We start from the raw sequence: 59,780 nt of genomic DNA, 5'->3' as shown, positions 1-59,780 counted from the left end.
AGGTGTAGTCCTGCCGCTCCGCCCCGCTCGGCTCGGGGGGGCGGGCACCGGCAGCACCGCTGTGTCCTTGCGGCCCCTGGCCCTGCCCGCCAGCCCTGGCCACACGGGTGCCTCGCCCCGCCGGTGCTGCAGCCGCCGCTGCCCGAAGCTGCGGGGGGCGCGACGCCGGTGCCGCGTCCCGGTGGAGTTTGGGGCGGGCGGCAGCCGGAACGAGGGGGCCTTGCGGTCACCGGGCGGGGGGAGCCGGGAGAGCGCTCGACGGGGGAGGTGGGTGGCACCGGGCATGCCGGGAAATGGAGTCCTGGGCTCGGCGGGGGGCACAGGAACAGAATGCCAAGCAGAATCGCAACCCTGGTCTTGAGTAGGGCCAACTTTGGCCTTTTCAAGCAATTGCTCGGGGAAATCCCATGGGACAGGGTACTTGAAGTTCAAGGGACCCAAGATAGTTGGTTAGCATTCTAGGGCTGCTTCTTCCAAGCTTGAGATCAGGGCATCCCAACAGGTAGGAAGTGAAGGAAGGGAGCCAGGAGACCTGCTTGGTTAAACAGGGAGCTGCTGGGCAAACTCGAGTGGAAGAGGAGAGTCTACAGATCATGGAAGGAGGGGCTGGTCACTTGGGAATGTGAGAAGTGCAGTTGTGATTCGTGCTAAGATGTTTAATGTTTACAGATATAACCAAATGAGGCATGGGCTCTCAACCTGGAAAAAGGAAAAGGTGGTTAAGTTATATGTAAAAAGTTATGAAACTTGTTTATGAAGTTATATTGATAGAGGGAACTAACATTTTAAGGGTTAACCAACCACATAATGAGTGCCTACTAACGAACTAACACTTTAAGCGACATGATGAATGCCTTCTTTAGAGCCCTGTGTAACCAATTGTGTTAAGAAAAAACCAGAACCTCATTGAATGCCAAGATCAGAAGTTTTACAGCACCAGCTGTAACCTTGAGGAGACAAGATAACCAAGATTTACAGCAAAAGGGGGCGCCAGTTTGATTTCGGTCGACTTGGCAGCTTGGGTTCCAGCCAGCTCATCATAATGAGCCAAAAAGGTACAAAGTTCACTGTGATGAAGGTGAAGGAGCCTTCATCCAAAGACCCCTCCTCAAAACCACCAAGTGACACCGAGCAGGCGCAACAGGGAGGGTCAAGGAGGAGAAGATGGAAATGGTTATCTGAGACTCATTTTAATACGAAGCAGGGAAAGGTTATGAATATGTATAGGCATTCCTGGGGTCATTATAATATGTAACACCTTACTGTATTTAAGCACACTTCTTATGGTTAAAAGGTGTGCGTGTTGGGCGGAGCAAATCCCCCACGCACCCAGCACTGTTTTGCTTATGCTCTAATGAACACTTGTTTAGGGAATACAATTAAGGGATTGGATTAAACGTTGTTTATCCATAGAAATGGCATAAGTTATTTATTTCAGGAAGAATATAAGGCTGTTGTCAGATGATGTAGGGAGGCAACTAGGAAAGCCAAGGCCTCGTTATAATTAAACCTTGTGAGAGGGGTCAAGGACAACAGAGAGAGCTTCTCCAAATACATGGCAGATGAAACTAACACTGGGCAGAGGCGAGACAACACTGGATGTACTGCCCCTCTATGGTGCTTGTGGTATTGTGTATCACCATACAACATTCTCCCTCCGTAAGATTTAACATTCCACATACACCATGTTCTTTTAACGGAAACGTATTTAAGGCTAAACGGTTTTGTAAAGTCGTTTTGGATGTTTGTTGTAGTTGGAAATTTAATTCTCTAAAAGCAGTTCTCTACCAGTTGTTAAGAACATGCGAATGCCATGTCAAATTTTCTAAAATGAATTGATGCCTTCTGAGTGTAGCATATGGGACAAAGCAATATTCAAGAAACAGGGACATTTTCATGCTAAAGGTATCGCGGTCAGGTGTTTTGACCCCACATACTGCCCAATCAGGTCATACCTGGGGTTTTGGCTTTGACAGCATTTCCTACCATGGTGCAGTGCCAACAAGTGGAAATGGACACATGGTAGGAAGACCAAGAGAACATCATAGTCCTACCATTTAGGATATTGAGAGGTCAACAGGTGGTTCCTCCACCATTTGCCCAGTATCTCCAAAATGACTTTGCCTTACTGTATTTACCTCTTTGTATCCTAAAGGTGAGCAAAGTCTTGCGTTATTGCTCACTCTAGGTTTTGATTAGCTCTATTTCTAGGGGTTTGCTCAGCAATACACCCATACAATACATATCCATTACACAAAATCCAAAAGTTCCTCTAGGCCATTCCCCCCCCTTTCCTTTCCTTTCCTTTCCTTTCCTTTCCTTTCCTTTCCTTTCCTTTCCTTTCCTTTCCTTTCCTTTCCTTTCCTTTCCTTTCCTTTCCTTTCCTTTCCTTTCCTCTCCTTTCCTCTCCTTTCCCTTCCTTTCCCTTCCTTTCCCTTCCTTTCCCTTCCTTTCCCTTCCTTTCCTTTCCTTTCCTTTCCTTTCCTTTCCTTTCCTTTCCTTTCCTTTCCTTTCCTTTCCTTTCCTTTCCTTTCCTTTCCTTTCCTTTCCTTTCCTTTCCTTCCCTTTCCCTTTCCCCTTTCCCCTTTCCCTTTCCCCTTTCCCTTTCCCCTTTCCCTTTCCCCTTTCCCTTTCCCCTTTCCCTTTTCCCTTTCTCTATAACATGCATTTCTTGTCTAATCCTGTGAAGAACTGGTTCCCGAGAACGATACTTCCAATAAAACCAAACAAATCTCCTCCCCATTTTGCTGCTTTAGCAGCGCACGGTCAGTTATTTCCTTCTCGCTGTAGTTTAGATACAGGCAAGGCCATGCAGGTGGTGTGATGGCTCCTACCAAATTGGGGGGAGCTGTTGACACTCTCAAGGGCAGAGAAGCCCTGCAGATGGATCTGGACAAATCGGAGAACTGGGTGATCACCAACCACATGAAGTTCAACAAGAGCAAGTGCCGGATTTTGCAGCTGGGACATGGCAACCCTGGACGTACATTCAGAATGGGGGACAAGATGCTGGAAAGCTGCTCTGCAGAGAGGGATCTGGGGGTTCTGGTCGACAGTAAGTTGAACATGAGCCAACAGTGTCCCTGGCAGCCAAGAGGGACCCGTGTCCTGGTGCATCCAGCACAGCGTGGCCAGCTGCTCAGAGGAGGTGATTGCCCCGCTCCGCTCAGCACTGGTGTGGCCTCACCTGGAGCATTCACGGTGTGCAGGTCTGGGGACATGCGATAAAAAAGATATTAAGCTGCTAAAGAGTGTCCAGAAGAGGCTACAAAGTTGATGAAGGGTTTGGAGGGGAAACAGTATGAGGACTGGCTAAAGTCGCTTGGTTTGTTCAGCTTGGAGAAGAGGAGACTGAGAGGAGATTTTATCGAGGTCTGTATTTTCCTCGCAAGAGGAGGAGGAAGGGCAGCTGCCAAGCTCTCCTCTTTCGTGAGCGATGACAGAACCCAAGGGCCGAGCGGGGCGGAGCGGCAGGACTACACCTCCCGTGCTGCACCGGCGGCGGGCGGCCCTCCCGGGCTGACGCTGCCGGCGGCTCCCGGCGCCGCCTTTGTCCGTGCCGGGCTGGCGGCGCGGCCCCGGCGCAGGTAGGGGCGGCGGGCGGCCCCGGGAGGGGACCCCGGCCCCGACGGCCTCTCCCGTGCTCTCCCCTCCGCCGGCCGCCCCCCAGCCCTGCCGGACCCCCCCGGACTCCCCTTAGGGCCCGGCTCCCCCCGGCGCTCCGGCCTTTCCCCGGCTCGCCCCGTGGCCCCCGTGCAACGCGGACACGCTGCTCCGTGTCCCAGCCGCCCGGGCCCCCTGGATCCGGCCCTGGCGGCCCCGGCGCTGGGAAGGGCTGGGCTGGGGCCGGGCCGGGTGCTCAGACCCCCGGGACACCCCTGCGCATCTTCCTGCTGCCCTTGTGGGGCACCGGAGGAAGATTTGGGTACTCGGGAGCTTCCAAAACTCTTCGTGGCTCTTTCTCAGCTTTTCTGGATGGGTTGTTTGATGACACTCTTTGGGTCGGTCCTTTTTCCAGTAGCTGTGAAGGCTCGGGGTGCAGGGAAGGCAGCTGTGGGCAGGTGAGTGAACTTGTGCCCCTGATTTCTTACTGAAATTGTTGTGCTTGCAGGGACCATCTGCCCTGGTTGTGCTGGTGTGGCTGGTGACGGGACAGGCACCTCGTGTGGAATCCGAAGCATCCCGCCTCCCTCTTCCCGGATCAAAACCTGCACGGGCCTCCATCTCCCCGCCGAGAGCAGCGACGCGCCGGGCTCCAGGCTGCTGCGGCAAGGTGGGGGTCAGGCACGGCCCCGGCTCTGGGGACACCATGGACTGGGATTGCCGTGGTTGGTGCCGTGGTGTAGCAGCAGCAAAACACCCGCGGGACCAGCCAGGCTGACAGTCCGGTTGGTGTGGAGCGGTGTGGGAGAGCCGTGCTTTGACACCCGGTGCAGTACAGGGTGTTTCCCATTCCTGCCAGCTGAGCCGCACCACAAGCAGGGACAGGCCTTGTGTCACGGTGCTGTGCCCAACCCCAGAGAGTGATGTGGCTTGTGGTGTGATGGGGAGACAGGGCACAGTCCCGACTGCTCTGGCATCGGTCCCTCATCTAACACGAGCAGAGAAAACCTGCCTCTAATCTTTGCCCCTCTCCCAGCACAGCTGAGAGTGGGGTCTCCCACCATAGAGGGTGGCAAGGATGACTTGTAGCAAATCTGAGCAAGTCCAAGTGCTGTGGTGACCCTGCTGTGCTACCGCCTCCCCTCTGCCCTCACCCATCCCATGCATGGGATGCTCTGAGATCTCCCGGCGCTGCCAGAACCCCTGATACCAGTGGCAGGCTTTGGCAGAGGTGTTTAGCAACCATGTGGTACAATGTGCTGAGCCGGGTGTGCTTCTTGCTGCAGATGTCGGTGGCGTTTGAGGACGTGGCGCTCTACTTCTCCCCCGAGGAGTGGGCAAAGCTGTCGGGCTGTCAGCGGCAGCTCTACCGGGAGGTGATGCTGGAGAACTACGAGATGGTCGCCTCGCTGGGTGAGGACTCTCTCTGGTGATGTTGGGCTGGGGTGGAGCCGGAATTCACCTCTTTAGCTGAGCTGGAGCCCCTAAACAGGAAAATCCAGCTCTCTCCATTGCTGCCTGAGCGGTTGTGATTGCAGGTTTGAACCTGCCAGGCAGCCTCCTGTGGAGAGCAGTCCTGGGAAAGAGAATGGGATGGGTTAGGATGGGATAAGATGGGATGAAGCCTCTTCCAGGGTTTGACCCACCTCTTGGTACAGAAATGCTTCCTCACATCCAGTCTAAACCTCCATGGGGCAGCTCTGAGCTGTTCCCAGGTGTCCTGTCTGCAGCAGAGTGGCCGAGGTGACGGGGGCGAGGCGAGAGGAGGCTGTAGGGGCAGGGATGTGGGGGCTGAAGCCGCAGCCTGGCAGGGGCAGGAGAGAGGAGCGGGGTGGGGGGGATGCTGGGGCTGTGGGTGCGGGGGCCGGTGCTGCTGTCCCGGCAGTGCGGGAGAGGGGGCTTCTCTCTGTGCCCCGGACAGGCTGGGCCAGCGTTAAGCCAGAGATCATCTGCAAGATGGAGCGAGAAGAGACACCGTGTGTGCCAGATGCCCACGGGGAGCAGCAGAGTAACGAGGCCCATGTGTCAGGTGGGCATGGGGAGTCTGGTGGGGGGTCAGGGAGCTCATCGAGCACCATCCCCTTAGTCCAGGTGATCTATGTGCTTGAAAGGGTGTGAGGTTGGCAGGGTGCCCATGACACTCCCCATGGGGAGGGATCCCACCTGCCCATCCTGTCCCTGGTGGTGACCCTGATTTCTTCTCCCCAGCAGCCGTCAGCCCCAGGACCCAGAGGAAGACTGAGGGAGTCCCAGAGATGCTGCCAGTAGGGTTCTGGAGACCTGGTGTGTTTTTAGGCGGCAGACTGAATGGTGAGTAGTTGTCTGGGACCATATTTTAAGATAAAAGTCTCAATGTCTGTTTGCTCCTGTCTCTGAACAGTGACGTCACTCTTGGAAGACCTGCCCTTCTACAGTCCCCTAGGCAATAGGGGACTTGCCTGGCTACAAGCGATCACCTTCACCTGCCGGGGCACACACAGTACTACCCAGGACCAGTGTGCCGGGACTGAGAACGCCCTGCTCCCAAGGATGCCAAACTCAGGCGGGATGCATCAGGGGGGCTCAACCTGCAGCCAGCCGGGCGGGAGCCAGGGGACCTGGCTGGGGAACCTCTACTTTCCCCCACTCCGAATACGCCAGCCATTAGAGAGGAGCCCTCCCAGGTGGCCTGAGTGTGACAATAGCTTCGAGAACCAGACAGCGCTGGATGTCCATGTGTGGAGCCACATGCGTGAGCGTCCCTTCCACTGCACTGACTGCGGCAAGAGCTTTGTCTACAAGCAGAAACTACTGAGTCATCGGTGCACCCACAACGGGGAGAAGCCCTTCACCTGCAGCGACTGTGGCAAGAGCTTTGTCCGGAGGCAGCACCTGATGAGGCACCAGCGCATCCACACTGGGGAGAAGCCCTTTGCCTGCAATGACTGTGGCAAGAGCTTTGCAGACAAGTTGACCCTCATCCTCCACCAGCGCATCCACACCGGAGAGAAGCCCTTTGCCTGCACCGACTGTGGCCAGAGCTTCAGGGAGAAGAAGAGCCTCGTCATCCACCAGCGCATCCACACCGGGGAGAAGCCCTTCACCTGCACTGAGTGCGGCAAGAGCTTCAGGGAGAAGAAGGCCCTCATCATCCACCAACGCATCCACACTGGGGAGAAGCCCTTTGCCTGCACTGACTGTGGCAAGAGCTTTTCCCAGAGGTCGAGCCTCCTGACGCACCAGCGCATCCACACCGGGGAGAAGCCCTTCGCCTGCACCGAGTGTGGCAAGAGCTTCAGAAACAAGTTGACCCTCGTCATCCACCAGCGCATCCACACCGGGGAGAAGCCCTTCACCTGCACCGAGTGTGGCCAGAGCTTTGTCCAGAGGCAGCACCTGATGAGTCACCAGCGCATCCACACTGGGGAGAAGCCCTTCACCTGCATCGAGTGTGGCAAGAGCTTTGTCCGGAGGCAGCACCTGCTGAGGCACCAACAAATCCACACCGGGGTGAAACCCTTCACCTGTACTGGATGTGGCAAGAGCTTCGGGGATAAGAAAGACCTGAAGAGACACCAGCAGGTGTACCAGGGCCCTGAGATTGTGGTGGTGGATGTCAAGCAAGAAGATGAGGTCTTGATGTGTTAGCAGAACAAGCCATGCAGATGCGATCAGAGATTTTCTAACATGGCATGATACTCGTTTACCTGTTAGCGCAATACGGGTGGTCTGTGGTAAATTAAATTATTCTAGTTCTTGCTTAAAAATTGATGACAATAGTCAAGTTGTTAAGCAAATCACCATGGGAATACAAAAGCTAGCCCATGTTCCTGTCCAACCCTGGAAGAGTTGAGAAGTCGATCCCGTCTCTCAGTCTCCAGGTGCTCCATGGGTTAAACACAATCTTATTTATCTTTTATGTGGTATTGTATTGTTACTCCTTGCCTATTTAATCCATTGTTTGAAATATGCAATTTATAGGCCCTTTGCTGCATGGAGATGTTATACGAGGCTAAGCTTGAATCCACAGTTATACAAACTGTATGAAATTATGCTCTTTCCCATACTTAGCTATTTTTGCTACTTCCCTGCCACCGTGGACAAAGAAGCAACAAGCTTTGAGCTGTGGGCTGGTGAGACATGTGGTGCTGTCAGGGACCATATTTTAATTTAAATGTCTCAACGTGTGTTTGCTTGACTGTCTCTGCCCTGAACAGCCACATCATTTTCTGGAGACCTGCCTGGCCACAAGCCATAGGAAACCTGCCCAGCTCCAGGCAATAGGGGACTTGCCTGGCTACAAGCGATCACCTTCCCCTGCCGAGGCACACGCAGTACTACATAGGACCGACGTTCTGGGACTGAGAACACGTGCAGAAATGCAGACCGGGCAGTACATGCCATTGCCTGGGAAACAATGTCCCAAATGTCCTGGTTTTGTTAAAAACAAGACCTGTTTCAGTGAATTTTCTTCTCAGTTAAGTGCCTTCTAAGTGCCTGCGTATTTTTCTCAGACGCTGTACTTGGTGCTGATAAGAGGATCTATGGAATGCTGAAGAAGCTCATATTTAGATTTATTACTATGATAACCAAGGTTAACTGATAACGGGACATATTTGGAAGGAGGGGCGGACGGAACAGGTGACTAAAAATGACCAGCTGAGCATTCTATCCCATAATCGTCATACTCCCTATATAAGATGGGATCATGAGGGTCTCACCTCTCTTCAACCATGGCCGGCATATGAAGAGGACCGTGTCTGCGTGCCCGCGATCTGTACGCCTCAGGCCCTGCATCCCTGAAATCCAGTTTTTGGTTTGCTGTGAAATCCTGCCCGTGACTCCTGGGTGCCAGCCCTGCAGCTGCTGGAGCCACGCCAGCTCCTAGCTCCGCCGCCGCTGGACTGATGCCGACTGCATATCGGACATTCAAGATTGGTTTTGTGTATTTTGCATATATATTCTCTATTTATTAGTAGTATTAGTAAAGCCTTTAAAACCCTTCCAACTTGAAGTCTAAGTGTCTCTTTCTTCTTATCTTCCTTATCATCTTTCCAATCTAAGGAAAGGGGGGGAGCGTAAGGGGGTAACGGAGCATCTGCCACGGTTTATTTTTAAACCTTGACAACAAAATATCACCAAAATGCCTTATAAAAGACTGTATGACCATGCAGTAACAAGTGTGTGCGATCTGGAGACCCCCACCACTGGCAGGTGTTACGTGTGTACCCCTCAGGGATGTAAGGGGTGGTCATTTGTGAGTGAGGGACGAGCTGCGTTCCTGAGATGCACCACCCCGCCTACTAGAGGGAAAATGCCATTGGATTGATCCATGATGGTAAGTATCTCTTGCAAATCTATCCCCACTGCTCCATAGGTTTCCTCCTTTCCCATCTCCTCCCTGTCCTATCGCTCTTTTCATACCATAACATATGGACCTCCATTTACTGAAGTGTTTAATAAAGTTCCTTAATTAAGTGGCATTTGACCTCATTTGTGTCTTAACCTCACTCTGGGTATAATTAATGAATTTCCCCAGCTCAGGACTTCCCCGACCGGACCGTAACAGGATTACATGAGTTTATGGCCAAAGATAATATCTGCACACCAATTTCTTAACATCGCTTGATGTGCTGGCTTGATTTGAAGTGAGTTAATTTTCTTCGTGCAGTTAGAAACCTTTTTTTTTCGTAGCTAGCATGGTCATTATTTGCATTAAGTTTCAGAATGAGAAGATAACACCTCAGGACGGAGTTAATGTTCTTAATTGCTGTTGTCTGAGAGCCAAGGTCTCTGAGCTCTGTGCCCACAGGTGTGAGGCAGCTGGGAAGGGGGGTACAGATGAGGCAGACCGTGATTGACATCCAGACTGACCAATAAGAATATTCCATGCCATTAGCATCATGCTTCATATTAAAGGAGACTCACGATCTGACGGCTGGCGACAGAGTCAGGATGGAGTTGGGGCAGAGTCGGAACTGACAGGGACGGAGACCCATTCTGGCTCTGCTCCATTTCGGGGAGTGGTGTTTGGGAGTGTCATCAGTTCCGCCTTTTGCCATCCTGCCGTGTTGCAGCGGCCTCTGAGCCTTTCAGCCTTTTGTGCATGTTGATGATTTGTAGCTGCTTTGTTTTGCTCCAGTAGACACAAGTCCAGTGAATACGAACAGAACTTTACAAGACATAGTTCAAGATTTCAGCAAATTTAGCTACTAAGTAATCCAAAGTGGACAGTATACTAAAAATCACAAAATCTTATAGTTCTAAGTGACTCATTCTATTTAAAATGTATTTATTTAAGCTAAATGACTGATACAAATCTTACATTGGGCTGATCCAGTGATCTGTGTAAAACTCATGGGTTGAGATGACGACAGTTTAATAGGATAGAAGAGCAAAGGAATAATGACAATTATTATGATGATGTAAGAATATACAAAACAAATGATGTACAACACAATCACTCACCACCCGCTGACTGATGCTCAGCCCGTCCCTGAGCCATGGTCCCCCCAGATCTCTCCCTCCTGTTTCTATATTGATCATGATTTCATATGGTAAGGAACAGCCCTTTGGCCACTTTGTTTCAGCTGTCCCGGCTGTGCCCCCTCCCAGCTGGCAGGGCACCAGAACCTGAAAAATCCTTGACTGCTCAGCAACAACTAAAACATCCATGCTGGTGAGCCAGCATGAGCCTCTCCTTCCAAAACCGCTTCTCGCAGACACTGCACTGGAAGGGCTTGGCCTCTGCCTGCCCCCCTGCTGGGGACGGAACCCCAGTCTCCTGCTGGACAGACACCCTCCAGCACACACTCCAGGATCTGGTGCACCTGCTGGTGTGTCTTCAGGTCCTCTTCTCCCTGAAGCTCTTGTCACAGTCTATGCAGGCAATGGGCTTCTCCCTGGTTTGGATGCGCTGGTGGTTGATGGAAGTCAACTTCTCCTTGAAGCTCTTGCCACAGTCACCACAGGCAAAGGGCTTCTCACCGCTGTGCACACGCTGGTGCTTCAGCAGGTTCTGCTTGTAGACGAAGCTCTTGTCACAGTCAGTGCAGTGGAAGGGACGCTCACGCATGTGGCTCCACACATGGACATTCAGCGACAACTGGTTTTTGAAGCTCTTGTCGCCTCTTCATGTTGACTCTCAAGATGTTATTTGGCTCAAGTGGATTCTGTTTTGCTCTGTAAGGTACCATCGCAGTTTAACCCGAGCTATCCAAACACATCAGTTACCCATATCTGCTTTTTCTCGGGGGGACAACCCCACTCTGCTCTGTGGTGTTACAATTTATAGAAGATATTCAGGCTCCTGTGTCTACCAGGAAAGCAACTGCGGTTTTGAAAGGGTCAAGAGGAAAAGTTACCAGCAGATCCCCCTGCTAGTTTTCAATGAGCCATCTAAGATATACCCACCAGCTGTTCCACAGCTCAATTACTGGGGACGGCGTAAGAAGTGTCCCAGCTTCGGAGGGCTGGTAAATTCCTCTCTAGAGTCTGTGGGAACAGCCGATCTCCGAGGTACAGGGGCCATAGGGGTGTTTCCCTTTCCTGGCTGACTTTATCTGTTGGTTACCAAATCTTCACAAGGAGCTGTCAATTGAGAAGGGCTTGGCGACCATTAATTCCTGGGGACCATCTTTATCCAGACCTCCCTTCCACAATCCATTTCTCAATGCTCTGTCTTGGGGGTAAGGAATTTTCTCCTGCGTCTCTGCTCTGCGGACCACTGCTTGAGCCTTCACCCCCTTCCCAACAAACCCCATGTACCAGCTGTAATTATAAAGCTCTTGTGCAGTCTCTCCCCAAGCAAGACCTGGTCTGCCTGCCGCCCCCGCTGCAGGGGCTCTCAGTCCGCCTTGGATCTGTACAGCACAGGTTTTTAATGAGTCGGGTAATCCTCTAATGAAGGGGATCACGTGTAGACACTCATTCCAGATTTCTTGTTGCTCCTGCACACACTGGTTAAGGAGCACATGACGTCTGTAAACACTGGTTAACATGTTTTGCTGTTTTAGGAGTTCCACGATGTATACAAAGAGATAATGGTCCAGCCTATTACTCCAGCCAAGATTGCTCCTTTTTAAATGAATGAGGCATTTCCCACATTATGGGAATACCTCACTCGCCCACAGAACAAGCTGTAGTAGAATGAGCTCACAGAGACGTTAAAACTATGTTAAGTAAACAACAGAGGGGGCAGTCTGGCCTCTCACCCCAGGAGCGTCTATGGAAAGCTTTTTATGTTGTGAATTTTTTGAACTGTAATGATATTGGGCGAAGTAGGTACGAGGAACAACACGCTGCCAATACAGCAGAACAGCAGCGGCCTCTAGTGATGGTAAAAGATCCTCGGTAAGGTGGACTGGGAACTGGCTGAAGGGAAGAACCAGAGAGTCGTGGGCAATGGGGCAGAGTCCAGTTGAGGCCTGGATCCAGTGCAGAGCCTCAGGGGGCAGTGCTGGGGCCGGGATTATTTGATATATTCATCAATGATTTGGATGAGGGAACAGAGTGACTGTCAGCAAGTTTGCTGGGGACACCAAGCTGGGAGCAGTGGTGACACTGGAAGCTGTGCTGCCATCAGAGACCTGGACAGGCTGGAGAGTTGGGCGGGGAGAAATGGAATGAACTAGAACAAGGGCAAGTGTAGAGTCTTGGATCTGGGCAGGAACAACCCCAGGTTCCAGTGTAAGTTGGGGAAGGAGCTGTTGGAGAGCAGTGTAGGGGAAAGGGAGCTGGGGGTCCTGAGGACAGCAGGGTGAGCATGAGCCAGCACTGGGCCCTTGTGGCCAGGAAGGCCAATGGTACCTGGGGTGGGTTAGAAGGGGGTGGTCAGTAGGTCAGAGAGGTTCTCCTGCCCCTCTGCTCTGCCCTGGGGAGACCACCCCTGGAATATTGTGTCCAGTTGTGGCCCCTCAGTTCCAGAAGGACAGGGAACTGCTGGAGAGAGTCCAGCGCAGCCACCAAGATGCTGAAGGGAGTGGAGCATCTGCCGTGTGAGGAAAGGCTGAGGGAGCTGGGGCTCTGGAGCTGGAGAAGAGGACACTGAGGGGGGACTCATTCCTGGGGATCAATATGGAAAGGGGCAGTGTCAGGAGGATGGAGCCAGGCTGTTCTCGGTGACAAACAATGATAGGACAAGGGGTAATGTGTTCAAACTGGAACACAGGAGGTTCCGCTTAAATATGAGAAGAAACTTGTTCATGGTGAGGGTGGCAGAGCCTGGCCCAGGCTGCCCAGGGGGATTGTGGAGTCTCCTGCACAGGAAACATTCAAAACCAGCCTGGTCACATTCCTGTGTAGCCTCACCTGGGTGTTCCCGCTCCAGCAGAGGGATTGGACTGGGTGATGTTTTGATGTTCTCCTCCTATAACCCAGAATCTCACATTCAAGCCACAACTGAATACAATATTGCTTCAAATTTTCTTTTATCAGAGGACTCGCCCACAAAGTTACTCTGACGTGTAAGGATGCATCCTAAGGGAGAACAAGGTGGTACTTCAGTAGTAGAACCAGTTCCCATTTTATAATTCTGTCCCCAAACAAAATCATTTTGGTACCAGATATAAATACGCAAACTAAAATACTGAGCTCAGATATGAAAACCAAAGACCAAGTTCAAATATGCAGATGGATCACAGTTACACTAATTCAAGACAATATGTCGATTTTAGCACTGCACCTTTGGGCCGCTCACTGCTCAGCTGGGTAGAGTCACCGCTGGGTCCCCTGACAAAACAGGGCAGTGCGGCTGGAGCCCCATCGGCACCCACCCCCCCACCTTTCTTTAGTAAGCTGGACTGGGCAAGGTTTCTATTAGTGTCTCATCTAGGGTGCTAGAACTGATATCCCAAAACAGGATTCTCTACCCGGTGTGCATACAAAAGAGCCCAATTTAGTACACCGAGATGAGACGCAGCCTAGCACAGAGTTGCACCAGTCTGGATGCCAGAATAAATCTAGCATGATAGAAAGAAAAGTAACAGCTATCACACACAAAATCTTATCACCACATTCATGCAGTGAAGAAATAAATTACTCATGGTCTTCTGTATCATCACAAAATGTACATTTTGGGCCCATGGATTCTTGTGATTTAGCGGTCTGTGAACTTACTGTACCATATAACGGGCAAAGACTTAATGAAACTGTAATATGTTTAAACAGATACCTACAAAGAAAATATGTTAATAATGAAAAGCATCTCGCAGACTGTTCTGAAAGTTTTCTGTGACCTGTGTGTTATCAGTTAATTCTCTCTCAGCTTGTTGAAGTTCAATCCATTCCACCTGTGAAGCTGTCTGCAATGATTTCATGATATCTTGCAGAGATTTATTTTTGTCCTGCTCTTCTCACCTCAATGGAGGTGTTTGCTTTAGCCGATGAGGACTGGGTTAGGGAGCAACTAAATAGCCTGGACATCCATAAATCCATGGGTCCAGATGGGATGCACCCACGGGTGCTGAGGGAGCTGGCTGAGGTCATTGCTGGACCGCTCTCCATCATCTTTGCCAAGTCTTGGGAAACAGGAGAGGTGCCCAAAGACTGGAGGAAAGCAAATGTCACTCCAGTCTTCAAAAAGGGCAAGAAGGAGGACCCGGGTAATTATAGACCGGTCAGCCTCACCTCCATCCCTGGGAAAGTAATGGAACAGCTTATCCTTGGTGCCATCTCAAGGCACATCAGGGATAAGAGGGTCATTAGGGGCAGTCAGCATGGCTTTACCAAGGGTAAGTCATGCTTGACCAACCTCATAGCCTCTTATGAGAATGTAACAAGGTAGATGGATGATGGCAGAGCGGTGGATGTGGTCTACCTTGACTTCAGTAAAGCCTTTGACACAGTCCCTCACAGCATCCTCACAGCTAAGTTGAGGAGGTGTGGTCTGGACAATAGAGTAGTGAGGTGGGTTGCAAACTGGCTTAAAGAGAGAAGCCAGAGAGTGGTGGTCAATGGTGCGGAGTCCAGTTGGAGGCCTGGATCTAGTGCAGTGCCTCAGGGGTCAGTACTGGGGCCAATATTATTCAATATATTCATTAACGATCTAGATGAGCGAATTGAGTGTACTATCAGCAAGTTTGCTGATGACACCAAGCTGGGAGGAGTGGCTGACACTGGAATCTGTGCTGCCATCAGAGACCTGGACAGGCTGGAGAGTTGGATGGGGAATAACCTGATGAAATTTAACAAGGGAAAGTGTGGAGTCCTGCATCTGGGCAGGAACAACCCCAGGTTCCAGTATAGGTTGGGAAATTACATATTAGAGAGCAGTGTAGGAAAAAGGGACCTGGGGGTCCTGGTGGACAACAGGATGACCATGAGCCAGCACTGGGAGCTTGTGGCCAGGAAGGCCAATGGCATCCTTGGGTGTATTACAAGGAGGGGGTGGTCAGTAGATCGAGAGAGGTCCTCCTTCCCCTCTATTCCACCCTGATGAGATCCCATCTGGAATATTGTGTCCAGTTCTGGGCCCCTCAGTTCAAGAAGGACAAGGAACTGCTGGAGAGGGTCCAGCATAGAGCAACAAAGATGATTAAGGGAGTGGAGCATCTCCCTTATGAAGAAAGGCTGAGGGAGCTGGGTCTCTTTAGTTTGGAGGAGACTGAGGGGTGACCTCATTAATGTTTATAAATATATAAAGGCTGAGTGTCATGAGGATGGAGCCAGGCTCTTCTCAGTGGCAAACAATGATAGGACAAGGGGTGATGGGATCAAGCGGGAACACAAGAGGTTCCACTTAAATTTGAGAAGAAACTTCTTCATGGTGAGGGTGTCAGAGCCTGGCCCAGGCTGCCCAGGGAGGTTGTGGAGTCTCCTTCTCTGCAGACATTCAAACCCGCCTGGACCCCTTCCTGTGGAACCTCAGCTGGGTGTTCCTGCTCCATGGGGGGATTGCACTGGATGAGCTTTCCAGGGCCCTTCCAATCCCAAACATACTGTGATACTGTGTGAAAGGTTTATTTTCCTCTACCAATTTAACTTCATAAACAAGTTTCACAACTTTTTACATAGAACTTAACCACCTTTTCCTTGTTCAGGTCCAGAGCCCGTACGTCATTTGGTTATCTCTGTAAACATTAAGCATCTCCTCAGCACGAATCACAACTGCGCTTCTCGCAGTAACAACAACCGATAAAACAATTAACTCTCATTCCTGAGAAGCTGCTGGATTTGCATAACAGCAACACTCGGAAGCACGTAACGTGCTGTAAAACTCGCAGAGAGAGCTTATGTACAGAGGAAGCAGCTTGTCCCATTACTAACACAATCCTGCAACTCACCCGTTCAACGCGGGCTGTTGTCCCTGTTACGCCCAGGGATTGTGTGGCCACACAGATTTACTCACTGGTCGGATTGCACGGATGCCGCCACACACACTGCTCGATGAGGAGCCTCACAGGGATCAGACATTCACACGGGGCACCGTCTGCGGCGATGAGAACGATTCGCACAGACAGAAACACAGGTGCACAGACACAGAGTTCTTGTTTGCAGCGAGAGCAGAGCTGAGCCAGGCTGAACTCAGTTTTATCAACAGTTCTCTATTTATAGGTTTACAGATGCGGGGCTGGAACAAGAGGTTAGACAGGATGTGGGGTTTTTTTCCAAAAATGTATTCCACAGGCCCAGGCCCAACACTCACACATCATATACACAGGGGCAGTGTTCCAACCTGGGATATCATTCTCACTGGCCTGGGTTATTACCCCTTGTGCTCATAAAAAGCACACTTCCGTATAACCTGCATTAAACCGTGACAACTTCACAAGGCACAGTTTAAAGTTCCAGCAAATTTTGCTACTAAGAAATGCAAAGCAGACAGTACACTAAAGATCACAAAATCTTATTATTCTAAGTGACACATTCTTTTTAAAAGGTATTTCTTTAAGCTAAATGACTGATGCAAAACTTATATTGGGCTGATCCAGTGATGTGTGTAAAACTCTGCGTTGAGATGAAGACAGTTTCATAGGATAGAAGAGGAAAGGAATAATGACAATGATGATGTGAAAATACACAAAACAAGTGATGCACAATACAGTTGCTCACCACCCGCTGACCGACATCCAGCCCATCCATGAGCTGTGATCTCCCCACTTCCATCTCCCCTGCTTCTATACTGAGCGTGAGGTCAGAGGGTAAGGAACAGCCCTTTGGCCACTTTGTTTCAGCTGTCCCGGCTGTGCCCCCTCCCAGCTGGCAGGGCACCAGAACCTGAAAAATCCTTGACTGCTCAGCAACAACTCAAAACATCCATGTATTTGCAACATTCTTCTCATTCTCAATGCAAAACACAGCACTATATCAGCTACTTGGAAAAAAATTAACACTATCCCCCAAAAAAACAGGACATGCCCCCACAGCCACTCACACAGCAGCCCCCATCGCCCCACGGGCCCCTCAGCAGCAGATTCAGGGGGTGCCGGGCTGCGGAGGCAGCTGCAGGCTGGGGGTGCCGTGGGTGCGCTGGTGAGCCAGCATGAGCCTCTCCTTCCAAAACCGCTTCTCGCAGACACCGCACTGGAAGGGCTTGGCCTCTGCCGGCCCCCCTGCTGGGGAAGGACCCTCCCTCTTCTGCTGGACACCCTCCAGCACAACCCCCAGGCCCTTGGGCACACACTGGTGTCTCGACAGGTGCTGCTTCTGCCTGAAGCTCTTGCCACAGCCAGTGCAGGTGAAGGGCTTCTCCCCAGTGTGGATGCGCTGGTGCCCAAGCAGGCTTCTCTTCTGGCTGAAGCTCTTACAGCACTCGGTGCAGGTGAAGGGCTTCTCCCCGGTGTGAGTGCGCTGGTGGATGATGAGGGTCTTCTTCTCCCTGAAGCTCCTGCCACAGTCGGTGCAGCTGAAGGGCTTCTCCCCAGTGTGGATGCACTCATGGATTCTGAGGGTCGCCTTCTCCCTGAAGCTCTTGCCGCAGTCCATGCAGGCAAAGGGCTTCTCCCCAGTGTGGATGCGCTGGTGAGACCGCAGGTTTACCCTTTGGATAAATCTCTTGCCACAGTCAGTGCAAGCAAAGGGCTTCTCCCCAGTGTGGATGCGCTGGTGGATGACGAGGCTCTTCTTCTCCCTGAAACTCCTGCCACACTCAGTGCAAGTGAAGGGCTTCTCCCCTGTGTGGATACACTCATGGATTCTGAGGGTCGTCTTCACCCTGAAGCTCTTGCCGCATTCCATGCAGGTAAAGGGCTTCTCCCCAGTGTGGATGCGCTGGTGGACGATGAGGTTCTTCTTCTCCCCGAAGCTCTTGCCACAGTCAGTGCAGGCAAAGGGCTTCTCCCCAGTGTGAGTGCGCTGGTGGATGATGAGGTTCTTCTTCTCCCTGAAGCTCTTGCCACAGTCATTGCAGGTGAAGGGCTTCTCCCCAGTGTGGATGAGCTGGTGGGTGATGAGGGTCTCCTTTGCCCTGAAGTTCTTGCCACAATAGGTGCAGGTGAAGGGCTTCTCCCCAGTGTGGATGCGCTGGTGAATGATGAGGTTCTTCTTCTCCCTGAAGCTCTTGCCACAGCCAGTGCAGGTGAAGGGCTTCTCCCCAGTGTGGATGCGCTGGTGCCCAAGCAGGCTTCTCTTCTGGCTGAAGCTCTTACAGCACTCGGTGCAGGTGAAGGGCTTCTCCCCGGTGTGAGTGCGCTGGTGGATGATGAGGGTCTTCTTCTCCCTGAAGCTCCTGCCACAGTCGGTGCAGCTGAAGGGCTTCTCCCCAGTGTGGATGCACTCATGGATTCTGAGGGTCGCCTTCTCCCTGAAGCTCTTGCCGCAGTCCATGCAGGCAAAGGGCTTCTCCCCAGTGTGGATGCGCTGGTGAGACCGCAGGTTTACCCTTTGGATAAATCTCTTGCCACAGTCAGTGCAAGCAAAGGGCTTCTCCCCAGTGTGGATGCGCTGGTGGATGACGAGGCTCTTCTTCTCCCTGAAACTCCTGCCACACTCAGTGCAAGTGAAGGGCTTCTCCCCTGTGTGGATACACTCATGGATTCTGAGGGTCGTCTTCACCCTGAAGCTCTTGCCGCATTCCATGCAGGTGAAGGGCTTCTCCCCAGTGTGGATGCGCTGGTGGACGATGAGGTTCTTCTTCTCCCCAAAGCTCTTGCCACAGTCAGTGCAGGCAAAGGGCTTCTCCCCAGTGTGAGTGCGCTGGTGGATGATGAGGCTCTTCTTCTCCCTGAAGCTCTTGCCACAGTCAGTGCAGGTGAAGGGCTTCTCCCCAGTGTGGATGAGCTGGTGGGTGATGAGGGTCTCCTTTGCCCTGAAGTTCTTGCCACAATAGGTGCAGGTGAAGGGCTTCTCCCCAGTGTGGATGCGCTGGTGGATGACGAGGCTCTTCTTCTCCCTGAAACTCCTGCCACACTCAGTGCAAGTGAAGGGCTTCTCCCCTGTGTGGATACACTCATGGATTCTGAGGGTCGTCTTCACCCTGAAGCTCTTGCCGCATTCCATGCAGGTAAAGGGCTTCTCCCCAGTGTGGATGCGCTGGTGGACGATGAGGTTCTTCTTCTCCCCGAAGCTCTTGCCACAGTCAGTGCAGGCAAAGGGCTTCTCCCCAGTGTGAGTGCGCTGGTGGATGATGAGGTTCTTCTTCTCCCTGAAGCTCTTGCCACAGTCATTGCAGGTGAAGGGCTTCTCCCCAGTGTGGATGAGCTGGTGGGTGATGAGGGTCTCCTTTGCCCTGAAGTTCTTGCCACAATAGGTGCAGGTGAAGGGCTTCTCCCCTGTGTGGATGCGCTGGTGCATGATGAGGCTCTTCGTCCCCCTGAAGTTCTTGCCACAGTTTATGCAGCTGAAGGGCTTCTCCTCAGTGTGGCTGAGCTGGTGATTCAATAGGTGGTGCCTCTGGACAAACCGCTTGCCACAGTTGGTGCATGCAAAGGGCTTCTCTCCATTGTGGATGTGGTGGTGGGTGATGAGGGTCTCCTTTGCTCTGAAGCTCTTGCCACACTCAGTGCAGGTGAAGGGCGTCTCCCCAGTATGGATGTGCTGGTGGACAATGAGATTCGACTTCGCCTCGAAGCTCTTCCTGCACTCGGTGCAGGTGAAGGGCTTCTCCCCAGTGTGGATGCACTGGTGACGCAGCAGGTGGTGCCTCCGGACGAACCTCTTGCCACAGCTGGTGCAGGCAAAGGGCCTCTCCCCTGTGTGGATACGCTGGTGGACCCTGAGGTTCGCATTATCCCTGAAGCTGATGCCACAGTCAGTGCAGGTGAAGGGCTTCTCCCTGGTGTGTGTGCGCTGGTGGGTGATGAGGGTCGACTTCTCTTTGAAGCTCTTGCCGCAGTCACCACAGGCAAAGGGCTTCTCACCCTTGTGCACACGCTGGTGATTCAGCAGGTGCTGTTTGTAGATGTAGCTCTTGTCACAGTCAGTGCAGTGGAAGGGACGCTCACGCATGTGGCTCTGCACGTGGGCATCCAGCGACATCTGGTTTTTGAAGCTCTTGTTGCACTCTGGGCTGCGCTGGCTCTTCCTGAATGGCTGGGGTTCTGGGAGGGAGGAGGGATGGGGGAGCCCTACCCAGACCATCTGGCTCCCGCCTGGCTGTCCACAGGCTGAGCCCTCCTGACACCTCACGTCAGGGTTTGGCATCCCCGGGAGCAGGGCGGTGGGTTCTGGCAGCCCCTCAGGAACCCGCTCGGTCTCCCTCTGCATCCCAGGGCTGACGGCTGCTGGGGAGGAGAGACCACGGTCAATGACAGGATGGTCAGGTGGGACCCCTCCCCATGGGGACCAGCACGGGCACCTGGCCAGCCTTGCACCTTCTCAGGCACATGGATCACCTGGGGCAAGGGGACAGTGCACCCTGAATGCCCCAGCTTCCCCACGAAAACCCTGGTACCCACCTGCCACAGGGCTCTGGTGCCTCTGCCAGTCCCGAGGGGGCTCTGGCACACACGGTGTCTCTTCTCGCTCCATCTTGCAGATGATCTCTGGTTTGTCGCTGGCCCAGCCTGTCCGGGGCACAGAGAGAAGCCCCCTCTCCCGCACTGCCGGGACAGCAGCACCGGCCCCGCACCCACAGCCCCAGCATCCCCCCCACCCCGCTCCTCTCTCCTGCTCCTGTCAGGCTGCTGCTTTGTCCTGACTGTCCCTGCACCTACAGTCTCATCTTGCCCTTGTCACCTCAGCCACTCTCCTGTAAACAGGATGCCTGGGAACGGCTCAAAGCTACCCCAGGGAGGTTTAAACTGGAAATGAGGAAGAATATGTGTACAAAGAGGTGGGTCAAACCCCAGAACAGGCTTCATCCCATCTTATCCCATCGCATCTGAACCCATCCCATTCTCTTCTCCATAACTGCTCTCCACAGGAGGCTGCCTGGCAGGGTCAAACATGCAATCACAACCACTCGGGCAGCAATGGTGAGAGCTGGATTTTCCTGTTCAAGGGTTCCAGCTCAGTTAAAGAGGTGAATTCCAGCTCGACCCCAGCCCAACATCACGAGAGAGTCCTCACCCAGCGAGGCGACCATCTCGTAGTTCTCCAGCATCACCTCCCGGTAGAGCTGCCGCTGACAGCCCGACAGCTTTGCCCACTCCTCGGGGGAGAAGTAGAGCGCCACGTCCTCAAACGTCACCGACATCTGCAGCAAGAAGCAACACTCACCTCAGCACATTGAACCACACATTTGCTAAGCCACTTCTGCCAAAATCCTGCCACTGGCACCGGGGCCCTGGCAGTGCCAGGGAGATCTTGGAGCATCCCATGAACAGGAAGGGTGAGGGCAAAGGGGAGGCGGTGGCACAGCTGGATGGCACAGCAAGGTCACCACAGCACTTGTGACTCGCTCAGACTTGCTGCAAGTGGCCCTCCCCCACCCTGTATGGAGGGCCACCCCACCAGCTGTGCTGGGTGAGGGACAAAGCTTAGAGGCCCCCAGGCAGGTTTCCTCTGCCTATGCCAGATTAGGGACCTATGCCAGCGCAGCTAAGACTGTGCCCTGTCTCCCCATCGCACCACAAGCCACATCACTCTCTGGGCCTGGGCACAGCACCGTGACACATGGCCTGGCCCTGTTTGTGGTGCGGCTCAGCAGGCAGGAATGGGAGCACCCTGCACCGCACCGGGTCTCAAAGCACGGCTCTCCCACACCGCCTCACACCAACTGGACTGTCACCCTGGCTGGTTCCGCGGGTGTTTTGCAGCTGCTGCACCATGGAACCAAGCACGGCAATCCCAGCCCATGGTGTCCCCAGAGCCGGGGCCGTGCCTGACCCCCACCTTGCCGCAGCAGCCTGGAGCCCGGCGCGTCGCTGCTCTCGGCGGGGAGATGGAGGCCCCTGCAGGTATTGATCCGGGAAGAGGGAGGCGGGATGCTCTGGATTCCACACGAGGTGCCTGTCCCGTCACCAGCCGCACAGGAGCAGCGAGGACAGATGGTCCCTGCAAGCACAACATTTTCATGAAAAATCAGGGGCACAAGTTCTCTCACCTGCCCACAGCTGCCTTCCCTGCACCCTGAGCCTTCACAGCTACGGGAAAAGGATCGACCCAAATAGCATCGTGCAAGCTCGAGGCAAAGCTGAGAAAGAGCCACGAAGAGTTTTGGAAGCTCCCGAGTACCCAAATCTTGCTCCCCTACTGTCACCGTTTAAGGCAAGGTGGCAAAAAACCTTGGCAGACGCTACCTGTTACCTCCCTACCTCCCATCACCCCTCTCCTCTAGATCAGAAAGATGATAGGGAAGACAACAGGGAAGGAAAAGAGACTTAAGACTTCAAGTTGGAAAGTTTTAAAGGGTTTGACTGATGCTACTAATAAATAGAAAATATATATACAAAATATACAAAATCAATCTTGAATGCTCAATGTGGAGGTGGCGTCACTCCAGCAGTGGCAGAGCTGGGCGTGTGGAGCTGGCGGCTCCAGCAGCTGCAGCTCCAGCCCCCAGATGTCTCGGGCAAACCAGAAAGTGGCTGCAGGGATGCAGGGCCTGAGTCCTGTAGAATCTCAGACAGACAGACAAGGTCCTCTCTAGATGCCGACCATGATCAAAGAGCCAAAAGAGCCTCGTCATCACGCTCTTATATAGGGGGTATGACGATCATGGGATGGAATAGTCAATTGGACAATTTAAGTCACGTGTTCCGTCCACCCCTCTCTGAACCCGCCCCTCTCACAGCAAAACGTGGGAAAACTTATCAGTCTTTCTTGGCTATCATAGTAATAAATGCAAACATGAGCTTCCTCAGCGCTCCGTTGGTCTCTTACCGCACCGAGTGCAGCATCCGAGGAAAAACATGCGGGCAAAAATCCAGAGAAGTAGAGCCACCTAGAGGAATGTAGCTAAAAAGGAAAAAATCACTAAAAGAGAACTGGTCTTGTTTTTAACAAAACCAGGACGCCTACACCACAAGAGGGGCAGCCGGAGCCGCCAGGGCCGGATCCAGGGGGCCCGGGCGGCTGGGACACGGAGCAGCGTGTCCGCGTTGCACGGGGGCCACGCGGCGAGCCGGGGAAAGGCCGGAGCGCCGGGGGGAGCCGGGCCCTAAGGGGAGTCCGGGGGGGTCCGGCAGGGCTGGGGGGCGGCCGGCGGAGGGGAGAGCACGGGAGAGGCCGTCGGGGCCGGGGTCCCCTCCCGGGGCCGCCCGCCGCCCCTACCTGCGCCGGGGCCGCGCCGCCAGCCCGGCACGGACAAAGGCGGCGCCGGGAGCCGCCGGCAGCGTCAGCCCGGGAGGGCCGCCCGCCGCCGGTGCAGCACGGGAGGTGTAGTCCTGCCGCTCCGCCCCGCTCGGCTCGGGGGGGCGGGCACCGGCAGCACCGCTGTGTCCTTGCGGCCCCTGGCCCTGCCCGCCAGCCCTGGCCTCACGGGTGCCTCACCCCGCCGGTGCTGCAGCCGCCGCTGCCCGAAGCTGCGGGGGGCGCGACGCTGGTGCCGGGTCCCACCAGGCCGGGGGTGGCTCGGGGGCGGGCGGCAGCCGGAACGAGGGGGCCGTGCGGTCACCGGGCGGGTGACCGGGAGAGCGCCCGGCGGGGGAGCTGGGTGGCGCAAGGCATGCCGGGAAATGGAGTCCTGGGAGCGGGGGGCACCGAGACACGGCGGGACATACCGGGGGGATCAGGCAGGGTGGCTGTTGGCAAACATTCCTTTGCCTTTTCTACTCGGACGGGTCCCGTCTCCCCCTCGCAGGTCAGAGTCATCACTGTGCGTCCCATCATCGTGAAAGCCACAACCCCGGTGGCAGCGCCAGCCAAGTAGCCAAGTGTTGACTCACCTAATGTGTCTGCTCCTGCCTGCACCCTTTCCTCTGACTGGGGAAAACAGAAACGATAACTTGAGCACTCATCCCTTTGAACTGCACCCCTAATGTTTTGCAGCCTTGCTTGGTTCTGCCCAGGTTCCACATTGCCCTGACACTTTAGCCCACGTGAAACAGCAATAATGGATAATGGCCCAAGTTCCTAACAAGTTGTAGCATCCCAGACCTCAGCACCTGGAAGGCAGCAAATGTCACACAATTCCCTGCTGGGCTGACAAACAGGTGCCTTGGTGGCCCTCAGCAGAGAGTTCTCTATGACGAGCCATCATCATTTCCTTTGGTGATTTCTAGCGTGTGCTGCTGCTGCAGTTCCTCCCTGCAGAGCTCACTCAGAGGTGCCTTTGGCTGTTAAGTCATCATATCTGTTCCTGTTTGTTCTGCAGGAGGGTGGAGAACAAGGCAGAGTTCTGCTCGTGTGTGTCCAGGATGAGCACCCACTGCTATCTCAAGATGGCCCCGACCAGCCGGGGCCATTGTGGGGCTGCTAGCCTGTTGGAACGATAAAGGACTCAGCACTCCGATTCAATGTGAATCACGCCAAAGCCATTTATTACAGAAGCATGTCTCCTTATATATGCAACTATTCTCTAATCACGAATCCACGCTCCAAGGATGGATTCGCTAAAGGAGTATCATGGGCAGTCCACACGCTGGAGCCCCACCGATGATAGGTCCGTCGACTCACGCCATGCTGAGGCCCTGTTAATGAAGAAACGCCCCTCTTTCTCACAGCAGATTCTGTTCTCAGCTTCTTGAAGTGGCCTTGAGATTCCTTTGGGCCTGACTAATTCAACAACATATCTCCTTCTAACGAAACCCCTTCACAATTCCCCCTTTTTGTTCTTGAACTAGTCAGGCCCCTTAAACAGCATGCTGAATCGTCTTTGAAATACACTGCAACATAGGACACGTGATTAACAACATAATTACAATTACATATAATGTAGCTAAACCTTACTTAATAAGATTAAACAACTATCTGCTTATACTCAAACCTTCATATCATATATAAAGCCTTAATTCTACTTATGACAACCTTACCAATGCACTATTTTAGAATAGTCAGACAACTTAATACAACATATTCTCTTAAATTCCTAAAAGATCTATAACTGCGCAGTTTATAGAGTAACGTACTTAATACCATCAGCATATGCTAATTATTGACTTAATATCTTAAAACTTATATTAACCTATTCATATGCTAATTATTGAATTAATATCTTAAAACTTATATTAACCTATTTAAAAGATCTATAGCTTAATCTTAATATCTCTTTTAAAACCTTACCAGTTGCTAAATTAGGTTACCATGGTAGAAATAACTTATACTTTTACCTTATCTATGCATAGATTATCTAATTGTAATATCACCCTTTTGGAACTCTTACTATCTGTTCAAATTAGCATTCTCTATGGAAGGTACCTTATCTGTTTACTAATAAGCTTTTAGACCACTGAGTCTAAGAGCATCTATAACACTGAATAAGAATTCATGGTTTACATTTGAGACAATTCTCACAACTTATCTCCCTCCTGTCCTTCTGCATCTGTCGAATCTTTGTTGTCTTTATTCAGCCATGGCTTGATCCATTTCGCAGGAATCCATTTTGATCCTTGGTCTGTAATGACACAAGCATAACCCTTTCCCCAAGTTATTAATTGGAAAGGACCCTCCCATTCACCAGTAACTCCATTGCGTATTTTGACCTGACACTGATTTTCTCTAAGGTCTGTCAAGTGTCCTTTTAAGCTTGTTCCATGACAAATCATAGGTGGAATGTTGAACCCTTGCGGAAGGCGTAAAAAGTTCAAGACATATAATGCTTTGCTTAGTCTGTCATGTGGAGTAGTACAGTCAGTTCCCCCTTTTTGTTTGTCAAGCTGATGCTTGAGAGTTCGATTCATCCTTTCTACCAAGGCCTGACCAGTAGGAGAATTTGGTATCCCTGTAATGTGCTTAACACCCCACAATTGAAAAAAGGTGGCAGTAGCTTTGGCGATATAACCAGGTGCATTGTCTGTCTTGACCTGTGCAGGAACTCCCAAAGCTGCAAAAGCAGAACGTAAATGTCGTTGCACATGTGAACTAGTTTCACCAGTCTGAGCAGTGGCCCATATGGCGAAAGAATATGTATCAATAGACATATGCACATACTTCAGCCTGCCAAATTCAGGGATATGTGTAACGTCCATTTGCCACAATTCCAAGGCTCCTAATCCTCTTGGATTGACTCCTGCACCCAGCCCTACTGAGATGCGCTGACAATCTGCACAGCTTTTAACAGTACCTCGGGCTTCACTTTCGGACAATGAAAATTGCCGCTGTAAGACCTGAGCAGACTGATGGAGGAAACTATGAGAGTGTAGTGCTTGCCCAAACCTATCTATTGGAGGTGGAACCAAGGCAGGAGATACAAGAAAATCAGCTCGGCTGTTTCCTTCAGCTAAATCGCCTTGAATTGTCAGATGACTACGGATATGTGTTATGAAGTATCGGTGTTGCCTCTCTTCGATCAACAACCATAGTTGCTTGAACAAAGACATCAGTTGTGCATCCTGAACCTCTTTGAGCAATGATCTTTCAATGCGAGCTACCACACCTACCACATACAAAGAATCACAAACAATATTCACTGGGCTATGAGCAAATCTGATAAACACTTCTATTACAGCCCTGAGTTCCAAATGCTGAGTCGATCCTTTCAGGTCAGTTAGTATCACATCGTGCCATTTTCCATCTGTTTTCCATGTAATTGCTGCTTTCTGCATTTTACCCCCTGCGTCAGTGAACACTGTGGGTCCTTTAACAGGAAATTCTGAGAGAAGAGGGGGACCCTCCTCCATTGATCCCATATTCAAAACTGACATTAACTTGTGTGGAGGGGAAAATGTCTTAATTAAAACTTGAGAATTTAATAACGCAATCTGAAAAGGTAAGGAGTTCTGCAAAGCCCACTGTAAATATTCTGAAACGAGGGGAACAATGATATATGCAGGCTCAGCCCCTGAAATTTCGACTATTCTCCGCCTACCTTTCATTATAAGCTGAGCAAAGACCTCAACCCTGGTTGTAATGGTTCGTTTGAGTCGAAAATGCAAAAACACCCACTCTAAGATCTTTAACGGCTCCTTACCAGTTGTCCATTGCATTATGAGAGCAAAAGGATGGTTAGTATTGTTTACAATTAGTAGTCCGATTACATAATCTGGGTTCCACCTATGGCTGAAAGCTTTTACAAGTTTGGACATAACCTTTTCCAGAGCAGCATCCGCCTCAGCAGTAAGCGTTCTAGGAGAGCTAATGTCACTATCCCCTTTTAGCAGTTTTACAATTGGAGCTAAATCCTCATTAGTGATCCCACAAATGCTCCGGACCCAATTCAGATCACCCACTAGTTTCTGCACATCATTTAAGGATTGAATGACAGGCCGACATACTATTTTCTGAGGTTTCACTGTGGACTGAGAAATTTCCCAACCAAGATATTTCCACGCTGGTTGAATTTGTACCTTTTCTGGAGCAATTAGCAATCCTCTATGCTGCAATGTATCAGATACTTCATTTATCAACAAATCAGTCGAAACAGTTTCCCCAGCTATTAATATGTCATCCATGTAGTGGTAAATCACTAACTCAGGATGAGATTTTCTGACTGATTGCAAGGCCCAAGCTACATAAATTTGACACATAGTTGGGGAATTTTTCATTCTCTGTGGCAAAACTACCCATGGGTACCTTTTCACAGGTTCAGCCTTATTTACAGAATTTATGGAAAATGCAAAACGTTTACAGTTATCAGGATGCAAAGCAATGGTGAAAAAACAATCTTTCAAGTCAATTATTAAGATCTGCCAGTTTTCTGGAATCATGACAGGGGATGGTAATCCCGGCTGTAATGCTCCCATGTCTTCCATGGTATCATTAATTTTTCGAAGATCATGTAACAACCTCCATTTCTTTGATTTTTTCTGAATAGTAAACACAGGAGTATTCCAGGGACTTGTAGACGGCTCTAAATGCCCTTTTTCAAGCTGTTCCTGTACTAGCTCTTCGACATGGGCGAGTTTTTCTTTACTGAGCGGCCATTGATTTACCCATACTGGATCATCATTTTTCCACTGTAATTTCAGTACTGGTCGCCCATCATCAATGGCCGCTTCTAGAAACGCTGTTGTTTTGTCACCAGAGTTGCTCCTAGTTGTCCTAACACATCCCGTCCTAATAGAGAAACAGGGATAGACATCACATTCATGCAGTAAAGAACGAAATTACTCATGTTCTTCTGTATTATCACAAAATGCACATTTTGAGTCAACGGAATCTCATGATTTAACAGACTGTGAACTTATCGTACCATGTAACAAAGACCTATCAAAATTGCAACATGCTTAAACAGATACCCACAAAGGAAACAGGTTAATAAGGAAAGCATCTTGCAGACTTTAACAAGTTTTCTGACCTGTGTGTTATCAGTTAAGTCTCTCTCAGGTTGTTGAAGTTCAAATCGCCCCGCCTGTAAAAAAAACTGTCTGAAATGATCTAATGATTTCTTGTCCGAGTGCTTTCCTATGTTTTAAAACACCTCCCAATACCGATTTTTTAGGAACACAACTGAAAACAGTCATTCGTGACCCCATCTTGCAAGTAAAAACCTTGGGGGGCGGGGGGGAGGCGGGGGGGAAGCACAGGGCTGCTTGCAGCCTGAGTGGGAAGAGTGGGCAGAAGGTTTTATGGCGCACTTAAAAACAACCAGTGAAACAATGAACTCACATTCCTGACAAGCTGCTTGATTTTCAGAGAGACGGTACACAGGAACACATAATATGTACTGTAAAACTCGCAAATAACATGCTGATAGCAAACATTAGCATTTTCTACTGCTAATTTCAACACCAGTGCTTCCTTAACTTCTAAGTTTTCAATCTGCTTATTGATGGTCTCTTGAAGGTGGTCAATAAATTGCACGTAATTCTCATTGGGACCCTGATTAACAGTTGCAAATGATTTGGCTGCTTTGTTGGTTTCAGGCACCTCTCTCATAGCTTGATATTGCTGACTGTTGGATTCACTCGCTAATAGCTGATCTGATCTTTCACACAGCTCTTTTGCCCAGTTCTTATCCGGCGGCTCCTTCTGTTCTCTTGTAGGAGTTAGAAGGATAGAAAGCGGTGAAGGCGGACACAAATCAGTAAAAGAATTGATATTGCACTTATCTACGACTTTAGCATTCTCAACTTTCACCAGTCCTTTTGACAAATTATCTGACTCCAGTTCTTTGGACTTCTTGGTCTCTCCAGGGTCGTGTGATGGTACAGGAGGCCATCCACTCGGTAATTTTCCTCCCTCCGCCCCAGATTGTTGTATCACTGGGGGTGCCGAAGGCACAACAGGGGATGGAGTAAGGAGGGTATTGAAAACACGAACTGGGTAAGCTTCACAGTTACTTTTAGAGTTCTTATCAGGCTGTAACACTGCAAAAATTCCAGTAACTGCAGCCCGCTCAGCCTTAAATTCTTTTAAGGTGGAAATTATAAGCTTCCATGCAGTCGCTAATGATTTAGCTTCTTTATCTCCGTCGCTAACCTTATCCCATAATTTCTGCCCTATATCGTCCCAAAGTTCAATTTTAAAAGCTTTCTCAGCTTCTGTCGGGTAGCCGTTAGTTCTACAACAAACCAACAGTCTACGTATGTTACTTTCTTCATATTTAAGTCCTCTCATAGAGAGAATATGCAGGAGGATTTTAACTATAGCTTCTTCCTCAGAGGATATATTCTGCCCCATAACTTCACTCTTCCCTCCTCCTGCTCCCAGCCGCTCACCTTTCCCGGGGCCTTCTTCAACACAATTTATCCGCGGAACGTCCGTACGTCTCCGCCTGGCTCTCAGTCCAGCTGAGCCGCCTCCGGCTGGGCCGCTCCAGGCTTTTCCCCGACCTTAGTGAGACGCCGTTCGGAGTATCACGTCGGGGTCACCATTTGTTGGAACGATAAAGGACTCAGCACTCCGATTCAATGTGAATCACACCAAAGCCATTTATTACAGAAGCATGTCTCCTTATATATGCAACTATTCTCTAATCACGAATCCACGCTCCAAGCATGGATTCGCTAAAGGAGTATCATGGGCAGTCCACACGCTGGAGCCCCACTGATGATAGGTCCGACGACTCACGCCATGCTGAGGCCCTGTTAATGAAGAAACGCCCCTCTTTCTCACAGCAGATTCTGTTCTCAGCTTCTTGAAGTGGCCTTGAGATTCCTTTGGGCCTGACTGATTCAACAACATATCTCCTTCTAACGAAACCCCTTCACACTGGCCCTCACCCCATCTGCTCCCTCGGTAGCTTCCCCAGGCAGCAGGAGGAGTGGGGAAACCCACTTTGGCCCTGGAGACGTGGTGAGTGCTGGGAGAGACCCCCAGGGCCTGCCGCAGCCCCTCAGCCCCTGCCCTGCCCCTGTCCGCGCTGGGCAGCCCTGCCCGCCGGCCGAGCAGGGGGTGCTGCCTGTGGGTCCCGCCGGAGGGGCCGGGGTGCAGCGGGGTCTCTTCCTTCTCCTCCTGCACAGGGTGAGAGTGGAGGTGTCGTGCATGGGTGCCCTGTCCCCGTGGCCCCACTGGCTTCCATGGGCTCCCTGGGCAGATCGTCTTTCCTGGGCCCTCTCTGCTCCTTCCCCAAGCCTCTGTGAGACGGCACAGCTGGTGGCACTCAGACAGCTGGGGCCTCCCTGGTTTCCCAAAGCTGTTGGGCAGCCAGCTGGGCAGTGAGGACGTGCCCATGGGCAGGACCCCCGCTGGAGCTGCTGGCAGGGACAGAGCAAGAGCAAGTCACCCGGAATGGAGGGGACATGACACAGAGCCCCACGGATGTGGAGCTGCCCTCCCGTCATGGCCACAGCCACAGGGCAGCTCATCCTGGAGGTTGTCCTCGTTCTCCAGGCAACCCAGGGCTTCTTTTATTTTCTTATTGGTCTCTCTCTGTCCTCCGTGCAGCTTTTTTACTGTTCTTATCTAGATGGTTTGCAGGCTCTGCTGACAGTGCTTCCTCTTTATCTCTGGTACTGGTCTTAAAGGCCCCCCATCACCAAGCAACCAGGTCAAGATAAGCCCACAGTATGTGGCCTGGAATTCCAGCGAGCCTGGCTGCTCATGCTAAGTTTGGCTACTCGTGCTAAAATAGGTTATTAAAACAAAAGAATATCATTAAAATAATATAATACCATTAAAATGTTGAGTTTGATTAAAGTTATTCTGCAACAGTGGGCTGGAGAAGTGGGCTGAGAGGAACCTCATGAAGTCCAACAAGTGCAGAGGAACCAGCCCAGGCACCAGCACAGACCAGGGCCACCCGGTTGGAAGGCAGCTCGGCAGAGAAGGTCCATGAGCACGTTGGCCATGAGCAGAGGTGTCCTGGGCTGCATCAGGAGGAGCGTGGCCAGCAGGCCGAGGGAGGGGATCCTCAGCTGGGAGAGCTGGGGTGTTCACCTGGAGAAGAGCTGGCTCAGGGGGATCAGCCACGTCCAGCAGTAGCGGCAGGGAGGGTGCCGGCAGGATGGGCTCGGAGGTGATCGGCACCGCCGTGATCAGTGGCAGAAGTTTGTGTTGCTGCTGGGGTTCACGGGAGTTTTTGGGATAGTGCAAGACCCCTGAAGGGGAAGTTCTAATTCTAACTGCTCAGCAGCAGTGATGTGAGACTGGGGAATGACCTGGCATGGAGGACAAGGAAGCCCAATTGCAAGAAGTAGGTAAACTGGCTGGAAGAGCAACCCATCTAAGGAGACTTCCCAGGCCTGAGAGCCCACCCCTTCCCCTTGGTGAGTGATTATTCCTCCTGGATAGGGACACAGAAGGACACCAAGCAGGTCCCAGAGGTGTTGTCAGAACCCACCGCCCTGCTCCCGGGGATGCCAAACGCGGGCACGAGGTGTCAGGGGGGCTCAGCCTGCAGTCAACCAGGTGGGAGCCAGGGGGTCTGTTTGGGGCTTTACCGTCTCTCCTCCCTCCCAGAGCCCCAGCCATTAGAGAAGAGCCACCCCAGATGCCCCAAGTGCAACAAGAGCTTCAAAACCTATTCGGCTCTGGATGTCCATATGCGGAGCCACATGTGTGAGCGTCCCTTCCACTGCTCTGACTGTGGCAAGGACTTCATCTACAAGCAGAGACTGCTGAATCACCAGCATGTGCACCATGGTGAGAAGCCCTTTGCCTGTGGTGACTATAGCAAGAACTTCAAAGAGAAGTCAGCCCTCATCATTCACCAGCACATCCACCAGGGACAAGTCTTTCACCTGCACCAACTGTGGAAAGAGCTACAAGGGGAAGCAGAGCCTCATCATCCACCAGCGCATCCACACTGGGGAGAAGCCCTTCACCTGCAATGACTGTGGCAACAACCTCAGGTATAAAAACAGCTTCATCACCCACCAGCGTATCAACACAGGGGAGAAGCCCTTTGCTTGCATGAACTGCAACAAGACCTTCAGGGATAAGAAGAAACTCATTATTCACCAGAGAGAAGCCTTTGACCTGCTCTGACTGTGGCAAGAGCTTCAGGTATGACCAGAGCCTCATCATCCACCAGCAAATCCACACTGGGGAGAAGCTCTTCACCTGTACCAACTGTGGCAAGAGCTTCAGGGAGAAGAATAAACTCATCATCCACCAGCGCATCCACACTGGGGAGAAGCCCTTCACCTGCACTGACTGCGGCAAGAGCTTCAGGTATAGGAAGCACCTGAAGAGACACCAGTGTGTTCACCAGGGCCCAGGGCTTGTGCTGAATGGTGTCTGGTGGGAGAGGGCAGGTCCGTCCCCAGCAGGGGGGCAGGCAGAGGCCAAGCCCTTCCAGTGCGGTGTCTGCGAGAAGCGGTTTTGGAAGGAGAGGCTCATGCTGGCTCACCAGCGCACCCACGGCACCCCCAGCCTGCAGCCGCCTCCGCAGCCCGGCACCCCCTGAATCTGCTGCTGAGGGGCCCGTGGGGCGCTGGGGGCTGCTGTGGGGTGGCTGTAGGGTTGTTTCCTGTTTTTTGTGGGGATAGAGTAAATTATCTTCCTAGCAGCTGTGCTAATTTAGTGCTGTGTTTTGGATTGAGGATGAGAAGAATGTTGCAAATACATGGATGTTTTAGTGGTTGCTGAGCAGTCAAGGACTTTTCAGGTTCTGGTGCCCTGCCAGCTGGGAGGGGGCACAGCCGGGACAGCTGAAACAAAGTGGCCAAAGGGCTGTTCCTTACCATCTGATGTCACGGTCAGTACAGAAACTGGGAGGAGGGAACTGGGGGGACTGCGGCTCAAGGGTGGGCTGGACATTGGTCTGTAAGAGTAGGTCCGAAGAACAGTTTTGCTTCAACATCACCATTAGGGACTTGGAGAATGCCCTGAGAGAAAGAACTGTACAGGGACTTGGAGAGATAAACAAATGCCCTGAGAGAAAGAACTGCATTGTACAGGGACTCTCCAACCTTGGACTACAGGTAACAATAGCTGCTGTCCAGAAGATGGATTTCACCTGCTGCCTCAGCCAAACTTGCCCCACCTCCTCCCTGTTACTAAGGCCAACAAAGAGGAGCTTGCGCAGAGTCTCGCAGAGGGTCTTGAGATCACCAGTGGACAGGTAAGAGAGCCCTGAATGTGAGACAGCGCAGGCGCAGATGGGTTCTGGCAAGTGAAGTGGGGACTATTTGGGCCTGCGCAGTTAAGTCTGTATTGTGAAACAAAGGTGGAGATTGGCCTCAATTCATGGGAGAGAGGAGGGATGAAGAAGCATAAAAGACGGTTCCTAACTGAACCTCATTGAGATCTCCCCACCAAAGGATCACAGATCACGATGGAGGACCAGCAGGACACTGTTTGGGACCTGAGACCACATGGATGCCTTTGGACCTGTGCTGCTCGCTATAATCTTCTTTCCCCCTTTTTCTTTCCTTTTTCTCCACTTTCTCTATTGAGTGCTACTTTACGGGCAAAATAATAAAGTTACACTGATTGAATTATAACCCCTTGGCATTTTGGTTGCCTTAATTTTGTGCTTCAAGATCAAGTTAAACAAACCATCAAGTGTCCATCACTGAATGGACTGTGACACCGTCAGCAGATGATGCGTTGTGCATCACTTGTTTTGTATATTCTTACATCATCATCATCATTATTGTCATTATTCCTTTCCTCTTCTACCCTATTAAACTGTCTTTATCTCAACCCATGAGTTTTACACAGATCACTGAATCAGCCCAGCTGAATATTTGTATCAGGTGTTAAGCTTAAATAAACACATCTTAAATAGAATGTATTACTTAGAATTCTAAGATTTTGTGATTTTTAGTATACTGTCTGCTTTGCATTACTTAGTTACTAAATTTGCTGAAATCTTAAACTGTGTCTTGGAAGGTTGTCAAGGTTTAATTGCAAGGCAACAATAAACTGTGGCAGATGCTCTCTGTTAATCCCCCTTCCACCCTCTCCTTAGGTAGGAAAAAGTGATAAGAAGGAAAATGGGGGAGAGACTTCAAGATACAAAGGTTTTAAAGGCTTTATTAATGCTACTAATTAATAGAGAAAATATACAAAATATACAATACCAACCTTGAGCATCCCAGATAGCAGCGTTCCCTGTTCCCGCGTGGGTGGATGGAGTTGGCGTCACTCCAGCAGCTGCAGAGCAGGCAACTGGAAGTACTGGGCAGGACCTCACAGCAAACTGGAACTGGATTCAGGGATGCAGGGTCTCAGGCTCTGGATTTGCTGGCACCACTGGCAGGGTCCTCTGCAGATGCCAGCCATGGTTGAAGAGGGCGAGACCCTCGTGATCTCCCCCTATTCTAGGGTGTATGACATGGATGGGATGGAATACTCAGTTGGTCAGTTTTAGTCACCTGTTCTGTCTGCCCCTCCTTGCAAGAATGTCCCATTATCATTTAACCTTGGTTACCATAGTAATAAATCTAAACACCACGAGCTTCTTCTGCATTCCATTGGTCATCTTATCAGTCCCAAATCAGTACTGATTTCATTCATTAATTTCATTCTATAAATACAATAGCCTGGATGAGCCAGCCTACTTTGAGCTCTCCCTGCTAAATGAGTGAGCTGTATGGCAATGGGTTTACTACTCACAGGTCAGTGGATGAGCCCAATTCAAGTTCAATATTAATCCTTTAGCTTAAGTAGATGCACACCAAATGTAATGGATTATTTAGAAAGATAAGGTTGTATGATTTTTTAATATACTCTTTGATTCATGTTACTTGGTAGACTAGATTCACCGAAATTTTAAACTCAGGTTTACCAAAAGCAACTGCAGACTACACTAAATGTAAATAATAGAGTGAACCTGCCACCGAACTCTTCTATGTCGCACTTTTCTTTAAGAAAATTATACATTGTTCTGCAGCAAGCAGAACCCTAAAATTACTCCCCTGTGATGCTTAGAGAAGGAGAATGTTGTATCATGATACACAATACCACAAGCACCACAGAGAGGGCGGTAATTCCCATGTTGTCTCATCTGTACCCAGTGTTAGTTTCATCTGCAATGGATTTGAAGAAGCTCGCTCTGTTGTCCTTGACCCCTCTCACCAGGTTTAATTCAAAGGAGGCCTTGGCTTTCCTAGTTGCCTCCCTACACCCTCTGACAACAGCCTTATATTCTCCCCAAGTGACCAGCCCCTCCTTCCATGATCTGTAGACTCTTCCACTCGAGTTTGCCCAGCAGTTCCCTGTTTAACCAAGCAGGTCTCCTGGCTCCCTTCCTTCACTTCCTACCTGTTGGGATGCTCTGATCTCAAGCTTGGAAGAAGCAGCCCTTGGATGCTAACCAACTATCTTGGGCCTCTTCACCTTCAAGTACCCTGTCCCATGGGATTTCCCCTAGCAATTGCTTTAAGTAAGTACAGTATAGTATCGGTAGTAGTAGTACATTAATATTATTTTGTTATTAAACTGTGTTTATCTCAGTCTATGAGTTTCTCCTTTTGCTTTCAATTCTCTACCCTATTTGGAGGTGGGAGGGGGGAGTGAATGAACAGCTATCGTGGTTTTGAATTGCCAGCTTGAGTTAAACTGCAATGGTACCTTACAGAGCAAAACAGAACCCCCTTGAGCCAAATAACCTCTTCAAAGCCAATATGAAGAGGCTACAGCCTATCAACAACAGAATCCTATGGCCATTAACTCATGTAATCCCTTCCCTGTTTCCCTTTTACCCTCAGTGTCTGTTGGAGGTGAACTGTGGATCAAGTCTGGGTCTAAGTTTGCATCCATCATCACCTGGACTCCCCTGAGAAGGAGTTTAGTGAGCAACAGGTCCCATTCGGAACCTGGTGACTCAATGGGAGGGCCTCCCTCTACCTTTTCACATCTCCTCTCCCCATATAAATCCCTCTAAAACAACTCTGACCCGATTCTCCTTGGCATATTTCCCCCATGCAGGGAGTGCTAGAGCGAGTGGTGTCATCTGTATGGGAATATATCATGGCTGCAGCACCGGCAAGGCGGGGGGCAGAGAGACAGGGGTGAAGAGAGGCTGCTGAATTAATGTATATCATGATTAAGTTACAAAGGATGTGCCCATCATTGACTAATTGACATGATAAATGCTTCTTAACCACTTGCAAAATGAGGAGATATTTAAGATGAATGTTTATTGACTCCTTGCAAAATGAGGGGATATTTTTCAATTTTTAGATGCTCTTGCATGGTGGGATGGAGACACAATGCTCAGCAGCAGGGTGCTTAGCTTATATTTACTGAGAAATTCATAGATGTATTGTAAGTAAGCTACTTATGTAAATTTGTACTTTTCCTTAGGTAAACGTGTACTAATTGTGCCAGCACCAAGAGCTGTCGATGTGGAAAGGCTGATCAGGGAACATATGCAAAGACTCTTGAACGCTCTCTTGCCAGGTGACTACACATCAGTTATGGAACCACATGGCAGGAAAGACCATGAAATACCTACCTTCATAGCAACCTTAGGTTTATGCAATTACTTTCCACCATAGATGTATTGTACGTTTAACATATCCAATATTGCAATGAATATGCAATAATTGTGTGAATATAAGCAAGGCAAGAGAATGCAGCCTTTGGAAGCCCCTATGATGGAGAATCCCCAGTGGAAGCCAACTGCTGCTAATAAATAATGCCTGCTTAACAGTAAAATTGCCTTTGCTTAATAGATTATTTATTTGTTTCAGGGGGACAGGACTGGCGGGCAGGGCCAGGGGCCGCAAGGACACAGCGGTGCTGCCGGTGCCCGCCCCCCCGAGCCGAGCGGGGCGGAGCGGCAGGACTACACCTCCCGTGCTGCACCGGCGGCGGGCGGCCCTCCCGGGCTGACGCTGCCGGCGGCTCCCGGCGCCGCCTTTGTCCGTGCCGGGCTGGCGGCGCGGCCCCGGCGCAGGTAGGGGCGGCGGGCGGCCCCGGGAGGGGACCCCGGCCCCGACGGCCTCTCCCGTGCTCTCCCCTCCGCCGGCCGCCCCCCAGCCCTGCCGGACTCCCCCGGACTCCCCTTAGGGCCCGGCTCCCCCCGGCGCTCCGGCCTTTCCCCGGCTCGCCCCGTGGCCCCCGTGCAACGCGGACACGCTGCTCCGTGTCCCAGCCGCCCGGGCCCCCTGGATCCGGCCCTGGCGGCCCCGGCGCTGGGAAGGGCTGGGCTGGGGCCGGGCCGGGTGCTCAGCCCCCGGGACACCCCGCACATCTTCCTGCTGCCCTTGTGGGGCACCGGAGAAGATTTGGATACTCGGAAATTCCAGAGCTCCTCTTTTCGTGGCTCTTTCTCAGCATTACTCGAGCCAGCTGGGTCAGTAGGCGATGCTCTTTGGGTCGGTATTTTTCCCGTAGCTGTGAAGGCTCGGGGTGCAGGGAAGGCAGCTGTGGGCAGGTGAGTGAACTTGTGGCCCTGATTTCTTCATGACAATGTTGTGCTTGCAGGGACCATCTGTCCTCGCTGCTCCTGTGCAGCTGGTGACGGGACAGGCAGCTCCTGTGGAATCCAGAGCATCCCGCCTCCCTCTTCCCAGATCAAAACCTGCAGGGGCCTCCATCTCCCCGCCGAGAGCAGCGACGCGCCGGGCTCCAGGCTGCTGCGGCAAGGTGGGGGTCAGGCACGGCCCCGGCTCTGGGGACACCACGGGCTGGGGTTGCTGTGGTTGGTGCCGTGGTACAGCAGAGGCAAAACGGACTGGCCAAGTTGCGGGCGGGTCCAGTTGCAGTGGGGCAATGCAGGAGAGAAGTGGTTTGAGACCCGGTGCGGTGCAGGGTGCTCCCGTTCCTGCCCGCTGAGCCGCACCACGGGCAGGGGCAGGCAGGAGCGTGCCTGCTGCCAGGCCTCGGGCCAGGCCTTGTGTCACGGTGCTGTGCCCGGTCCTGGTGGGTGATCTGGCTTGTGGCATGGGTGGGGGACAGGGCACAGTCCCCACTGCTCTAGTGTGGGTTCCTAATCCCGCACGAGCAGGGGAAACCTGCCTGTAAGCCTGCCAGCCCTGCCCCTCTACTCAGCACAGCTGGTGGGGTGTTCCCAACCCAGGGCCCTGCTCAGTGAGTCCCCCATGCCCCAGTGGCCCTTTTGTGCCACCCGGCTGTGCCAAGACTGCCCCTCTGTCCTTGCCCTTACCTTGCACAGGATGCTGTGAGCTCTCCCAGCGCTGCCCTTGGGATGCCAGAGTCCCTGGTACCAGCGGGACCCTGCTCGGCAGCAGCAGGATTTTGGCAGAGGTGTTTAGCAACCATGCGGTGGGGTGTGCTGAGCCGGGTGTGCTTCTTGCTGCAGATGTCGGTGGCGTTTGAGGACGTGGCGCTCTACTTCTCCCCCGAGGAGTGGGCAAAGCTGTCGGGCTGTCAGCGGCAGCTCTACCGGGAGGTGATGCTGGAGAACTATGAGATGGTCGCCTCGCTGGGTGAGGACTCTGTCTGGTGATGTTGGGCTGGGGTTGAGCCAGAATTGAACTCTTTAACAGAGCTGGAGTCCTTGAATGGGAAAATCCAGCTGTCTCCATTGCTGCCTGAGCAGTTGCGACTGCAAGTGATACCCTGCCAGGCAGCCTCCTGTGGTCCTGAGAGAGAGAATGGGATGGGATGGGGTGAAGCCTCTTCCAGGGTTTGACCACCCTCTTGTTATAGAAATGCTTCCTCACACCCAGTCTAAACCTCCCAGGCGCAGCTCTGAGCTGTTCCCAGGTGTCCTGTGTGCAGCAGAGTGGCCGAGGTGACGGGGCGAGGCGAGAGGAGGCTGTAGGGGCAGGGATGTGGGGGCTGAAGCCGCAGCCTGGCAGGGGCAGGAGAGAGGAGCGGGGTGGGGGGGATGCTGGGGCTGTGGGTGCGGGGCCGGTGCTGCTGTCCCGGCAGTGCGGGAGAGGGGGCTTCTCTCTGTGCCCCGGACAGGCTGGGCCAGCGACAAACCAGAGATCATCTGCAAGATGGAGCGAGAAGAGACACCGTGTGTGCCTGAGCCCCCTCGGGAACGGCAGAGGCACCAGAGCCCTGTGCCAGGTGGGTACCAGGCTTCTGGCAGGGGTGTTTGGGAGTTCAGGGTGCACTGTCCTGTTGCCCCAGGTGATCCATGTGCCCTAGAGGCTGTGAGCCTGGCAGGGTACCCATGCTGTTCCTCCTGGAATGGAGTCACTCCTGCTCATTCTGTCCTTGGCAGTGACTCCTGTCTCTCCTCCCCAGCAGCCGTCAATCCTGGGACACAGAAGAAGACCAAGCATGTCCCTGAGAGGCTGCCAGGACCCACCTTCCTGCTCCCCGGGATGCCAAACCCTGGCACAAGACATCAGATGGGCTTGGCCTGTGGCCAGTCAGGTGGGGACATATACAAACAGAACCCACTGAATCACCAACGTGTGCACAGCAGCAAGAAGCCCTTTGCCTGTGCAGACTGCAGCAAGAGTTTCACAAAGAAGTCGACCCTCATCATCCACCAGCGCATCCACAGCGGGGAGCGTCCCTTCGCCTGCACGGACTGTGGCAAGAGCTTTGTCCAGAGGCAGCAACTGCTGACTCACCAGCGCATCCACACTGGGGAGAAGCCCTTCTCATGCACTGATTGTGGCAAGAGCTTCAGGGAGAAGTCCAAGCTCATCAACCACAAGAGCATCCACACTGGGGAGAAGCCGTTTGCCTGCCCTGACTGTGGCAAGAGCTTTGGCCGCAGGGACAGCCTGCTGAGGCACCAGCGCATCCACACCGGGGAGAAGCCCATTGCCTGCACTGACTGCGGCAAGAGGTTCAGGGAGAAGAACAGCTTCATCATCCACCAGCGCACCCACACTGGGGAGAAGCCCATTTCATGCTCTGACTGTGGCAAGAGCTTCAGGGAGAAGAAGAGCCTCGTCATCCACCAACGCATCCACACTGGGGAGAAGCCCTTCACTTGCAACGACTGCGGCAAGAGATTCAGGTATAAGAAGAGCCTCATCATCCACCAGCGCATCCATACTGGGGAGAAGCCCTTTGCCTGCACAAACTGCAGCAAGAGCTTCAGGGAGAAGAAGAAGCTCATCATCCATGAGCGAATGCATACCGAGCAGAAGCTCTTTACGTGCTCCTGCTGCGGCAAGAGCTTTGTCAAAAGGCCCAACAGTCTAGGGCACCACTGCATCCACACTGGGGAGAAGCCCTTTGCTTGCACCAACTGCAGCAAGAGCTTCAAGGATAAGAAGAGCCTCATCATCCACCAGCGCATCCACACTGGGGAGAAGCCCTTTGTCTGTACCAAGTGCAGCAAGAGCTTCAGGGACAGGAAGAGCCTCCTCATCCACCAGCGCATCCACACTGGGGAGAAGCCCTTTGCTTGCACCAACTGCAGCAAGAGCTTCAGGCAGAGGGCGACTCTCATCACTCACCGGCGCATCCACACAGGGGAGAAGCCTTTTGTGTGCAATGACTGTGGCAAGAGCTTCAGGGAGAAGAAGAACCTCATCATCCACCAGCGCATCCACACCGGGGAGAAGCCCTTCACCTGCACTGAGTGTGGCAAGAGCTTCAGGGAGAAGGCAACCCTCATGATCCACCAGCGCATCCACACTGGGGAGAAGCCCTTCACCTGCACCAACTGCAGCAAGAGCTTCAGGGAGAAGAAGCTCCTGAAGAGACACCAACAGGTGCACCATGGCCTGGGTTTTGTGCCAGTGGGTGGCCAGCAGAAGGAAGGTCTGTCTGCAGTGGGGGGGCAGGCAGAGGCCAAGCCCTTCCAGTGCGGTGTCTGCGAGAAGCGGTTTTGGAAGGAGAGGCTCATGCTGGCTCACCAGCGCACCCACGGCACCCCCAGCCTGCAGCCGCCTCCGCAGCCCGGCACCCCCAAATCTGCCACCAAGGGGCCTGTTGGTCACCAGAGGCTGCTGTGTGGGTGGCTGTGGGGGAATGTCCTTGTTTTCTTTGGGACAGAGTAAATTTTCTTCCTAGTAGCTTCCCATGTTATGGATTGAGAAAGAGAATAATATTGCTAATACGTGTATGGTTTAGTTGTTGCTGAGCAGCACTTTTCAGGTTCTGGTGCCCTGCCAGCTGGGCGGGGGCTGTCGAGGGTTAAGATTGCGGGTGACAATCAAACCCTGGCAGATGTATTGTTCACCTCCTCTCCTCCCACTTCCCCCTTTTGCCCCTCCCTCTCCCCCCTTCCCACTCAGCACAGGCGGTCGGGAGGGAAAGAAGGACAGAGAGAAGAGAGTTGGAAAAATGGAAGATGTTTTGCTAATGCTACTAATAAGAATAGAGAAAATAATACAAAATAGACAAAACCAATCTTGAAAGTCCCAGCAACTGCAGAGCCAGCACCCAAAGTCCTGGACTGGACTCTGCAGCCAACCGGAGCTGGATTCAGTCTCTCACTGGCCTCAGTTCACAGGGACGACTCGCAAGGTCCTCTCCTGATGTCGACCATAAGCAGAAGGGAAAAAGGGACGAGATCCTCTGATCTCCCACTTTTATATGAAGTATTCACATGAATGGAATGCTATATACAGTTGGTCAGTTTCTTGGTCACCGGTTTCTCGTTGCCCCTCTCGTGAGACGTCCATCGGTGCTTATCAATAAGTTTGCATTCCATTGCTGGGTTTACCAAAACATGTGTCTGGTTCTCCAGGAAAATTCAGCTCATATGAAGGCTTTAGCTGACAGGCAAAATTCACTGAAAGAGAAACTTGTTTTTTAACAAAACCAGGACAGAGGCACAGCCAGGAAAGCTGCCCCAAAGTGGCCAAAGGGCTGTTCTTTCTATATGACATCATGCTCAGTATAGAAACTGGGGGGACTTTAGCAGGGGTACCATGGCTCAGGGATGGGCTGAGCATCAGTCAGGGGGTGGTAAGTGTCTGTGTTGTGCATTGCTTGTTTTGTATATTCTTACATCATTATCATTGTCATTATTCCCTTTCTCTTCTATTAAACTGTCTTTATCTCAACCCACAAGTTTTACACAGATCACTGGATGAGTCCAATTTAAGCTTTTTTGAGGTATTTATCTTAAAAAATACATTTCAAATAGAATGTATCACTTAGAATTATAAGCCTGTGTGATTTTTTTTTTGCATACTGTCCTCTTGGCGTTACTTAGTAGCTAAATTTCCTGAAATCTTAAATGGTGTGTTATAAAGTTCTGGTCAGATTCACCAAAATTGCGTCTACTTTAGCAAAAGAAACCAGCTACAAACCATCAACGTCCACAAAAGTCAAAGAGGCCCAGAGGCCGCTGCAGCACGGCAGGATGGCAGAAGGCTGAACTGATGACCCTCCTGAACAGAACTCCCTGAAACAGAGCAGAACCAGGATGGCTCTCCATCGGTGTCTGTCCCCAGCCTGCTCCAAACCCAGCCAGACTGCCACAACCATCAGATCCTGACTCTCCTTAGATCTGAAGCATGATGCTAATGGCTTGGAATATTCTTATTGATCAGCCTGATGTCAGTCAGGGTCTGTCCATCTATTCCCCCTGTCCCAGCCGCCTTACACCTGTGGGCAGAGAGCTCGGAGACCTTGGCACTCGGAAAACAGCAATTAAGAACATTAACTATGTCCTGGGGTTCTGTCTTCTTGTTTTCCAACTAAATGCAAACAATGACTGTGCTAGCTACCAAAAAGAATGATTTCTAGCTGCATGAAGAACATTAACTCACTTTCAGTCAAACCAGCACACAACTTACATAAAGAATTGGCTGTGCAGAGATAAAGTCATATAATCCCATTACTTTCTGGTCTGGGAAGCTGCGAGCTGGAGAGATTAGTAAATTATACCCAGAGTGAGGTTAAGATGCAAGTGTAGTCAAATGCCGCTTAATTAAGGAACTTTATTAAATACTTCTCTAAATGGATGTCTGTAAGAAAATAGCGATGGGACAGGGAGAAGGAGATGGGAAATGAGGAAACCTAGCGAGCAGTGGGGATAGATTTGCCAGAGACACCACCATGGATGGAACCGGTGGCATTTTCTCTCTAGTAGGTGGGGTGGTGCGTCTTGGGCAGGCAGTTTGTTTGTCAATCACAAATTAACCACCCCTTATGTCCCTGAGTTGTACGCATGTAATACCTGTCGGTGATGGGGGTCTCCGGATCATTCACACGGTACCACATGGTCAGATAGTCTTTTATATGGTATTTTGGGGCTATTTTGGGATGTTGTTTCCTGGGCATATGTTGCCCAGACATTACGTGCTCTCAGTCTCAGCACGCTGGCACCGTTTGAGCCTTGGCAGGGGAAGGTGATCCCTTGTAGCCAGACAAGTCCCCTGTTGCCTGGAGCTGGGCAGGTTCCCTGTGGCTTGTAGCCACACAGGTCCCTGGAAAATGACGTAGTCGGTCATGGCAGAGACAGGATCAAACAAACTTTGAGACATTTAACTTAAAATATGGTCCCTGACAAATCCCTTACTGTTTTCCATTTACCCTCAATGTCTGGTGGACACAAACCATTGACTAAGTCTGGGACTAAGTCTGGATCCATCAGCACCTGGACTTATCTCTCAGAAGGAATTTAGAGAGCAAGGAGTCCATTCTAAACCTGGCGACTCCATGGGAGGGCCTCCCTCTACCCTTTCACATCTCCCGTCCCTGTATAAATCACTCTAAGCCAACTCTCACATGATTCTCCTCCGCATATTTCCTGTGGGAATGGTAGGACATGTGGTTCCAACCACCTGGATGATAAAGGAAAATCAGTACTAGCATGACCATCCAGACAAATAATACTAACATGATTAAATCACAACGATTAGTTAAAACATAAACGACCTTGGATAGGTCATACAGAAATGTGCTTTTTATGAGCATAAGGGGTAATAGCCCAGGCCAGTGAGAATGATATCCCGGGTCGGAACACCACCCCGTGTGTCTGATGTGTGAATGTTGGGCCTGGGCCTGTAGAATAACATTTTTTGAAAAAAAAACCTCATCCTGTCCTATTTTGTCAGGAGACCCAGCGGTGGCTCCACCTGGCTGAGCAGTGAGCGGTTCAAAGGTGCAATGCTAAAATTGAGATATTGTCTTGAGTAAGTGTAATTGTGTCCATTTGCATATTGAACTCGGTCTTTGGTTTGCATATCTGAGCTCAGTATTTTAATTTGCGTATTTGTATTTGGTACCAAAACAATTTTGTTTGGGGAGATAATTACAAAATGGGAACCGGTTCTGCTACTAAAGTACCATCTTGCTCCCCCTTAGGATGCATCCTTACACGTTAGAGTAACTTTGTTGGGGAATCCTCTGAGAAAAGAAAGTTTGAAAAAATATTGTATTCACTTGTGGCTTGAATGTGGGATTCTGGGTCATATTCCGATTAATGTTGTTCTGCAGAACTTTGGAAAAAATGGGCTGAAGTACAATACCGTAAGTTCATTTGCTCTTATTGTGATGTAATAATTTTAAGACCAGAAAAGAATTTAAGTTGTTAAACTCTGATTTACATTGAATTTATGTGCTAGTTGGAGATAAGGGATAGAAAACTAAATGTTGTGATGGATGTGAACTTGGGAGGGGTTGTATTTAAAAGTTGCTGAAGTATGAACTGATTTGGATCTAGGAAGATGAAAATAACGGATTGATGTTTAATATGCTGTTTATTGATATCTGTAAGAAATTGCAACAGGTAAATGGGGCTGAGGAATGCCTCTATTGCTCAGCTAACTGGAATTGCATATAAAGTGTATAACAGCAGGAATGAAATGAAAAAAAAGAAGGCAAAAAGAGCCCAGGCCTGTGCTGTACGGCTTGAACATAAATTTCAGGCTTGTGTCAAGCTGCAAGGTAAACTCTGCCTGTATCTAAACTGCAGCAAGAAGGAAAAAAACCAAGGAAAAACCTGGCTGCCCACTGCTAAAACAGTGAAGGTGGGGGAAGAGGAAACAGATCTGCTTGCTGCAAACGAGAAATCTCCAAGGAAATATTAGATGCTGTATTTCCACTAGTATGGGCAGCTGAAGCATCTGGTAGAGCCAACAGTACACTGATAGAACTGAGAACTGAAACAGGACTTCCAGTAACCATAGACCTGGACATATCCAATAAACACAAAAACCAAAATGGGCTTAGAGACTTTGATGAACAAGTTTATGTCAACCTCACAGGCTGACTATTCGATTACACTTGCAGATTTGTCTGTTTATAGTTAAAACACGAAGACAACCTGTGGCTATTGTAGGACAATATGATGAGAAAACAAACAGACTGATATATTTGGAATGGATTTTTTTTCTCCCAGTTCTTTCCATAAAACTATTACTCAACTTCTAGAATTGATTGTTACTCTGATTAAAAAAGGCAGAGAGTGTATTCAGGTCTTAATAGGCCATGACCCATATATCATGTAGGTACCATTTGTGAAATCTGATTTTTTTTATTTGCAATCTATGTCCTTGCAAATTGCACTGATTTTCTTACCAGCACAGCTTTTCGCATGCCTAGATGTAAATTGCTGCGGAATCTGCATGTCTTTAGCATCAGGCCATAGACCATCTTTGTATTTGATTTGATCCCACATGCTCGCACAGTTTTTGTTGACGGATGGCAACGGCAGACGCACTCCTCACTCCAGGTAACACCTTCTTGGCCCACTTGGCTATTACCTCCTACAACAGTGCAGTAAGGTTTTGTTTTGTGATGATCGGTCTTGGCATGATTCCAGACGGGCACCCCCTGAATCTGCTGCTGAGGGGTCTGTAGGGTGCTGGGGGCTGCTGTGGGGGTGGCTGTGTGGGGATGTCCTGGTTTTGTTTGGGATAGAGTAAATTTTCTTCCAAGTAACTGTGCTAATTTAGTGCTGTGTTTTGGATTGAGAATGAGAAGAATGTTGCTAATACCTGGATGTTTGGAGTTGTTGCTGAGCAGTCAAGGACTTTTCAGGTTCTGGTGCCCTGCCAGCTGGGAGGGGGCACAGCAGGGACAGCTGAAACAAAGTGGCCAAAGGGCTGTTCCTTTCTATATGGTGTCATGCACAGTATAGAAACTGGGGGGAGGGGAATGGGTCAGGGACAGCTGGACATAGGTCGGTGGTGAGCAACTGTGTTGCGCAGGGTTTGTTTTGTATATTCTTACATCATCATCATCACTGTCATTTTTCCTTTCCTCTTCTATTCTATTAAACTGTCTTTATCTCAACCCATCAGTTTTACACAGATCACTGGATCAGCCCAATTGAAGGTTTGTGTCAGGTATTTAGGTTAAATAAATAGATTTTAAATAGAATGTATCACTTAGAATTCTGAAATTCTGTCATTTTTACTATACTGCCTGCTTTGCATTACTTAGTAGATAAATTTGCTGAGATCTTACACTGTGCCTTGTAAAGTTCTGCTCACGTTCACCGACCTTGTGTCTACTCAGGCAAAACAAAGCAGCTACAGAACATCAACGTTCACAAAAGGCTGAAAGGCTCAGAGGCCCCTGCGACACGGCAGGATGGCAAAAGGCGGAACTGATGACACTGCCAAACAGAACTCCCCGAAACGGAGCAGAACCAGAATGGGTCTCCACCCCTGTTGTGACAACCTTGAAGCACTCCCCCCCATCCTTAACAGAACAAGGGACCTTGTTATGTCTTAAATGTCTGTGTTTTTTTGGTTTTAGGAGGAAGAGATAGAGGACACCTCATCTTATCTTTCCCAAAGTTTTATGGCCATGAAGGCAGACACCTTGTAAGACAGAGACAATTAACAGTGTTGCTGTGAAAGGTCTCATGGCCTAATTGGGATGATAGAGATGAACCATCTGTCAACCATGAACCATCTGACAACCAACTACCAGAAGAAACCAACTACCAGAAGAAACCAGAAGAAACCAGATGAACCATCTGACAACCAACTACCAGAAGAAACCACAAACCAACAGCTTCCCCTGATGGGCAAAACAACTCACTTCTGGTCAATACCATGAACTTTCCGCTAGTTTGAAGACCCCAGACCCATTTCCAGAAGACTCTTCCTAATTAGCATGAAGAGCGAGCAGAGGGAGGAGATGAACCACCTTCTCCTATCTCACATGTAAATGAACTGGGTTATAAAACAACCTCACGTACGATACAGGTTGGCGGCGTGTAAATCTTCAGCACGTATCCCGCTCCGGAGGTCGTCGTGGGACCGATGTACCTGTGGAGTGGTGATATCTTGCTCTCCCTTTCTGTCTCTCTCTCTCTCCCTTTCTCTTTCTGATATCTTAGTTTGCCTCTTCTTTCTCTCTTTTCCTTTTTCTTAAACATATAAAGTAATACCATTGTAAGTTCTGCTGCTAAAGTCTCGTTAAGTTTTGCATTACAGTTACTAATTGTTGCCAATCCATTGCTTTTAGAAGGGTTTTGCTGTCAATGTATTGATAAGTTTTGTGGTACTATAGCATACTTTTGCCAAGTCACTGATTGCTGTAATTTGTGTACCACCATGTGCTTATAGTAAATTCATAATTGGACCCCTGGAGTGATTGTCTGTCATTCACTTCGCCTTGCCGCACAGAATTACCCAGAGTTAACTCACACCTGATCTCATCTGTTGAGTCAGGGCGTGTGTCGCGTTCAGAGTTAACTCATCCCTCATCCCATCTGTTGGGACGGGCCACAAATGCATTTGCAAAGAGCAAGTTTTATTTTAGTTCCCTCTCGGCCGGGGGATCTCCAAAGTAGGACCTAAGCTCCCCCGCAGAGGTAACACAAGCGGGGACGCAGGCGCCTGCCACCCTGTGCGGCAGGAAACCCCACCAGCTCTGCAGGGAGAGGGGCAAAGTTTAGAGGCCTAGAGGCAGGTTTCCTCTGCTCATGGCAGATTAGGGACCTATGCCAGCGTAGCCGAGACTGTGCCCTGTCTCCCCATCACATCACTTCACTCTCTGGGGATGGGCACAGCACTGTGATGATACAGGGGCCCTACCCGGCACTGGCAGGATTTTGGCAGAGGTGTTTAGCAACCATGCGGTGGGGTGTGCTGAGCCGGGTGTGCTTCTTGCTGCAGATGTCGGTGACGTTTGAGGACGTGGCGCTCTACTTCTTCCCCGAGGAGTGGGCAAAGCTGTCGGGCTGTCAGCGGCAGCTCTACCGGGAGGTGATGCTGGAGAACTACGAGATGGTCGCCTCGCTGGGTGAGGACTCTCTGGTGATGTTGGGCTGGGATCATGCTGGAATTCACCTCTTTAACTGAGCTGAAGACCTTGAAAGGGCTGCCCAAGTGCTGAAATAGTGGTTGCAATTGCAGCTCTTACCCTGCCAAGCAGCCTCCTGTGGAGAGCGATCCTGGGAGAGAGGATGGGATGGGATGGGATGGGATGGGATGGGATGGGATGGGATGGGATGGGATGGGATGGGATGGAGCAGCCTATTTCAGTTGGAAGGGACCTTCAAGTGTTCCTGCTCGGGCAGGGGGATTGAACTGGATGATCTTTTGAGGTCCCTTCCAATCCCTGATATTCTGTGATTCTGTGATTCAATATCCATCTAGTTGAACTGCCTGACCACTTCAGTGCTGAGCACAAATTACAGCATGTTTTGAAGGGCATTGGTGTTGTCCAAGTGTCTCTCAAACAGGGACAGGCTTGGGGCATCCACTGCCTGTCCAGGCAGCCTGTTCCAGGGTTTGACCACCCCCTCAGCACAGAAATGCTTCCTCACACCCAGTCTAAACCTCCCAGGCACAGCTCTGAGCTGTTCCCAGGTGTCCTGTGTGCAGCAGAGTGGCCGAGGTGACGGGGGCGAGGCGAGAGGAGGCTGTAGGGGCAGGGATGTGGGGGCTGAAGCCGCAGCCTGGCAGGGGCAGGAGAGAGGAGCGGGGTGGGGGGGATGCTGGGGCTGTGGGTGCGGGGCCGGTGCTGCTGTCCCGGCAGTGCGGGAGAGGGGGCTTCTCTCTGTGCCCCGGACAGGCTGGGCCAGCATTAAGCCAGAGATCATCTGCAAGATGGAGCGAGAAGAGACACCGTGCGTGCCAGAGCCCCCTCGGGAGCGGCAGAGGCACCAGAGCCCTGTGCCAGGTGGGTATTGGGGAGTCATGGGCCTGGTGGGGGGTTTACATTGCACTGCCCTCTTCCTGCAGGTGCCCCACGCACCATGAAAGGTGTGGGGCTGGCAGGGTGCTCATGCCGCTCCCCATGGGGATGGGTGCCACACGCCCGTCCCGTCCCCAGCAGTGACCCCGATCTCTCTTCCCCTGCAGCCGTCAGCCCCAGCATGCAGAGGGAAGCCCAGGGGGTTCCCAAGGAGCTGCTGACACCCACCGCTCTGCTCCCGGGGATGCCAAACCCAGGCAGGAGGCAGCAGGGGAGCTCTGCCTGTGACCAGCCAGGTGGGAACCAAGGGGGATTGTGGGGGCATCTCCACCTGTCCCCACTCCCAGAGCCCTGGTCATTGGAGAAGAGCCCCCACATGTGCCCTAAATGTGACAAGATCTTCAAGACCCAGCCGGCACTGGATGTTCACGTGCAGAACAACATGTGTGAGCATCCCTTCCACTGCACTGAGTGTGGCAAGAGCTTCATTTACAGATCAAAAATGATGATACACCAGCGCATCCACAGTAGGGAGAAGCCCTTCACCTGCACCAACTGCAGCAAGAGCTTTTTCCAGAGGCATCACCTGGTGCGCCACCAGCAAATCCACAGTGGGAAGAAGCCCTTCACCTGCACTGAATGCAGCAAGAGCTTTGTCCTTAGGCAGCACTTGGTGCGCCACCAGCGCATCCACTCTGGGGAGAAGCCCTTTCCCTGCATCGAGTGCAGCAAGAGCTTCAGGGATAATACCGACCTCATCATCCACCAGCGCATCCACACTGGTGAAAAGCCCTTTCCCTGCAGTGACTGCAGCAAGAGCTTTGCCCAGAGGCAATATCTACTGATTCACCAGCGGAGGCACACCGGGGAGAAGCCCTTCACCTGCACCGACTGCAGCCAGAGCTTTGTCCGGAGGCAGAACCTGCTGAATCACCAGCGCATCCACACCGGGGAGAAACCCTTCACCTGCACTGAGTGTGGCAAGAGCTTCAGGAAGAAGAGGACCCTCGTCGTCCATGAGCGCATACACACAGGGGAGAAACCCTACAAGTATGGCGAGTGTGGCAAGACCTTCATGCGGACGGGCCACCTGAAGAGACACCAGCAGGTGCACCAGGGCCCGAGACGTGTGCTGGAGGGTGTCCAGCAGAAGAGGGAGGGTCCATCCCCAGCAGGGGGGCCGGCAGAGGCCAAGCCCTTCCAGTGCGGTGTCTGCGAGAAGCGGTTTTGGAAGGAGAGGCTCATGCTGGCTCACCAGCGCACCCACGGCACCCCCAGCCTGCAGCCGCCTCCGCAGCCCGGCACCCCCTGAATCTGCTGCTGAGGGGCCTGTGGGGTCTGGGGGCTGCTGTGGGGTGGCTGTGGGGGGATGTCCTGTGGGGTTTGTTTTGACTGGGTAAATTTTCTTCCCAGTAGCTGGTTTAGTGGTTTGGATTGAGGATGAGAATAATGTTGCTAATACCTGGATGTTTTAGTCCTTGCTGAACAAGACTTCTCAGGTTCTGGTGCCCTGCCAGCTGGGAGGGGGCACAGCGGGGACAGCTGAAACAAAGTGGCCAAAGGGCTGTTCCTTACCATCTGACATCATGGTCAGTACAGAAATTTGGGGAGCTGGCCGGGGTCACCATGGCTTGGGACACACTGGCCACCCGTCAGTGGGTGGTGAGCAACTGTGTTGTGCAGGGTTTGTTTTGTATGTTCTTACCTTATCATCATTTTCATTATTCCCCTCGTCTTGTATCCTATTAAGCTGTCTTTGTCACATCCCAGGAGTTTTACATCACTGGATGAATCAAATTTAAGTTTGATGTGTATTATTTAGCTTAAATAAATATATTTTAAATAGAATGCATCACTTAGAACATAAGGTTGTGTGATTTTAATTATATTGTTTGCTTCGAGTTGCTTTGTAGCTAAATTTGTTGAAATCTTAAACTGGGTGTTGTAAAGTTCTGCCCACATTCTCTGAACTTGTGTCTACTTGAGCAAAAGGAAGCAGCTACAAACCATCAACCTGCACGATAAGGCCTGTTTTGTACCTTATCGAGCAAACCAGGACCTACTTGAGCCAAATAACGTCTTGAAGGCCAGTACGAAGCAGCTACGGACTATCAACAAAGTTTGCAGCAAAACAAGATAAGGATCCAATGAAAGCCAAGAAGACCCCAGACTCAAATATTACTATTGGACTGAACCATCATGAGTGTCAAGTAAATATTCTGCGAGGGTATAATTAACCAGAGACTTCTATGCTGGGCTCGGCAGCTCTGTGAAAGCACCCAGCTCCCACCGACCCTTCTGACGGACCACTCCATTGAATTGTTTATTTCTATGAGTTTTGATGCCTCAGAGGTTGCTTCAAGAGACCTCGGATCCAGACTTTGGAGTGACCTGGCACCAGGCCCTGGAGGGGAGGTGAGCAGGTTGAGATGCTGAATGATGCAACTTTGAAACTCAAGGCAAGCGATGTAGAGAATCAGGTGAGCATGTATAATCCATTGGCTGTAAATTCATAGAATCCCTTACCTGCTTTCCCTTACCTTCTTCATCTTTTAGAGATGAATGGTTGATCAAATCTGGATCTAAGTTTGGATCCATCAGCACCCGGACTCCTCTCTGAGAAGGAGTTTGGAGGGCAAGGGGTTCCATTCTGAACCTGGTGACCCAACAGGAGGGCCTCCCCCTACCCTTTCACATCTCCTGTCCCTGTATAAATCACTCTAAACCAACTCTCACCTGATTCTCCTTGGCATATTTCCCCCATGCAGGAAGTACCGGAGTGAACCTTGACATCGAACTCTGTTAAGTCACACTTTGCCTTAAGTGATCTAAGCACTGTTGCAAGCACAACCCAACCCTGACAATATTCAAGAAGAGTTTGGACGATGCTCTCAGACACATGGTGGGATTTCTGGGGTTATCCTATGCCAGGATAGGAGTTGGACCAATGGTCCTTGTGGGTCCTTTCCAACCCCAGACATTCTAGGAGTCTATGACAACGGGGCCAGTATCCTGGAATTAGAGGGTAGGGAAGTGGAGCAGCTGGGATCCCTGTCTGGGAATGGGGCATTGACAAGGTGACTGGGAAAAAGACACAAACCCTCAGGCTCTGGAGGTGACTTCTGTCAGGTGTGTGGGAAATGAAGGCAAGGGAGATGTGATCTGTCATCCAGGCACGTGGACCACCTTGGAGAGAAGTATCCAGTGCTTTCGGGAATTAGCTGTGCTGGAGGTGATTTATAATGATTCCAAAAGGTCCAGGTGAAGTCCAATGCACAGAAGCCACGTGGCAGGAGTTTCTACGGAGTGCACTGTCCTCATATGCCAGCCCATTGGCAGTAATGTTCTGTAAAGACAGTGAGGGTAAGACGGTGGATGAATTGGCTGGCCAACTCCAGCCAGACAAAGGAGCTCTGTCTTCTTTCCTACTGGCCTGTGCCTGTCAGAGACTGAAAGGGTAGAGTCTCAGCCGCTGTGGCAAAATCAATTCTGCAACATCCAGCCCCAGGGCATGGGACATCCCTAGTAGCAGGAGATGGGACAATTCATGATAAGGTGAATTGCAATTTACATCTCAACGACAAGCTAACGAGCCACAGGCAAAGGCCAGCTGGCTGATGCAGGAGGTGGGGGCTGTGTTGAAGGGCACCCAGGCTGCCAAGAACCCGAGGCCTGAGAGCCTTCAGGACTCTTCCATCTTTCACAATCACTCGCCAGTGATGCCTATGCAAAAGACAAAGGTTATGCAAGCAGGCAATGCACAGGTTTGTAAAAAGCCCAGCTGTGCCAGCACTGGTTGCCCACCCCCATCCTGAGGATGACCCACCAGTCTCACCGCAGGAACCGAACAAGACACCGGAGGACGCTGCACGCAACTGGATCACAGAGTATGAACCACATCATACACAAAGCACAGCCGTAATGAAACGGAGAAATAAACAGAACAGCAGAGTCAATCATACTGTTAAGTGGCATTCTTTATTTTATCAGCGCTGGGGAATGCTGGGGATCATCCTCCATAAGCGCTCCAAAGACTGGGTGCTCTTGCGCTGCTTATATTCACATAATTATTATACATGGATTACAATTTTTGAAAATTTTTACCTACAATATACTAAGAAATAATTGATGATGTTAGTTATAATTGTTTAGTTTCTTACTTAAAATAAATCTATTAATTATTGATTAAATATGAACTAAGCACTCTGCTTCTAAACAATGTAGCACTTCATCTTCTGTCTCCTTCTTGTCATGCAGAAGGTTCTAAAACTTAAAAAATATCACCTGGTTTTGTAGGTGGTCAGAAAGCATTCATCTCCTGTCAGTTGGTTAATGATGGGTACAACCTTTGTAACTTAATCACAGTATACATTAATTTGGCGGTTTCTCTTCAATAAGGATGGCGACATCTCTCTGTCTTCTTTCTTTCCTGTATTCTTTTGCTTACCTTTTTATAAGTAATATATTAACGTAAGATTTACCAGCCCCACATGTGCTGCAAACTTTTTATGCTTACTGGTTGAACTTAAATCACATAAATCCCTCAGCCATCAAATAATTTTCCAATAGGGCCAAGCTGCAAAATAAAAGCCTTATGTTTACGGACCTTAAGTATTGTGTATACTCTTTTCCAACCAAGGTGACCCACGAAGCGAGTCGCCTCTCCCCCCACTCAGCACCTCTGGGTGGGGTGTGACAATGTGTCCACTGTGGAGAAAGTGCCAGACAGGTCAGCTGAGAAACTGTCCTGAGATTCCAGCAATTCAAGGATAACTTCTCCTCCCCACCTGTACAGACCAGTATCTCAGCTATTGGGGATGAGCATTTGTCATGGAGGCGCCCACAAAATCAATTTCGACAAGCGATAAGCTCCTAACAGGATTTATTCTAGTTGAAACTGTTAGTGCAGAACCAACTAGAAATGGGGTTTATCCAAAATTATTCAGCACTCCAACAACTTTATAAAACACAGATTTGGACACCCTTTGGGAGTTCAGTTACTACATGGCCGATTCATAGTCAAGCGATCCCCAAAGTCTATAATGATGCTTTCAAAATATGCATCTCCCACTCATAAGAAGAGAGGACACCCAAGGGTACCCAGGTGTTGCTGGACGTGGCTGATCCCCCTGAGCCGGCTCTTCTCCAGGTGAACACCCCAGCTCTCCCAGCTGAGGATCCCCTCCCTCGGCCTGCTGGCCACGCTCCTCCTGATGCAGCCCAGGGCACCTCTGCTCATGGCCAACGTGCTCATGGACCTTCTCTGCCGAGCTGCCTTCCAGCCGGGTGGTGCCTGCGCTGGTTCCTCCCCAGGACAGGACTCTGCACTTGTTGGACTTCATGAGGTTCCTCTCAGCCCACTTGTCCAGCCCACTGATGCAGAATAACTTTAATCAAACTCAACATTTTAATTGTATTCTATTTTTTAAGCTGTATTCTTTTGTTTGAACAAACTATTTCAGCGTGAATGGCCGAACATAGCATGAGGACCAGGCTCGCTGGAATTCCAGACTGCATACTGTGCACTTATCTCGACGTGGCTCAGTGGTGACGAGGGGACCTAGAAGACCAGTCCCAGAGATAAGGAGGAAACACAGGGGCCGCAAGGACACAGCGGTGCTGCCGGTGCCCGCCCCCCCGAGCCGAGCGGGGCGGAGCGGCAGGACTACACCTCCCGTGCTGCACCGGCGGCGGGCGGCCCTCCCGGGCTGACGCTGCCGGCGGCTCCCGGCGCCGCCTTTGTCCGTGCCGGGCTGGCGGCGCGGCCCCGGCGCAGGTAGGGGCGGCGGGCGGCCCCGGGAGGGGACCCCGGCCCCGACGGCCTCTCCCGTGCTCTCCCCTCCGCCGGCCGCCCCCCAGCCCTGCCGGACCCCCCCGGACTCCCCTTAGGGCCCGGCTCCCCCCGGCGCTCCGGCCTTTCCCCGGCTCGCCCCGTGGCCCCCGTGCAACGCGGACACGCTGCTCCGTGTCCCAGCCGCCCGGGCCCCCTGGATCCGGCCCTGGCGGCCCCGGCGCTGGGAAGGGCTGGGCTGGGGCCGGGCCGGGTGCTCAGACCCCCGGGACACCCCCGCTCATCTTCCTGCTGCCCTTGTGGGGCACCGGAGGAAGATTTGGGTACTCGGGAGCTTCCGATACCCCTTTTTGCTTGTGGCTTTTTCTAAGTTTTGCCCCGAGCTGGCTGGGTCGGTGGGCGATGCTCTTTGGGTCGGTCCTTTTCCCAGTAGCTGTGAAGGCTCCGGGTGCGGGGAAGGCAGCTGTGGGCAGGTGAGTGAACTTGTGGCCCTGATTTCTTCATGACAATGTTGTGCTTGCAGGGACCATCTCTCCTGGCTGTGCTGGTGCGGCTGGTGACAGGACAGGCATCTCGTGTGGAATCCGGAGCATCCCGCCTCCCTCTTCCCAGATCAATAACTGCACGGGCCTCCATCTCCCTGCCGAGAGCAGCGACGCGCCGGGCTCCAGGCTGCTGTGGCAAGGTGGGGGTCAGGCACCGCTATGGCTTCGTGGCCACCACGGGCTGGGATTGCCATGGTTAGTGCTGTGGTGCAGCAACGGCAAAATGGCCATGGGACTGGCCAAGTTGCATGGGTGCCTATATCTGGCAGGAGCAGGGGAAACCTGCTGCTAAACCTGCCAGCGCTGCCTCTCATCCAGCACAGCTGGTGGGGTGTTCCCCTGCCTAGAGACCTGCTGTGCCCGGATCGCCCTGCTGTGCCACTCCGATGTGCCGAGACTGCCCCTTCTCCCCCGACCTTCTCTGGCACAGGATTCTCCGAATTCTCCCAGCGCTGCCCACAGGTTGCCAGAGCCCCTGGTTCCAGTGGGGCCCTGCTCAGCAACTGATGATTTTGGCAAAGCTGTTTAGCAACCATGCGGTGGGGTGTGCTGAGCCGGGTGTGCTTCTTGCTGCAGATGTCGGTGACGTTTGAGGACGTGGCGCTCTACTTCTCCCCCGAGGAGTGGGCAAAGCTGTTGGGCTGGCAGCGGCAGCTCTACCGGGAGGTGATGCTGGGGAACTACGAGATGGTCGCCTCGCTGGGTGAGGACTCTCTCTGGTGATGTTGGGCTGGGATCATGCTGGAATTCACCTCTTTAACTGAGCTGAAGTCCTTATCAGGCTGTCCAAGAGTTGATGTGGTGGTTGCAATTGCAGGTTTGACCCTGCCAGGCAGCCTCCTGTGGAGAGCGGTCCAGGGAGAGAGGATGGGATGGGATGGGATGGGATGGGATGGGATGGGATGGGATGGGATGAGATGGGATAGGATGGGACAGACTGTTTCAGTTGAAAAGGACCTTCAATATCCATCTAGTCCAACTGCCTGACCACTTCAGGGCTGACCACAAGCTGCAGCGTGTTGTTACAGGCAGTCTGAAATGCCTCTCCAACAGGGACCATCTTGGGGCATCGACTGCCTGTCCAGGCAGCCTGTTCCAGGGTTTGACCACCCCCTCAGCACAGAAATGCTTCCTCACACCCAGTCTAAACCTCCCAGGCGCAGCTCTGAGCTGTTCCCAGGTGTCCTGTGTGCAGCAGAGTGGCCGAGGTGACGGGGGTGAGGCGAGAGGAGGCTGTAGGGGCAGGGATGTGGGGGCTGAAGCCGCAGCCTGGCAGGGGCAGGAGAGAGGAGCGGGGTGGGGGGGATGCTGGGGCTGTGGGTGCGGGGGCCGGTGCTGCTGTCCCGGCAGTGCGGGAGAGGGGGCTTCTCTCTGTGCCCCGGACAGGCTGGGCCAGCATTAAGCCAGAGATCATCTGCAAGATGGAGCGAGAAGAGACACCGTGTGTGCCAGAGCCCCCTGGGGAGTGGCAGAGGCACCAGAGCCCTGTGCCAGGTGGGTATTGGGGAGTCATGGGCCTGGTGGGGGGTTTACATTGCACTGCCCTCTTCCTGCAGGTGCCCCACGCACCATGAAAGGTGTGGGGCTGGCAGGGTCTCATGCCGCTCCCCATGGGGATGGGTGCCACACGCCCGTCCTGTCCCCAGCAGTGACCCCGATCTCTCTTCCCCTGCAGCCGTCAGCCCCAGCATGCAGGGGGAAGCCCAGGGGGTTCCCAAGGAGCTGCTGACACCCACCGCTCTGCTCCCGGGGATGCCAAACCCAGGCAGGAGGCAGCAGGGGAGCTCTGCCTGTGACCAGCCAGGTGGGAACCAGGGAGACCGGTTAGAGCATCTCCACCTCTCCCCACACCCAGAACCCCGGTCATTGGAGAAGATCCCCCCAACGTGCCCCAGTTGCGACAAGATCTTCAAGAGCCAGTTGGCACTGGATGTCCATGTGCAGAGCAAAATGTGTGAGCGTCCATTCCACTGCACCGACTGTGGCAAGAGCTTCACTCAGAAGGCAAAAATGCTGATGCATCAGCGCGTCCACACGGGGGAGAAACCCTTCACCTGCACTGACTGCGGCAAGAGCTTTTCCCAGAGGTTGATCCTCCTGAAGCACCAGCGCATCCACACCGGGGAGAAGCCCTTCACCTGCACTGACTGTGGCAAGAGCTTCAGGCAGAAGGTGAACCTCATCAGCCACCAGCGCATCCACACCGGGGAGAAGCCCTTTGCCTGCACTGACTGTGGCAAGAGCTTTGTCCGCAGGGACAGCCTGCTGAGGCACCAGCGCATCCACACCGGGGAAAAGCCCCTTCCCTACAAGGACTCTGGTGAGAGCTTCAGAGACAGGAAGAGCGCGATCAACAACCAGCACATCCACACCAGGGGCAAACGTTACACCTGCAGTGACTGCAGCAAGAGCTTTGGGGATAAGGTGACCCTCATCATCCACCAGCGCATCCACACTGGGGAGAAGCCCTTCGTCTGCACCAAATGCAGCAAGAGGTTTGTCCAGAGGCCTCACCTGATACGTCACCAGCAAATCCACAGTGGTGAGAAGCCCTTCACCTGCACTGAATGCAGCAAGAGCTTTGTCCTTAGGCAGCACTTGGTGCGCCACCAGCGCATCCACTCTGGGGAGAAGCCCCTTTCCTGCACCGAGTGCAGCAAGAGCTTCAGGGGGAAGGCGACGCGAATCATCCGTGAGTGCGTCCACACCAGGGAGACTCAGTTTGCCTGCACTGACTGTGGCAAGAGCTTCAGGGATAATAGTGCCCTCAGCACCCACCAGCGCATCCACACTGGGGAAAAGCCCTTTCATTGCAGTGACTGCGGCAAGAGCTTCAGGGAGAAGTCGACCCTCATCATCCACCAGCGCATCCACACTGGGGAGAAGCCCTTCACCTGCACTGACTGTGGCAAGAGCTTTGTCCGCAGGGACAGCCTGCTGAGGCACCAGCGCATCCACACCGGGGAGAAACCCTTCACCTGCAAGGATTGTGGTGAGAACTTCAGGGAGAAGTCGACCTTCGCCATCCACCAGCGCATCCACACCGGAGAGAAACCCTTCACCTGCACAGACTGCGGCAAAAGCTTCAGGGAGAAGCAGCACCTGAATAGACACCAGTGTGTTCACCAGGAGCCAGGGCTTATGCCCAAGAGTGGTGGGCAGGAAAGCACAGGTGCATCCCCAGCAGGGGGGCAGGCAGAGGCCAAGCCCTTCCAGTGCGGTGTCTGCGAGAAGCGGTTTCGGAAGGAGGGGATCATGCTGGCTCACCAGCGCAATCACAACATCCCCAGCCTGCAGCCGCCTCCGCAGCCCGGCACCCCCTGAATCTGCTGCTGAGGGGCCCGTGGGGCGCTGGAGGCTGCTGTGGGGGGATGTCCTGGTTTTGTTTGGGATAGAGTAAATTTTCTTCCAAGTAACCGTGCAAATTTAGTGCTGTGTTCTGGACTGAGAATGAGAAGAATGTTGCTAATACCTGGATGTTTTGAGTTGTTGCTGAGCAGTCAAGGACTTTTCATCTTCTGGTGCCCTGCCAGCTGGGAGGGGGCACAGCCGGGACAGCTGAAACAAAGTGGCCAAAGGGCTGTTCCTTACCATATGGTATCATGACCAGTATAGAAACTGGGGGGAGGGGAATAGGGCGACCGTGGGTCAGGGATGGGTCAGTAGGTGGTGAGTGATTGTGTTGTGCAGTGATTGTTTTGTATATTCTTACATCACCATCATTGTCATTATTCCTTTCCACTTCTATTAAACTGTCTTTATCTCAACCCATGAGATTTTACACAGATCACTGGATCAGCCCAATTGAAGGTTTGTATCAGGTATTTACCTTAAATAAATACATTTTAAATAGAATCTATCAGTTAGAAATGGAAGATTTTGTGATTTTTAGGATGCTGTCCACTTTGCATCACGTAGTAGCTGAATTTGCTGAAATTACAGAACCCCAGAATGTCAGGGGTTGAAGGGCCCTGGAAAGCTCATCCAGTGCAATCCCCCCATGGAGCAGGAACACCCAGCTGAGGTTCCACAGGAAGGGGTCCAGGCGGGTTTGAATGTCTGCAGAGAAGGAGACTCCACAACCTCCCTGGGCAGCCTGGGCCAGGCTCTGACACCCTCACCAGGAACAAGTTTCTTCTCAAATTTAAATGGAACCTCCTGTGTTCCTG

The 59,780-nt window shown here is 51.7% G+C and overlaps 4 protein-coding genes across 23 annotated transcripts; 2 read left to right on the top strand and 2 right to left on the bottom strand.

The window, feature by feature from the left end:
- Positions 1-3,493: 3,493 nt before the first annotated feature.
- LOC136110859 (uncharacterized) lies at positions 3,494-59,466 on the top strand. 14 transcript variants are annotated; one of them, XM_071809551.1, is made up of 7 exons: positions 37,131-37,231; positions 37,762-37,923; positions 38,600-38,726; positions 39,211-39,318; positions 39,502-40,908; positions 49,773-50,325; positions 57,558-59,466. In XM_071809551.1, exons 3-7 carry the CDS (start codon positions 38,600-38,602, stop codon positions 58,933-58,935), a joined length of 3,573 nt encoding a protein of 1,190 aa, XP_071665652.1. In that variant the 5' UTR covers positions 37,131-37,231; positions 37,762-37,923; the 3' UTR covers positions 58,936-59,466. The 14 variants fall into 14 exon arrangements, with proteins under 14 accessions (XP_071665603.1, XP_071665494.1, XP_071665555.1 ...); XM_071809502.1 differs by lacking the exons at positions 37,131-37,231; positions 37,762-37,923; positions 38,600-38,726; ... (2 more) ...; positions 49,773-50,325; positions 57,558-59,466 and adding exons at positions 3,494-3,587; positions 4,112-4,273; positions 4,890-5,016; ... (1 more) ...; positions 5,812-5,886; positions 5,984-8,590; XM_071809454.1 differs by lacking the exons at positions 37,131-37,231; positions 37,762-37,923; positions 38,600-38,726; ... (2 more) ...; positions 49,773-50,325; positions 57,558-59,466 and adding exons at positions 3,526-4,001; positions 4,112-4,273; positions 4,890-5,016; ... (1 more) ...; positions 5,815-5,886; positions 5,984-8,590.
- Positions 15,525-23,291, bottom strand: LOC136099695 (uncharacterized). 5 transcript variants are annotated; one of them, XM_065834126.2, is made up of 6 exons: positions 23,173-23,291; positions 22,783-22,857; positions 21,793-21,954; positions 21,028-21,154; positions 20,415-20,522; positions 15,525-20,240 (listed from the first exon to the last, which is right to left on the bottom strand). In XM_065834126.2, exons 4-6 carry the CDS (start codon positions 21,152-21,154, stop codon positions 16,996-16,998), a joined length of 3,480 nt encoding a protein of 1,159 aa, XP_065690198.2. In that variant the 5' UTR covers positions 21,793-21,954; positions 22,783-22,857; positions 23,173-23,291; the 3' UTR covers positions 15,525-16,995. The 5 variants fall into 5 exon arrangements, with proteins under 5 accessions (XP_065690198.2, XP_071664962.1, XP_071664906.1 ...); XM_071808861.1 differs by lacking the exon at positions 22,783-22,857 and having other exon boundaries at positions 23,173-23,190; XM_071808805.1 differs by lacking the exons at positions 22,783-22,857; positions 23,173-23,291 and adding an exon at positions 22,359-22,684.
- On the bottom strand, positions 24,353-29,994 carry LOC139828264 (uncharacterized). 3 transcript variants are annotated; one of them, XM_071810063.1, is made up of 3 exons: positions 28,606-29,994; positions 28,295-28,348; positions 24,353-25,453 (listed from the first exon to the last, which is right to left on the bottom strand). In XM_071810063.1, the coding sequence occupies exons 1-3, from the start codon at positions 29,617-29,619 to the stop codon at positions 25,406-25,408; spliced, it is 1,116 nt and encodes a 371-aa protein (XP_071666164.1). In that variant the 5' UTR covers positions 29,620-29,994; the 3' UTR covers positions 24,353-25,405. The 3 variants fall into 3 exon arrangements, 2 of the variants coding, with proteins under 2 accessions (XP_071666164.1, XP_071666135.1); XR_011739707.1 differs by having other exon boundaries at positions 24,353-28,348; positions 29,658-29,949; XM_071810034.1 differs by having other exon boundaries at positions 24,353-28,348; positions 28,606-29,989.
- Positions 30,108-33,827, top strand: LOC139828301 (uncharacterized). The gene is given in 4 exon segments (XM_071810347.1): positions 30,108-30,234; positions 31,840-32,107; positions 32,109-32,342; positions 32,344-33,827. Coding segments are annotated over 3 exon segments (864 nt in total). The 5' UTR covers positions 30,108-30,234; positions 31,840-31,922; the 3' UTR covers positions 32,789-33,827.
- Positions 59,467-59,780: the final 314 nt, after the last annotated feature.

Source organism: Patagioenas fasciata, chromosome 1 (assembly GCF_037038585.1).
Source record: "Patagioenas fasciata isolate bPatFas1 chromosome 1, bPatFas1.hap1, whole genome shotgun sequence".
In the NCBI taxonomy this organism is placed as follows: Eukaryota; Metazoa; Chordata; class Aves; order Columbiformes; family Columbidae; genus Patagioenas; species Patagioenas fasciata.
The sequence above is the reverse complement of the archived record's forward strand: the minus strand, read 5'-3'. Positions and strand labels throughout refer to the sequence as shown.

What these genes read in the sequence shown, in the direction of transcription:
- LOC139828264 (XM_071810034.1), bottom strand. Translation starts at nt 29,619, where the DNA reads ATGGGGCAGAATATATCCTCTGAGGAAGAAGCTATAGTTAAAATCCTC. An exon ending in TCAAGCAGCTTGTCAGGAAT is followed by an intron (nt 28,349 to 28,605) that starts GTGAGTTCATTG and finishes TTTTTTTTACAG; the next exon opens with GCGGGGCGATTTGAACTTCA.
- LOC136110859 (XM_071809551.1), top strand. Translation starts at nt 38,600, where the DNA reads ATGTCGGTGGCGTTTGAGGACGTGGCGCTCTACTTCTCCCCCGAGGAG. An exon ending in TGAGATGGTCGCCTCGCTGG is followed by an intron (nt 38,727 to 39,210) that starts GTGAGGACTCTG and finishes TGCCCCGGACAG; the next exon opens with GCTGGGCCAGCGACAAACCA. An exon ending in CAAGAGCTTCAGGGAGAAGA is followed by an intron (nt 40,909 to 49,772) that starts AGCTCCTGAAGA and finishes TCATTTACAGAT; the next exon opens with CAAAAATGATGATACACCAG.
- LOC136099695 (XM_071808745.1), bottom strand. Translation starts at nt 21,975, where the DNA reads ATGAAAATGTTGTGCTTGCAGGGACCATCTGTCCTCGCTGCTCCTGTG. An exon ending in CTCCAGGCTGCTGCGGCAAG is followed by an intron (nt 21,155 to 21,792) that starts GTGGGGGTCAGG and finishes TTCTTGCTGCAG; the next exon opens with ATGTCGGTGACGTTTGAGGA. An exon ending in GCACCAGAGCCCTGTGGCAG is followed by an intron (nt 20,241 to 20,414) that starts GTGGGTACCAGG and finishes TCTCCTCCCCAG; the next exon opens with CAGCCGTCAGCCCTGGGATG.